This window comes from Electrophorus electricus, chromosome 15 (assembly GCF_013358815.1).
Source record: "Electrophorus electricus isolate fEleEle1 chromosome 15, fEleEle1.pri, whole genome shotgun sequence".
Taxonomy (NCBI): Eukaryota; Metazoa; Chordata; class Actinopteri; order Gymnotiformes; family Gymnotidae; genus Electrophorus; species Electrophorus electricus.
This window is the reverse complement of record NC_049549.1, coordinates 12,325,942-12,397,531: the sequence shown is the minus strand read 5'-3', so window position 1 is coordinate 12,397,531 and position 71,590 is coordinate 12,325,942. Positions and strand designations below refer to the sequence as shown.

Below are 71,590 nucleotides of genomic sequence, written 5' to 3'. Positions count from 1 at the left end.
TAGTATACTATGAGTTACAATAAGTCGGTGTGGATATGTTAAGTTGCGATATGTGCACAAGATATTTACATTATTAAGAGAATTCTGCATTTGACATATTTCTCAGGAATTATGCTTTTATGACTTTTTCAAAGCTTTTTTCAAATCCAGTTTTGCTTCCAATGGGAGTAATGGAAAATACCACTGAGGAGTTCATGTTTGTGCTTCATGGATTGAATGACACAAAGACAAACAAACACATTTACTTTGCAATTGGTCTTGTTGTGTATATAGTAACTCTGCTTGTAAATTTGACACTAATTATTACTGTCATTCTTGACAAGACACTTCATGAACCAATGTATTTGTTCATATGCAATTTGTATATAAATGGAATAGGTGGTGCTTCTGCTTTCTATCCAAAGATCCTTGCTGATCTTTTTTCAGACACTCATGTTATTTCATACCCTGGATGCCTAACACAAATATTTGTAATTTACTGGTATGTTTTCTGTGAATTTACAAGTCTAACAATCATGGCATATGACAGATATTTAGCTATTTGTAAACCTTTGGAATATCACTGTATTATGACACAGCAAATGGTGGTGAAACTTTTGGTTTGTACCTGGTTTTTCTCCTTACTAGAAATATCTATTGGAATTGTATTGACATCTCGACTAACCTTATGTGGTATTGACATTGACAAGCTTTACTGCTTTAACTGGGATGTTGTAAAGCTTTCCTGCACAGATATCACTTTGGACAACATATATGGGTATATTTTAATATTTTCTCATGTTTTCCAAGCTGGTTTCATCATTGTTTCATACATTCACATTATTAATGCCTCTTTGTACTCCAAGACAGAGCAAATCAAATTCATGCAGACATGCCTGCCACATTTAATAACTCTTTTAAACTTTAATATTTCCCTGCTGCTTGACATTTTGTGTGCTCGCTATGGCAAAGGTGAGAGACTGCAGGCTCTGCGTAATATTTTAGGTATAGAGTTTCTTGTGGTGCCTCCTCTCATAAACCCCATCATTTATGGGATCAGGATGACACAGATTCGCAGCCGGTTTGTAAAAATATACAGACAGAAAGTTAAAGCCCTTAGATGAAAAAAGGATAACGGTTTTTTCTCTTGTTGGTTTTGATGGTGAACTACCTGGAATACAAATAATACAACAGTTTAATAGTTATAGTGAAAATCTTTCCACATTTTCTTTTCTGTTTTACAATTTATATAAAATCTTTAAAACAATAAAAAAAAACCTCATTCCTCATAAAAATATATTGCAGTTATTAATGTAGTAAAAAGGACATTCTGCACTTTTTTTGCAGGGCATAAAATTCATACAAAATAATAGTAGGAGAAAAAAAGACATCATGGTTCTCTCCTCTGTCCCTTTGAATACATAGGTGAGATCCACAACATGGCTTTGTGTTTTTTTGTCTGTTAGCATGTTTCTACATGTCCCCTGTTTTCTTCACATTTTACACATATTGCCATGCACCCCATGTTAGCAATATGATCACAATATGATCTTTGTGTTATGTGTACCTCCAGTTTTAAAGCTCATTTTGAATGATTTGTACTTGTTCACTTTAGCACTACTTATCTGAAATTGTACACATAACACAATGATCATTTGGAATTCAAACTAAAGTAGACACTTAGGCCAAGACATCCATTCACATCCAGGTTAATTTTTCCATCAGATAGGTTCCATTTGTTCTCATCTAATACAGAAAGAAATATATTTTTAAATATATATAGGCGTTGTATAATGTGTATTTGGATGCTGGAGATTCATTTTCAGTTATGCTCTACATTTCCTGACTCAACAGGGTCTTGTCAAATAAAAGTGAACAATTTTGAACATATACATTAAATTATTTAGGAGCGACACAGTATTTCCACTAAGTGTACTAGACATCTCCCAAAGTGCCCAAAAACCTCTCGAAATGCACACAAAGTTTGATTTTAAAAAATCACAACAATGTTCAACAACTTACTAAAAGACAATATTAGTTTCATTATAGCTTCATTGTGAAAGGCTAAACAATATTAGCTCCAATGCTATTAGCTTCATTGCTATTGGGCTAAAAGGTTATGCTGGGGAAAATACTGTAATTCTGTAAAGAAATAGTATGTTTTCTCATTTATACTTACAATTCATAGCAGGATTATGAATTTTCCAGCATTGAATGGAAACATCTAGTGATTTGCAATACAAACATCGTAGTCCATGCTAGAAGCCACTGAATCATCTCTCAGCTTCTAGCTCATAACTGCACCCAAACAACTCCACATAAACTTCAGCTAAAATAAGACTCTTCCTTTCCATGATGTCCAAAAGTATGAGCAATCAAATTACTCACAAAAAGCAGTATCCACCAAACAGTGTCACATGCATGCACTAGTTTATCTGATTACAAGGCACAAGCGATGTTTTGCTGTGTGCATAGCTCTAGTTCATGTAGTGGGTAAACAAATGAGGCATCAACATTTTCATCTCAGCATCCGCTATTTGATGAAAGAGATGTCAATGACAAGGCTTGCACCTGGAAAACACATGTAAAGTAATTTGATAGCCCTTCCTCCCCTTCCACCCTAACACCTTGGTACTTGGTAAGTGTGAATGACCATCACTCAATGAAAATAGCTCTTTATGGCCCAACAGCAACAACATAAAGTAGGAAATGAGGGTCTTAACTGTCTATCCAGGAACACTGCTACATGAGTAACATGCATTTTGTAGTAACAAAAGGCTTGCATATTTTGTATTGGGTAACGAAGGAAATGAACGCATGTTTTTATACAAAGAGGTGAGCAAGCAAATAAAGAACTTTACTAGCATTCCATATACTAGTTAAACATGTCATGCAGTTGCTTTGATTGTAGTTGAATTTTCTATGACAAAATCTGAAGTTTTCTTATACTGGAAGCATGTTTTTAAAGGACAGTCATGATTGTTGTGGAAACAATCCTCTGTTCCCACTCCTCCAACTAATGTGCATTTCCCAACATCCAAATCTCTAACTTCTTTTTCTCCTCTCTCCACAGATGAAATTCTTCAAGTCCTGACTTCCAGCAATCCGACTTCATGTCCGCTGGATCCGATTCCTTCTGCTCTGTTTCAGACAATCGCAAGAGATCTGCTTCCTTTCATCTCTGTCATCAACAACTCCTTATCTTCTGGATACGTGCCTACTGCGTTGAAAACCACCAGGGTGGTACCAATCCTCAAGAAGGCCACACTTGACAGCTCCAGTGTTACCAACTACAGACAGGTATTACTTCTCTCTTTCCTCTTAAAAGCCCTTGAACGAGCAGTTTATAATCAATTGTCTCTTTTTCTCAACCAGCTGCATGATCCCAATCAGTCTGGCTACAAACCGGCACATTCTACAGAAACAGCCCTCATAGCGTGAGAAACTTCATGCCGCTAAAGCTGAGACTGAGAAACTTCATGCCGCTAAAGCTGCCAAACAGTCATCTGTTTTGATTCGTCTAGACCTTTCAGCAGCCTTTGACACAGTGAACCACAACATTCTTCTCTCTGTTCTTTCCAGGCTTGGTGTGACTGGCTCTGCTTGAAGATGGTTTCAGTCCTATCTGGATGGACGGTCCTATCAGGTGACATGGAGAGGATCCACATCCAAACCATGTAGACTTTCCACTGGTGTTCCACAAGGCTCAGTATTGGGCCCCCTTCTCTTCTCTTTGTATACTCGTTCTCTTGGTGATGTAATATCTTCTCATGGTTTCTCCTACCACTGCTATGCTGATGACACTCAATTATTTCTTTCTTTACCACCCTCTGACACGCAGGTCTCCAGACGTATCTCGACATGCTTGACTGACATCGTGTCATGGATGACAACCCACCACTTGAAGCTCAACCCCAGTAAAACTGAGCTTCTGTTCATCCCAGGTACTCCCAACCCTTACCATGACCTTACTGTTTCCTTTGAGAACTCCCTGGTATCACCATCCAAAGCTGTCTGTAGCCTGGGCGTAACTTTAAACAACCAGGTTTCGTTCTCAACTCATGTTTCTAATCTAACCCGGTCTTGCAGATTCCTCCTTTGTAACATGCGAAGGATTCAACCCTTTCTTTCACAGGAAGCTACCCAGGTGCTTGTGCAGTCTCTTGTGATCTCAAAGCTAGACTACTGCAACTCGCTACTTGCTGGTCTTCCTCTAGGAGCTATCAAACCTCTACAACTTGTCCAGAATGCAGCAGCATGACTGGTCTTCAATTCCGAAGTTCACACGTTACTACACTGCTGCGCTCCCTTCATTGGCTCCCTGTAGCTGCACGCATCAGATTTAAAACCTTGATGCTTGCCTACAAATCCAAAAATGGACCAGCTCCTTCATACATGAGGTCAATGGTCAAAGCTCGATCTGTACCTCGAGTACTTCGAACCTCAAGTACGGCTCAGCTTGAAATACCTTGCTTCAGGTCTCATGGACGATAAGCATATTTTCTGTCCTGGCTCCAAGATGGTGGAATGAACTCCCACTTGCTGTCAAACGCAGACTGAAGACCCATCTATTTGCAGAATATTTAAAGGACAACTGACACTGCTCCCTAATTGACTGACTAATTTAGTACTTATTGTAGCGCATTATTTATACTTTTTAACTATCTCTAGCACTTATTGTTTATAGCACTTATCATTGTTTAAGATAGACCTTATGTATTTTGCACTTCTAGGTATCACCATTTATCCCTGTATTCTACAGTATTCTAGTTCATTTGTATGTTTAATTCTAACCTACTATACTGTACTTGGATATATTCTATGAGTAAATGACAAAGCACTTTTGTAAGTCACTCTGGATAAGAGCATCTGCTAAATGCCATAAATGTAAATGAAATTTACTAAAAAAACACGGTGTATTCAGCGTGGGAAACGGTTGTCAATAGATGGCTGAAAATTAAGAAATAGTGCATTGATAGATGTACTGTATTTTAAGAATATTTGATGCTATGATGTGATTTATCTGAGTGTACCAATAGATGGCGCAGGTGCAATAGGAGGTTATTAAACACCTTTTTGTTTCTGTTTTAACCCATGTCTGCATCCTGCCCCTTTTGTCGCTCACACGCCACTGACAGGCAACCGTCACAGAATAACCAACTGTCAAAAGGATGCACATGTTCTAGTTTCTAGATGGACTTGCCTGATGACACTGAGCAGGCTTGTGATGCTAAGGGACTTACTGTGCATCAACTGGCTGATATGTTGGATCAGTTAGTTGGGAAGGTCCACTGAGGAGATCGCCTGCTCTCGTGGACAAGTATGAGGCAGGCCTGACTCCTCCACTGAGGAGGGAGGAGGTAGCCTGGTGTGGTAGCCAGCCTGAACAGCCACCAGTTGCCATGAGCAGAGTACTCCCATCTTCTAAGCCCAACAGGGAGCCAGCAACACCATAAACACAGAGGAGCATCTCCCAGGCCAAAGCCAGCTCTCCCTGTGCCCAGAAGAGGGAGTCCCTCCTGGAATTTCTTAGGGGTGCTAGGAACTTCTGGGTTGCATCCTACTGTGGCCTCCTGCACCTAAATGTAGGTGTTCTGGTTGGCTCAGGGGAATGCCCAGGAGTTGGTTTAAATGGTGCTCTCTCTCTGTGTGTAGCTCTCTCTCTCTTCCACCCCCATTCCAGGTGTGAATGCCAAGGTCTCGGCTGGCATACCTGGTGCACCTAAGGAAGATCACCCAGTGCCTGACTTCTCGATAGGTGGTTTTCCTATGCCCAGCACTTCAGCAGGTGCCCCTCCTGTGCCTGACTCCTTGGCAGAGGCTCCCCGCACATCTGACTCCTCAGCAAGCGTTTCTCTTATGCTCTGCTTGCCAAAACGTACCCACTGCATCCTGTGCACCCTGCTCACCAGAGGACTCTTTCTCAGGGTGCTTTGACTATCAATGCATTATGACACACCAGATGGTGATCAAACTGTAGCTGGCTTTTCTCTTTTCTGTTGGAGTTTTGCTGACAGCATAACTGTACTTATGTAGTAATGGGAATGACAAGCTTTACTGTTTTAACTTGGATGTTGTAATGCTATCCTACACAGATGCAACAGTGATCAACCTACATGGATACATAGTAATGTTTTCTTATATCTCACAAACTGTGTTCATCATTTCATACATTCGCATCTTTGAAGTCCAAGGCAGAAAGTGTCAAATTCATGCAGACATGCTTGTCCAATTTAATAACTCACTAATTTCACTATTTCCCTGGTGCTTGTGCTGCCATGCCTGGCTCCCAGGACTCTGCCATGTCCAGCTCCCAGGATGACACCCCTGTCATCAATTCCTATAGCAGGAATTCCTACTGGTGCCCTCTCTCTGTCTGCCACTGGATCCAAGCTCTTTTTCCTGGCAAGGCTGCCTGCTTAGTCTCCTGCCCTTGTCTTTTCCCCATAACTGTTACCCTTGCTATCCCTGTTTCTCCCTTTATGTCACTTCCTGTCCCCTTCAGTATGCATGTTCCTATCCTGGTCAATGTCTTCAACTCTCTAGTCCCACTCCCTGTATGGCTGTCTTGCCTGCACCCTGCCACATGTCGCAGGACTGGGATCCACTGTCCAAACAGTTCGCACATCGAGACTCAAACGTTCCCCATTTCACCTGCATCTTGTTCTCTCTATACTCCTTTTACACACACACATATATGCATATATATATATATATATATATATATATGCATATATGTGTGTGTGTTAAGGTGTTGGTTATTGTTTGTGGATACATTTGTAAGATGTTTGTCAATGTGTTATACGAACATCTTCATGGTTCTATTTGTTGTTATTTTACGTTTGCCCCTTTGTATGCATTTTTACTTTTGTTTTCATTCAATGCCTTTTTTTCTGTCTTGATTCATGCCTATAACTGCACCTTTTTATGTCCACACATCAGGCAAATGTCACAAAACCACAAAAGTGAAGGCCTTTTGATTTGGCAGTACCATCCAAATTCATGTTGTTGTGCAACTATAACACCGATCAGCTAATATGATCTCAAGATTTCATGATTTACCTATTTGTATATTGTTACAAGTCTCAAGGATTGAGCAAACAAAAAAGTGAATTATGGCCTGCTAAATAAGAAAATACATACAGGGCACATAATTGGGTATCCTCAAGGTATCAGTAAAATGTTTTATTAAAGACATATAATGAACTACCGTTCATCACATTTCACCATGAAAAGTATCCAGCCATGTGAACCTATAAACCGCGAGCTCTCCATGGGCAGACCAACTGCCCACCCCAGTCACGCAACAAACTACACAGGCCCATCCCAACCAATATACATTAAGACTTTGTTCTAAGCAATTAAACAATAAAATACAATATTGTGTTAGTATCCAACATCCCATTAATTAAGTCAGGTTTTCATGAACAGATGTATGTGAAAATGTAACAGTTTTTTTTTTTATTATTTTTTCTTTACTTGTGATCATAGTTTTATGTGAATCACAATATTTATATAAACAATATAACTCTAATCACTTCAAAGACTGTAATGTTATGTAAACTCAAAAAGCCATTGACAGAAGTACATTCACAATACATAATAATTTGCTTGGTAAGAGGTTCAGCAGTGTACATTAAGGGAGATTTCCAACTTCATCACTTGTAAACATCACATGACAGACTTCAAATCTGTATATATAACAAAGAGTGCCAGGCTTGGAAAATAACTGGCTATGTGATTAAGTCAACACCATTTACAATGACCCTCATCTGGATGTGGACAAATTTGAATCAAGAGAAGTTTCACAAGCGGTTTATTAGGAAATACCATTCATTTTTCTTTTGGGAATGATGCTTTTAAACATTTTTTAAGCTTGTCATCTGGTTTTGTTGGTAAATGTACTGAAGAGACATGCAAAATTATTCTTCAGAGTTCATGTTTGTGCTTCACGGACTGAATGACACAAGAGCACACAAACAAATTTACTTTGCAGTTGGTCTTGTTGTCTATGTTGTGACCCTGTTTGTAAATTTCACACTAATTATTACAGTCATTCTGGACAAAACACTTCATGAACCTATGTATTTGTTCATATGCAATTTATATGTAAATGGAATTGGTGGTGCTTCTGCTTTCTATCCAAAGTTCTTGGCTGATCTTTTTTCAGACTCTCATGTTATCTCATATACAGGATGCCTGTCACAAATATGCAGCATATATTGGTATATTTTCTGTGAATTTACAAGTCTAACAGTCATGGCATATGACAGGTATTTAGCCATTTGTAAACCTTTGGAATATCACTGCATTATGACACACCAGATGGTGATCAAACTGTTGCTTTGTATCTGGCTTTTCTCTTTTCTAGAAACATCTGTTGGAGTTTCACTGACAGCACAACTGTCCTTATGTGGTAATGGGATTGACAAACTTTATTGCTTTAACTGGGATGTTGTAAAGCTATCCTGCACAGATGCCACAGTGATCAACCTATATGGATACATAGTAATGTTTTCTCATAGCTCCCAAGCTGTGTTCATCATTATTTCATACATTCGCATCATCAAAGCATCTTTGAAGTCCAAGACAGAAAGAGTCAAATTCATGCAGACATGCCTGCCCCATTTAATAACTCTCACTAACTTCACTATTTCCCTGCTGCTTGACATTTTGTGTGCTCGCTATGGCAAAGGAGATGGTTTGCGAGCTCTGCGCAATATTTTAGGTATAGAGTTTCTTGTGGTGCCTCCTCTTCTTAATCCCATCATATATGGGATCAGAATAACACAGATTCGCAGCCGGTTTGTGAAAATGTATAGTTATAAAATTAACACTTTTAGGTAAGTAGTAATGCAGAGGTAGAATGTGTTTGTCTGTTTCCCTTTTGACCTTCATCAGTCTTTTCATTTCCAGGCTATCTTCTACTCAGTTGTAATTCCATGTTAAATGGATGTGTTTAGAGAAGATGATAACTTCTCTTTTAAACATGTCATTCATATTTTACTTTAATCCTGAACTACTCTACTATAAGGTGAAAAGATCACCTAATTAAAAATAAAAAAATATCCTAAAGGTAAATGTATATTTGATGATTTTAAACTGGGACAGGCAATTCAGGAATGAGACAATCAGAAAGTATACCTTCACAGTTTAAACCCCCACAACAAAGGAAAAAACCACAACAGCAAAATGATGTTTTTTAGAGAATAAACCAAAGCACTGACAAATGTACAAATGTGAAAACATAACAGTAAAAGCAGAACATTAACTCAAAATGAAAAGAATAGGACCTTATTGAATATCACATGTAAATTGCTGATTAGACAGGATATAAGACCAAAGGAAAAAAAAAAGTTTATTCAGTTTGCTGTATGGACGTGCTGTAAGGTTATGTTCTCGAGTATTTGAGGTTTCAAAACATTAATATAAAGCTAGCTAATGTAGTACTGCCAGACATGTAAGTGAACACAACTAATGGGAGATTTCATAAGTAGCATGACACTATTGTTAGCCAGAATTCTGAGAAAGAATTCAGTAGCAATCTAAATGTAAGAATAAGGTGTTTTCCCTTTACACTAAATGAGATACACTGCCTCATAATTAATAATCAATCCCATTAATCAGTCCCAATTTACCAGTCTCATGTACATTCAAATCAAAATGAGTAATTCATAGCTAATTTCTAACTAAAGAACCATTAATTATTTGATTTTTGAATGTAATGAATGTAATCTCTTTTAAATATTGCCAAAAACCAGAATTTGCAAAACAGACAACCTGGTAGAAATAAATTATACAATACATTTATTAAGACACAAGCACTGGGAGGCCCCCCAAAACTGTATATTAGTCTGTACCTGAATGATAGTAAGCTCAGCTGGGCTTGTTCTAGTGTAATTGCAGAACAAAGGACAATAGCACCAAGTGTAAACAAACTAATAACAATAGTCAGTAGTGCTTTTAAGCTTGTAAAGGCCAAATATAGAGATGATGTATGTTTGTTTCCACCATTTGCTCCTTGGTGGATTAAGACACATTGTCCAGGTGCTGGTTATCATCCTTCAGACTCTAAAGTCCAGGAATAAGAGTTTACAAAAGGGAATTGATCACCTTTATTTCAGGCTGTGTGACTGGCTTGCTGAGTAAATCTGTTGCCATGGTAACACTGATCAGACACTAGCTCAGATACTACAGTTACTCAGATTAATCAAATTAGGAGACAGGCCTTTCAGATGTTCAAATGTCCATGTAGTGCAGATGACGAAACCTCCCCTTTTAACCTATTTGTTTATCTATTTTGATCTATTTTGAGGTAAAAACACTGGGTGCTTGTGCCCAAATAGTAACCATTTTTCAGTAATTCAGTACATTACAAATATCTATGTATAATTATTTGTATTCATTTTTAAATTAGTTTAACTGTTATCTAAGAATATTTTCCTAAATTATATGCACTGGCATAGGGGAGCAGCACACAAGACAAGCACTGCAGAGGAACCTCTAGCTGAGGATTGTAAATAAAAATAATAATTTTTAAAAATTTTACAGGGCTCCGTTAAAATGGTAGTCCCTTCCATGTCAGGTCTTCTCACCACTCTGTAAGGAAGGTTTATTACCCCACCAGGACACATGGCCAAAACCTTACGACCCAAGCCCTGAACTGGGGGGCAACAAAGTCATAAAACACCTCGTGGAATCTAGGAATGACTTTGCAACCTGGAATACTTAGATCAAGAAAAACATATAAAAGACAATATTCCTTAAAGAATACTGGAATTTGATGTTTCCCTTGTGAAAGGCCTTCTTGTGAGCATTGTAACGAGACCCTGATCATGTAAAGAAAATAATTTTTAATTGTTTCCTTTTGTAACAAGGTTTGGTATTTCAGACGGATTGTGCGGACAATTAATCCACAGCACCTCTCAGTGCTGACTTCCCTTCTAGACTTGTTATCCATGTACAGTCATGGCCAAAAGTTTTGAGACTGACACAAATTTTGGTTTTTGCAAAGTTTACTGCCTCAGTTTTTTGTCAGATGTTTATATGGTATACTGAAGTACAATTATAAGCATTTCATAAGGTTTTTTTTTTTTTTTTTGTCAGTTTCCAGTCCCAAAATGTTTTGTTCACCGAGTCACTTGGTTATCAATTTTGCCTTGTGACATGGTGCGCCGTCATGCTGGAAAAAGTATTGTTCGTCACCAAACTGGTCTTGGATCGTTGGGAGAAGTTGCTCTTGGAGGATGTTTTGATACCATTTCTTATTCATGGCAGTGTTCTTACACAAAATTTGTGTCAGTCTCAAAACCTTTGGCCATGACTGTATGGCCAACCATGAATTGTAATATATATAACAGACTCAACACACTCAATTTAGGATGATGTCTAACTAAGATATCTAGCACTGAACTGTTATGACATTTGCTCTCTCTCTCTCGTTATGTTAACTTTTTGCATGTCTGGTTATTTCAATGATGAAACCATTACATCCATGCTTTAACCCTATTATTCTAGTGTTTGCAAATGAACCTTTATACATTTATTACTTAGTCATTAGCTCCTCAGCTCAATTATAACAGCTATAGGAAGATTATTTAGATTATTAATACTAATACAGTAACATTTATGTAAAGTAATCATGCTTTCTACCTTTCTCTATATCTACCGTCTGTGCTCCTTTATCACTCAGTAACCAACTCTGTTTTTAAGTGATGTGTTTCTTGGAAAATGTAACTGCTTTCTTACATATAATTGTGTGCTTTATATTACTTATCAGAACATCTGCACTCTATCTAAATATGTGCACCAAATGGCTCAGGTGAATTAAGATAACTGATCCCACCTGTTATATCTTAAAACACATATGTCTCAAAATCAAATATCACTACCTACTTGTTTTATTCCCCTTTTCTCATCTTTTTGTTAGAATTATTTTTATTTTTACCCACCAAAGCCAGAGACAAGACAAAGATGCATGAATATGCATGAGCAAACCAGAATTTATCCCCCTCCCTGAGGAAGGGTTATAAACATCAACGCTCAGGAACAAAGCAGAAGAATAAGGAGTTTTTAGGTGGTTAAACGTGAGGAAAGTTGGATCCAGAAAAGAAGTAGTTAGAACCTCTTACAAGAAGAATTAAGTACTTAGCATAGTGTCTTATTTTATGTTCATCTTATATCTAGTGTGTTAGTCTGTCTTAAACCGTTTAATTTGTTTTCCACTATTCCATCAAGATAAGATAATTTTTGTTTTGCATCATTGGTAAAGTTAGAATTAATCCTGTTTGGCCAACAGTAATTAGCAATTACTAGCCAACCTTACATTTCTACAAACTACGTCTAGGATATGCACTCACACTGACACCTGTGAAGTCAAGGAACCATCCATCTCAGCAGTACAATCTCAGTGAAGATCAGGCTCGCCAATTTGGGACAACCTTTGGTACAGGGTCGTTGGCAGCACACTGGAATATTCAGGATCAGGTGTATTTCCAGCCTACCACGGCCATACCTAAACTTTAGTAATCCCTTTTGCGCAGACAAACCAGCCAAATCTACGAATATCCCTGTTAACATTTTGGGATAGGCTAGTCTTAGTTAGCACCCTAGCTAAACAGTTCTCTGGCTTGTGCAAATGTTCTTCCCTCTGATCGCAGTTCTTGTCTTTGTTGGTGGTTTATTATTATTATTATTATTATTATTATTATTATTTGATTTTCTTTATCTCCTCTGCCCGTTCTTTTCTCATTCAGTTGTCACTCGTTACGTGTTCTGTGCGCCTGAGCCAAGTCTGTCATAATAGTCTATAGCACCCGTGTCACGTCATTCATTTGATTAATTATTGATCAGTAAACTTCCCCATTTATTCAACAAGCTGGCTGTGGTGGCAAATATATTTGAAGCAATGGTATTCAGTCACTGCACAAGATATGAACTAATTTAGGAATGAGACTGATATAATGTTAATAAGCCTTCAGTACTTCAACATTGTTAGTTGAAGTATTTTCCCTATTTTTTGGGTGGTGCCATTTTTCAATAGTTCAATAATTTTCAATAAAATTATGTGCTTTTGCTACAAAGTTGTGAGCATATCATATGCTCCATGTTTTTAATATATTAAACAGAAATGTATAAAATGTTGCTCCGGGCAATGAAACAACTCCCCTGCTAACAATGAACCATCTAGGTGGTGATGTGTTTCTTATAGAAAACAAAGACAACAAATTTCTAAAGCATTTTTTATTGCTAAAAGAGAACAGATGCAATACATGAAATATATCTGGTATGTCACTACAAATAAATATTTCATTTGTACTTATATTACATAAAAAAATATGTTTCCTTTGGGTTTCAAACCTGTCACTTAACTAAAATATATTATCTGTTCCTAGCTCCACATTATAGCTCCCACACTGAGTGCTTTCCATTATGACCTTTCAAATCCAGGTCAATAACTACCTGATTCTGGCCATACCTAGTGTAATGTAAAGCAAACACTAAATAAATATTGACAAATCTCTGGCAAATATTGACAAATGTCAAAATAAAATAAAAAATAAAATAAGACATTAAGTATAAGCTCAATAATACAAGAGTCAATTCTGTATCAGGAGACTAACAGCAAGAGTCTACCTTTGTTAAGAGCAACTGTGCAAGTTGAACCCACAAAAAACCCACAAATCAAGATTCACACAACACAAGAAAGAGCACTTACATGTTTAAAGGTGAAAACAGTGGTGCATTTCCACTGTAATAAAGGGGCAGGGGTGGTTACATTTGCTGTTATATACGCATGTCAATACAAAATTTTTTTAAATCCAGCTACAAAGAAATCAGTCTTCTCTAACAAGAAAACCAAAGATTAGAGCAGCATGCATTTTGGTCCCCCCCCCCCTTCATCAAATGTTGTAAATAACTAATTAAATGCTCCACTTTCTCTCTGGTACAATATTTGCACATTGCCACCAAAAATAATTTACTGATGTCAAATTTAACTCTCTTGCTACAATAAAAACAAATACTGTTATATTTTCCTTAGTTGTGTATCAGAGATAGCCCTATACTATCTACATAGTTCCCAATTATGTTTAATGTAATCTCTATAGCTGAAGCAGGGGACTGGGTATTCTTTTTTTCCATACTTGTTAAACAATTAAGTACTCAAGTGTTATAAAGCAGCAGACTAGCCACAATCTATAATGCCCTACTATCAAACTTTACAAATGTTAATGTTACACTCCAACGGCATTTTTGGTTACCGCCAAACAGTTTGGCCCAAAATAACTTTAGCCCTATGTGGCCTATCCAGTGCATACAGTTCCAGATGGCTTGCTCTACACCCAGGTGAGCTCTAGAAATTTTCAATTACTTTTTCACCCCCAGTAATGCAAGCTTCTACATTCCTGACCTCTTAAGGCAAATTATGCTAGCAGACAGCTTTCAAAAATACTATAGCACTCACTTTAAGGCAAGTCATGCCTGTATACTCTTAAAAGTTAACCTGAGATACTTGACAGGGGTGGAATTTTAATTTCATAAGTGTAACATATTGTTCGCAGCTTGTCATTAGATTGAAACTCTCAGTGCACTCTGACAGTGGTGACAAACCTTTTCTTCTGTGACAACCACAAGGACATAAAAAGTGTTCCAAGTCAAGGAAACTAATGAGGTTATGATCCAAGTCAGGGAAAGTAATCAATAAATACCCATAACTAGGCAAAATCAAAACACTAAGGCAAGGACCAACCTTTGCTGCTTATTCGTATAAACAGACATTGTTTTTTTCATGAAAAGTCCACGACACTAATGCTCATGATACATAAAGCCAAAACTAAGCATGTTTGTTTACTCTGCATTAAATTGCACCTTAAGACCTTTTGCAGCAACAAGATTATTAATTTCTCATTTCACAGTGAGACATAACATTCATGATTTAGGACTTTAGGATATTAAACTGAAAGCCCACAAAGTTTAATTGTCATAGCTAAGACAGCTAAACGAATCTGCGAATCAGATTGTTTTTGTCAGGCTCCAGGTACTCCTCCACCAGAGCTAAGGTCACTTTCATTAACTCCTCTTCCAGCATTGAGATATCACTGCATGAACAAAAGCAAAAACAAAATGTGCTTTTTTGAGGAAAGCAACAAAGCTATGCCTGGTCAATGAAAAATAATTAGTTTGCCCTGAAAATTGACAGATAAAAACATGATCTAAAATCGGGGTAATTTATCCAGCAACAGTCTAATTGCTGAATAATTTACCTTTGTGTCTTGCCTCACGATCACCACAAGAATAATAAACATAATAAGTGGGCATGAAATATAGGTCGTAGGTAGAGTTGCTACATGACTGGAAAAGCGTAGAGTCAGTGCACTAAAAAACATTCACCTGAATTCAAATTGAGTGTGAACAGCATCACTCTATGAAACAACATGAATTGCACCAATAATACAAGGTGCATTGGATTTTTTGCGACAATTTTGAAAGAGAGTCTGTCCACATTGCCCACTAATACAGTTTATATACTACTTGAAACAGTCTTTGCAAGCCCAAAAATGAACCGTGGGGTGTCACATACCTTTTTCCAGGTGGTGCACAGAACTCTGTGTAGTACTTGATTTTGGGTTCTGTTCCACTTGTCCTAAGAGTGGCAACAATGCCATTTTGAAATGTGAATGTAAGCATTTGACTGCTTTTGGACACTGGTAAAACCTAATGAAAAAAAACAAAAATAGAATTCCTGATTGGTCACTCAAACATTGGTGTTGTGTGAAGTCAAGCTATGTCAAGACAAAGGATACATACACATTTTTTGTCAGGTTGACTGCTGTCGTAACCTGTAGTTACATCTCTGATGTGTGCAATGGTGTATCCGACACATGTCTTTGGGTAAATACCCTCACCTTCAAAGTTGCGTAAGCGGCTAAATATTCTCTCTACAGTAGGTGGGTCATTACAGACAACATAAGAGGTTCTGGAAATGTGGTAGCCATAACTACAGGAAATAAGTAAGCCATGATTAGGAAATTAAATACATAAACACATTTTTCAGATATACAAAGTATTCATTTGTAGTTCATTATGTAATTAACTAACATGCATCCTGATGCAAACAATTCCCTGCACAATCTTGTCAAAAATTGTCAAAGCTCTGCATTTGGTTTTACAGGATTTATAATCCTATTGACAGTCATATTTGCATTTATTGTTAGGTTACTAAAGCAGGCTTGTGAACTGTCCATTCAATAAAACTGCACATCACTCTTTGTACCATAAAACAACATGGAAAATTCATGATAAGTAATTGTCATTTACCAGAATTAGTATTATCCATGGTAACATTTTATAGACTGTTCACCAATTATTTACAGCACATCACAAGCTCAATGTCTATAGTGGTAGCTACCAATAATTTTTACATTGACTACTTAACACTTATTAACTAAAAGTTATGAAACACCGTCACTGCTTTTGAAATGACTTTTTTTCAAAGCAAACAAACATATTTAGTCTCATGCCTTTAAAGGGAATTTGTTTCTTTCATGTATACCATATTACCAAAAATCCCTAGATCAACATAAGATAATTGTGATAATTTTGCACTTGCCTAAATACAGATAGAGGCAAAATAATAATAATGGAAATAATTGAGAATCAACACTCACATTTCATAGATGTTTTGAAGTTGCTGGGTAAGTGTTACATTTTTGGTATGCAAATAGGCTGCCATCTCAGCAACAACCGCAGCAGCACTAACTCCATCTTTGTCAAGGACCATGCTTCCACACAGAAACCCTAACACCATAGTAGACAATAGATCATAATTCACTGCATATACAACCTTAAAAGAATATGGGTAATATTGCTGACTTTCTGAACTGTTTGTGGACCAGACCTTCAGTCCTTAGGCAATTGGTAGTACTACGGCTATCCCCAACGATTTTTGTTCAGTTTTAATCTTTTAATCAAATTATGAATATACATAATATATTTCTAATCAAGAAACAAAAAATCAGGTATGCTCTGCATGCTGTCTATTTAAATACTTTATATTCATTTAGGCAAAAATAAAACAAACAATTAAAACAAATCGTTTTCAAATCACATAAGGAAATGAATATTCAGATTCAGGGGTCAGCCTTAGCTGTTAGCAAATGACACCTGAGGAGTGATTTTCTTGAAGGTTTACTTCCTTGGAATAGAAAAATTCTATTAGTACACTAAAAAACACTATTAGTAATACACAGTAATACAAAATTTGTCTCTGCATGAAAACAGGTACATTTTCTTACTTCTGCTGCTGTAATAAGTTAGACTCTGATATCTGGGACAACACATGCTCTTTATTGCTCAATAAGTGGCTTGACACTTACCAGCTATATTTTCTCATCTCAATTATTTCCATGCTTTGGCAGAACATAAAGAATCAATATGCTGTAATGTCAGGTTCTCTCACTAGAGGACACCATTAAACTACTGAACTATGTTGTTCTTGGAGTTTAACCAGCCTACTGAAAAACCTGATGACATTGGGTCACTATAAATTATAGTTTTTTACTAATTTTAAATATAAACTTTAGCATAATAAACAAGCCCCATAAAAAATCCCTAATGTTTAGTTTTGTAAAAATAGACTGAAAAGATCACTTAGACTACTAATTATGCTGAATTAAATATACACAGATTCAAATAAAAATTATAAAAGGCGAAAAAGAAGGCATAAAAAAAGACCTATAATTTCACCCTTTACCTGCAACACAGCAGGCTTTCAGATTAATAGATGAATCAAAACTATAATTGCTTGAAAAGTCAAATGAAAATTTTTTGCTGCAGCCTGATTATCAGGGGTTTTGTTTACACAGTAAAATTCTACTTACCAATGGACTCTTCAAAGGAAAAAATGACCTCTTTTCCTGTTTTGGCTAACTCATGGATTTTATTTCCAATCCATTTGAAGCCAGGTAGTGTTTCCTGAGATGAGAAAATGTAATACAGGACAAAGGGAACAAGACACATGTGGCCTTTCAATTAACAAGCATGCAAAGAGGTATAAATCAAATCAGTCAAGAATGTTGAAATTAAAGTTTTAATGTTTTGTTTTCACTGTGCACTTAAATCCACTGTAACACCAAAAAAAACCCTCAAAAAGGCACCAAGGACTATGTAAAGCCTCAAGTAGGACACTAATGCAGTCAGGGATGACCATCATCATGCACAGACATGAGAAAAAAACAAGAATCTTTTTCTTAAGGTTTTCACTAACCTCAAAGTGGAAGCCCTCTATTTGTGCCAAAGCCTTGAGTATTTTCGAGGAGACTGTGGTGGCTAGCATGTACACTCTCTCAGTCTCTGCTGAGTCTGGATGCATCTTCTTCCAATTAAATAGCATCCACCAGCCCAGTAATGCAGCAAGTTCATTGCCAGTAAAAACTTTCCAACCACACCTGTGCGCATACAAAATATTAAAACACAAGTGCATCTACTGAAGAGCTTTAAACAGGACAGTATATACAAAATAAATACCAATACATCTTATAAGAACCTGGTAGTCAGTCATTATTTAACCCCATAATGCTTTTTAAATACATTTAACAAAAGTCTTTAATTGCATTTTTTTCTTGATTTGATGAGAATTATATATCTTGGCACATACTGAAAGATATGCCTATCTACATAATTTATAGATTATCCAGATATTTGAGTTGTTCATAATTTCTACCTTTCAGCAACCTTTTTAAAAAGCATGGTAACGCAAAGTGCATTTTTGTGCTGTGATAATGTTTTGGGAGGAGGGGGACATGTAGTATACTTAAAACCATTAACTGTACAGAAAGTTACAATTTACATCCTTAAACCAGATAATGACTAACTCATCGCACTGCTCTGCAACAGCCAGGCGATCAGCATCAGGGTCTGTGGCCAGCACGATCTTCGCTCCCTCTTTCTCAGCAAGGCGAAGGGACAGCTCCTGGAAAGAGCCGGGAATGAAAGCACTTTAATTCAGAATGCCTTAAATGCTATAGCTTGTGAAGAGGCTGGATGCTATAGACTCATAGTTACACAAAACCCTCTATAGATACTTAACTGAGTCTTAATTGTAAAGAACTTCTTGCAGGTAGCCAAAGTTTCTGCAGTTATTTGGCTAGATAAGTACAACACTGCATAATTTATCTCTGCCTGTGGTCTAACCACCTTAGCACTGTGACCCATGAGCAAATATGGAAAAACAAATCAAATTCCTGATGATATCCTCCTTGTTTAAATTTTTTTTTAATATATGTAGATTTGGTGTCCTCACCAGTACTGGTTCACCTTCCTCCGGATTAGGGCAGCTAACAGTTGAGAAGTTTGGATCTGGGTTCATCTGCTCTGGTACAGGGATGGGAGGCAGGAACCCAAAAGTCTGAAATGCCTTTTGGACATAGTTGTGTCCAACTCCATGGAAGGACGAATGCACAAACCTCAAGGAAGACCTTGCGTTGAGATCTCTACAATAGAAGAGCTGCATCTGAGATGTTTATATTAATGTAGCAACTGTAAAGGTACAGAGTGTGAACCATCTTTCAGTAGCAGTGCCAAGCTGAACCTGTGGAAACAGATGGTGCTCAGCTCCTCCATATACCAGCGACAGATGTCTTCTAACGGATCACTCTTTAGTGGGCTGCTCTCTACCAGGTCTTCAGCCCAGGACTCAGCCCAGGGCTCAGCATTTCCTTCAATGCAACGTAGGATTTCTTTATCATGTGGTGAAGAAATCTGAGCACCATTCTGCCAGTAAACCTGTGGGGGAAAAATTGTGGCTGTGACTGAAATGGATCCCTAGCTGTATTTTTAGGACACTATTACATATGTTTGGCCATTGTACTCTAATAGTTTCTAAAGTGTAAAATGTAATTCTAGAGTAATTTTGAGGACACAGACATTTCCCACAATGTATTAATAACATACAGTAAATACCAAAGATCACTACGCCAGTTGAATGCCTACCAAACTGCAACATATGCAAACAACAAATTACCAAACAACGGATTAGTTAGCCAACAATAAAAGTCAATGTTATTAGCTAATGTTAGACACTCCATATCTCCTATCTAATGCCAAAATACCTTTTGGTCTTAAATGAGCAAAATGTCTATGGCAAATTATATTATCAGAACAGCCCCTAGAGTAACTTTTACTTAAGTAGGTATTTCTATTTAAAATGTATATAGGGGAGCTGGATGCCAAGACTGGTGTTGGATTTTGGTGTTTTATACTGACATTTGAGAGGGACCATGGATCATAGGTTTTTATTTGCATCTCTCCACAATAAGAGAGTCAATGTTCTGACATTTCTTATCTGATATCTAGTACACAACTTTCTGATAAGTCATTGAAAAACACTTTCTCTACAGGGAAATGCAAGTAAGAAACAATATAAAATAAAGGTTATAAAATGAAGTATATTGTCCATCAATGGGAAACTGTTCTTTGTTCCACTCATATAGGTTATGCTTTACATACGCAAGAATTACTGCTTACCTTGTATCCATTATCTTCTTTTCTGTTGTGAGAGGCAGTAATCATTACTCCTGCTGCAGCTCCAAGCTTCTTTACAGCATATGGCTATAGGACAATGTAAACAAGTCAAAACAAAAGTATAACTGTTCCATACAACTTGTCTTAATCTGAGGTTCCACTGCATTATTTTATGTAAAGTCTCCTGGCTGATTAAATATCTGCTTATTAAGGCTAAAGAGTCTGATAAGACATGTATACCCAAGAATAATTAAAATGAATATTGATGAAGATATGTGTACAGAGTACATCAATAACCAGTTATGATTTTTGCAGTCTTACCACAAATGGGGTAGGCACATATGTAGAAAATAGATAAACAGGAATATCTTTACAAAGCATAACTGCTGCAGTTAATCTTGCAAGCCTGCCAAAAGAAAAGCAGAATAAGAAAAACATCTTAATAGAACATTTCATATCGAGAAAATAGAAAGTGAGGTACTTGTAAAGTAGTAAATTTGGTGAATTTTCAAAATTTCAAATTCTTATGAGTGACTAAATGCAGACAGATATAAAATTTAGAAATGACCAGAAAGGCTGTATAATAGTAACTTCCATGAGATTAACTAGAGAACTGCACTACAGATACAAGAACACCCACAGTATCAGAGACCACTGCTGCAGTATTTGGCGAGAGCATGCTGATAGACAGCCACTCCCAAAACACTGGAAGCGTTTGATATTAATATGTTGGTTTATTGAGGAAAAGGGTCCTGCCCAACATACACTATATGGACAAAAGTACTGGGACACTCCTCTGTATGACTGAATTTAGGTGTTTCATTCAGTCCCATTGCCACAGGTGTGCGTAGCCATACCTTTACAAATATTTGTGAAAGAATGGGCTGTTTTAAAGAGCTCACTAAATTTGAGTGTGGTACTGTAATAGGATGCCATCCTAGGTCAAAAAAATTTCCTCCCTCTTAGATATTGTACGATCAACTGTGAATGGTATTATTGAAAAGTGGAATAGTTTAGAAACCACAGTAACTTAGCAACAAAGTGGCAGACCAAGTAAAGTTAAAGAACAGGTTCATCGGGTGCTGAGACACACAGCACATTAAAGCAAACCTTCTCTGGCATTACCATCAGCACAAAAACTGTGCAGGGAAGAATCTGACTGGTCCACACAGAGTCCTGACTTCATCTCCATCAAAAAACTTTGGGATGAACTAAAACAGATATTGCAAGTCAGGCACTCTTGTACAATATTACTGTCTGACCTCAGAAATGGTCTTTCCAGACATATTCCAAATCTTGTTGAGAGCTTTCCCTGAAGAGTGGAAGCTGTTATAGCTGCAAAGGGGGTGACCAACTGCATATTAATGCCTGTGAATTTAGAATATGATATCATAAAAGCCCTTGTGGATATAATGTGTAGGTGTCCCAATACTTTTATCCCCATTCCACCTTGTCTATCATTATTTTTTATCACCATGTACACAATGCTATATATGCTGAATACTGTTCATAAAATAGTATTTATGTATTAAATCAGTCTAGACAAATTTTAGAATATGTTAAAGTCTAAAGCAAAATTAGCTCAATGAGGCGGTTTTCATTTTTACCTTTCACTGGAACAGCCACTGCATTCCTGTGCTCGTGTATCATAGCCAACCACCAAGCCTCTGCTACCCAGATCTGAGAAACATCTGGCCAAGTATATGTACATCCCCTATTTTAAATTTATACATAAGGTTAGGTACAAGATAAATGAGCTTTATGCCAACTTGTAGTGAGAACACTAAGGTGCTTTAAAAAGTGTTTTCTACAAGTTAAATACAACAAAGAGAACTCATTTCAGGAATTCATAATAAGACTGGAGTTCATCTTACTCCCAAAATAAGAGAGAAACTGAACATTAAATGTAAAGTACAATTGCTCAAATAATAATTAAATTCTCTAAGAATCAGTTGTATCTTGGAGTTGCTGATTGTACAGAAGTATAAAGTATGCCACCCATAACAATGACAATAAAAAGGCAAAAATGTAGACCAAAAGAGAATTTTTGGTTACAAACACCAGAGGTGGGTTGAGGGTTTACATGGAATGGCCATGCAGAACCCTTTAGAAGCCATGTTTGAAGCAATAACAAAGTAAAAAGTGCACAAGCAAGGATCAAAGATTGTTAGTTTGCCAAAGGGAAGTTGCAGAAGGTAGTACATGCCAATTACTGTGAGATTTTTCCCACTACAGAAAAAGCATTAAGTGATTTCTTGCTTCTTGCCAATTATATTAACATTGGTCATTTCATCATTGTCCTGAAAAAAAAAGTCCGTTTTATTCAGCATTTTTACATAAATGTTCAACTGTCCCCTAGTCATGAAGCTCTAACACCCTGAAGAGTTTAGTTCCAAACTTAAAGCACCAGTGTAATACACCAAAGCATGAAATTAGACAGCCCAGGTGTGGGTAATCAAGGGCCAGACCTGTGTTGACTGTATGACAGTGAGATCATTAACACGGGAGAAGCCAGCTCCCATGGCTGCTCTGAGCCCAGCGGTTCCAAAAGTCATTCTAGAGCACAGCCTCCTCTTGAGCTCCTCCATACAGCCATCCTGCACCAGGCTCCTGATCTGCTCCCGGGTTGCACCATTCTAATGCCACCACCATGAAGAACAAAAATACAAAATAGCACTTTTTTAAAAAAATGGAGATACCAATGCAACAGTAAAATTCTTTTATTTTCCCCTGCCTGTTGGCTGTTTCAGCATCTCCTTACTCACAGAGACAACAACAAAAAGAGATGATACTTTCACATTTACATACAATAGGCCCAACAGCATTTGCTTTTATGCAAGACATGCTTCAGTCACTATGAGTGCAGAATTGCAGTATACAATTAGTGCAAGTAATGCACACATAATGATTTTTGGATTCTAAGAAGTGTACCTTCTAAACAGTTGAGTTAGGCAATGCATACAAGTAGCACCTAGTTCATATTATACACACAACGACAAAAAAGAATGTGTGGTAAACTTGTATAGGGTAAATGTTACCTATTAAGCCTTTTAAGCCAAGTCATTTAAGTCATGTGTTTTTTAATCCATCTTTCAATTTTTAAGTCAATTTTAAAAAAGAGAGAACAATACTACTCATTATTTTAACCAATCCAGCAAATTGTTTCATCCTTGTGATTTTTATTGCATTGTTTGCCTTTATTGGCATTGCAATTTATTATTACATTGTCTTTTTTCACCATTAGTCACTGTGGAACCATTTAAGACAACCTCAATATGTTTCAATGGGGAGCTCCTCTAATCATGAACTTGGATAAATTTTTCACTCTATTCTTGTTTGAAAGTGTTTGATAATTCTTTGTATTCTTTTTGCTTGCTGACCTAATGTACAACTATAATTAGATTCAAACATTATGAACTACACATTGTTTAAAACCAGTATATTAACCTAAACATTAGCTGATGCTATCATTTGTTCAGTGAGAAACATTATGACAAAAAGACTACTGCACCAGTTAAAAAAATCATAGAGGAATGTTGCCTTTATGAGGGCACAGTAAAAACCTTGTCTATCCTAGCAAAAAGTTTGGAGTGGACAGAAACTCTGAGGGGGAGAGTGAAGGCCAAGATCAGTGTAAAGGCTAATCAGGGTTGAGAGACCTTCCTCTGTTCAGTGGTAGGGAAGGAGATTTTGGAGTGTCTTCAGGTAGACTGAAAACAAGAAGTTGGGATATACAAAATAAAGACCAAGTTTAAAGGAATAAATGAAAGAATGGTAAATGTGAGATTGCAATGTGACCTAAAGGCTGCTTAGACTAATCTGTCCATGTCTTTTTACCATCCTGGCAGGTCTTGTGTGACTGGGGTTGTGGCTTCAACACTAAAGCAGAACATTTTGTTGGGGAATATATTGTGGCTACTGGCCTACAGAACCCACTAACCTTTGGAAGACCAGGATGAAAATGGTTTTGCCGTTCTATGCAAGAGGATCCTAAGCTGACCATTTGCACGTTGGAACAGGTTACTGTAGCTAGGGTGAGGGCTGTGACTGATACCGGCATATTCACCCACTAGTTTGAGATGCTCAAAAAGGAAAGGGATCTCACATGCATCAGAACAAAATCCTAAAAATATCTACAATGTAGATGAGACAGAATTTGTCACTGATCCAGCCTCTGGAAACATCCTTGCTTCAAAGGCATGTAAAAATGTGTACCAGACTATGGGTGGAGATGGGAGGGAACAGATAATGATATGCATCATTGAGAATGCTTCTGTTCAGGTCCTACTCCAATACACTACAAATGGAAACAGTTTTACAGTTCTAGGTGTGAAAGTGGTCCAGACTGCGCCTGCTTTATCATGACAGACCATGGCTGCTACATTAGAATTTAGGTTCATTATCAGTCTGATTAAGAAAAAAATAAAATAAAAAATGTCAGTGCGCCTTTGAGGTCCGCAGAGATTCTCTGACTTTCCAAAACATGAGATAGTTAGTTAGCTAGCTGGCTAGCTTTCCAGAAATGTTGCTTTAAAAGGGAGCGTTATAACCTAGCCAGCTAGCTCTTGCAGTGAACTGTAGCTCACGGAACCTGCATAACGTAGGCATAGTCATTATGCTCGTCGACCGCTAAGAGAAGGATGACACATCTGATGACACACCAAACAGAGGTCACACAAACCTTATCCCAGGAAATCCACTGATTCACCAGTTTGTCCAAAGTGGGGTCTCCAGTGCTCACGAGACAGTCGCAGTTAGCGTTAAGGTCTTCATTTGACCACATACTAGACAGATAGCTAACTACAAGGTACAATGAAATGCAGTCTTTCTAATCACCTTACGTTGACTTTTATATTAGCCTATCCAAGACAGACTGCTTTGGTAATACAAAATAGGTTCGGCAGTTTAAAACAAGAAATCATACCTATCTCTAGTCATCGCTAGCTATCACGAGAATACCGCAGTATAGTAGCGTGAGATTTTCATGTGATATCGCGAGAGTTTCAAGACCTACTAGAAAGATCAAGGCGGATACATCTCGTACGTCTAACGGAAACCTTGATATGTGTAAATCTGTCGATGAATTAACGGAATTAAAGACGTGATAAATCATGCTTGGTATGAATGTATTTTGCTTCATCATTTGTCATTATTTATATTAATGAGTCAATGCAATGTGTATAGATTTAAACACATTATCAATTACCTGAACATTTAAGGTCAAGTTTAGGCTTAGTTATTGTAATAATAAATTGCTTTCCGCATTATGCCACATCAGAGAAGTACAGGATTTTAAAACAGCGTAGCGCTCCTTCATGAACTTGGTTATTTATCACTATTAGACAGACGAAACTATTTCGCAAATTACACTTAGGACTAACAAAAACTTTCCTAACACTGGTGTCCCAGAATAATTAGTTCTGAATCATACTCTCTGTTTAGGTTTAATTTTTTTTATTAATTTTTCAAGTGAACATGATATAGGCTATGATATAAAAACTTCACTGCTTTAGCCTTCATTCCTATTTTGGAAGTTCATAATCGCGGACAAGGTATGACGTCACTTTAATGTCAAAACCAAAGCGGCAAAAACACAATGTTAAAAGCCAGTACAATTCGTTAAGGTAGCCCGTGAGGAAAATATAGTACTTACGCTCTTGCTGTTCTACTAGTCTGTATGGCCTTATTTCAAAACTTCAGCCTACTGTCTCCCGTCTTAATTGACTGACTTATAACTCTTTTTAATAAACTCTTTTTTTTTTTAAACTGGGTCATTCTAATGGGTCATTAAGCTGTATGGTTCACAGTGATTCACCAGGCTCAAAATGCATCCCTAATATACCATATCTCTATCTTCAAAACCTATATATCTTTACCAATAATAATACCATGTCTGTCATCTTATGGACAGGTTTCAAATGCATGCATTCCAAACCAGCAAAAGAATGGCTTTCAACTCATAAAATCTCTCATGTTCAATAAATGAAAAATTAATTTCTTGTACTCAGAAAGAAACCAAATATCATGTTAGGTTTTCATTTGAAAGGAGGAATTGAAATGAAATATACAGTTGAAATTTACATTACATTATTAGTAACATGTTTTCAGTTGTTTGAATAACTCATCTATGTGACAGTAGTTTACCCTCGGATATAAAAATATTTCTAATAATTGTTTTGATGAAGAGTAGTAATGTTTTAATGCACAAGCCATTTTGTTTAATTGTATAGGATTATGATACCAGTCAGAGTCACATACCCCTTACTCCAACAACAAGGAGGAGCTTGGGTTTACACCCAGAGGCCTGCCCACAACAGGTGAAACAGAAGTACTTCATTTAAACCAAGAGAAAATGAAACATAACTTTAAAAACTGTAATACATAATTCGTTCATGGGGGAAAAATCTATAATTCGGGCTCTGTATCTGTATCAGTTATCTCACACCTCTTAAATCTCTTTGGCGGTGTGTACGAGCTATTTTAAAAAGTCTTGCATCCTCCCTGAACAAGAAACACCCATTACCCATAAGAACAGAAAGCAGCAAACAAACACAGACTCTGCCCTCTGGCCATGCTAGTGCTCACATTTGTTTTTGCTTGCGTTTTGTACCAGTGCAAAAAAGGTTAGTAATAACGCAATTTTGAAAATAATACAACTTTATTACTGCTGTACTATGTCATTACACCAGATATTATCTTTACAGAATATAACACAGCTGAATGAACATATCATATTCTTTATTACTGCCCTAAAAAATTAAATACAACTGTAATGACTTTAAGAGTGTTATTAGTCAATAATAACTGATATAATGTTTTTGGACTTCAGGTGTTGTAAAAAGGTTTTAAAGAAAGGAATTCCAAGGAACAAAAGTAATATACATCCAGCTTACAAATGAAAAACTAAAATAGACAATGCAGAGAATAACTGACAAAAAGAAATTAAAAAAAGATCTACCTGATAGTGTTTACAATTTCCATATCAATGTTCAAAGAAAATATTTGATGCCCTATATGTCACCCTCTTTATCAGATGTCCAGTGTGTAACTGCCTGACAGGGACCTCCATAGTTACTACCCTGTATATGTGGTGCTTTTTGAAGATTGATGGAAGCATGGCCCACTTTGGTCTTTTCTGATTACACCTTCTAAGAGATGCCCTCCCTGTCCAACATATCCTTTATCTACCTCTCTGCACTGATTTTGTAACGGAGCACAAAGTACACAAGAAGACGCAGGGAGAAAAAGAATATGCCCAGCACAATAAAGTCCAAATATAGCTTGGCATCTTCAACATCCAGCTGTTTCAGGATGGCTTCGGACTTTTGAAAATTACATGTCTCATCTTTATTGCAGTGCAGGTCCTCACGGTTCAGCCCATAAATGGACAAGATGACTCCTTCAAAGCTATACCTAAAAATCATGGAACAGCTGCTTTAGGTGACTGATCAGTTCATCAGTTCAGCTTCAAAGATGTATCCAATATTAAAAACTCAACTGCAAGTATTACTTTACATTAAATACTCTGTAATAAAGTATTTAAATACTGTACATTGTCCTCTACATGCTGCAGCATCTACACTGTCCTGAATATGAGTAATTTTTGTGATAAATAAGTAGTGTTTTTAGTAGATAAGTAATTTGTAAAAGATTAAAAAACACTATTAATTTATTACAAATTGATGTAGAGAGCACCAACTCAGCCAGGTATTTTAAAAAGCATTTCCCAGACCTAATACCAATATTTTTTACCTGCCATATGAAAAATATGACATCCATTGGAGGTATTTTGGGATGGTGTCAAAACTGACAAAAAACCCTGAAAATAACAACACAGGAATGGCAGTCACAGGACCTACATATGTGGCGACCTAGGACAAAAAAAATATATACATCAGAATGCAATTCCAAAACCTAATTAATAATACATAAAATATTAACATATTATTAGCAGTATTGTTAGATAGAGCCCCCCAAAATTACATAGAGAGTCCAAATTACTTGCAATGATGTGGATACTGCACCAATCAGTAGTCCCAGAGACTGTGCCACCAGAGACGTAAGCATACCCAAGGCCAGGAAAAGAATGAAACGAATTGCATCTGATGGTTGTGAGGTCATCCAGTAGACAATGCTGCAGTAGGCCACTGGGAATATGATCTACAAGACAGAATAGGTAGATCAAATCATAGTTACTGTACCAGTAGCCCCCTTCTAACTTGCTCCTACACATGTTCTCTATTTATGTTTGTACCACCCATGTGCCCTGTGTTTTGTTCTGCCCTTACACCGCTCCTCATTCCATTCATTGTTTCTTTGTTATTTGACTTATCTGTGTCTCATTCTGTTTCCTGATTCTCCTTTGATCCCTCATGTATTTAGTTCCAATATCAGACTATGCTTTATTAAACATATGAAACCATGCAATGTCTGACTTGATGTGGTCTTTATTAAAATGTGTAAAAATTATAGTATTCAAGTAATTTATATTTTGGGTAAAACAACCAAGCCTGGTAAATAGCATTAGAGTACAAATGTCTTCCTTTTTACTTCAAACTCGCATGTAGTTATTGGTGGTTTTCTATAAACTGGGAAAACCCTGCTTTGACCTGAGCTGTAAATCCCCTTTTTATATCACAGCTTCATCATATCCTATCTGTTTGGGCTTTATTTGTTAATCCTATGAGAAAATCTGATATTTATTCTCCTTCTTATCATATATGGAAAATCCCATTTTAGGACAACAGTTAGGACATCATAAGGCACTCATTTTTCATAGGTAAATGGAAGGCTTATATGATCGTCTTAGATGTGTTACCTGAAATGGAACATCAGCCATAGTTTTTGCCAGGTAGTATGCCTTCAGACTGTACCAGTAATTCAAATGTTCTCTCAAAAACACACCCATCTCAAGAGGAACTAGATTAACCAAAAAAAGCAAAATGTACCTTCATTACAATCCACGGAATATTGGGGAAATGGCATTACAGGGCTATGCAGGCTACACCTCTGCTGGTGGCAATAATTGCTATAAGAGCCCATTAAAACTTTTATTTTATAACATGTCATGGATTGTAGAAAATAAAAAGATAGATGTAAATATGTAGTAATTTAATACACTCACAGGTAAGTACGGTGGGCATTAGAGCAGCGAACATGAGGAAGAGCATAGAGAAGAAAAGGAAACCAGAGTTGCTAAGGACTTTCTTGGCCTCATTACCAATGCCCAGGTATAGAAGCCCTATAAGAATCCCAATTCCAATGTAGGAGACTATACGCAGGTGGGTCAGCACCTAGTCAGAAGAAGGATAAGATTATTCTTAAACCTTTTAATTTCATTTTCTCTTTATATTAATGCCTATTAGTTGACAACAAAACATGCCAAAAAAACATCCGAAACCCTGACTCAGCTGTCTGACTGGTTGTTTTTATTTGGTAACCTTTGGCGTGCACAGGCTGGCCATTTTCATATAGTAGCTAATGCTCAGTATGCTATTAAAAAACTTGAATTAGGAAACTAATTTTTATGTAGACTAAGTTTATGGATAGAGTCAGACTGCCTCACAGTGTGGTCCTCTAACCCATGCCATAGTGTGGCCAAAATTAATTGGATTTATGAATTTTCAAGTGCATAACTAATTTTGTACAGTGCATGGCAGTGTGACTTACTGAATCCCTCATGATACTTAGGAACGTTCTCTTCAAGAGGATGTGGAACTGTGTCAGACAGCTGGCAGAGAAGCTGTGGCAGCCCTCAGTGGAAGAGGAGTCCTAGAGTGAATAATTACCCTTGTTACAATGCCATTCAACATCTAAGACTCCTAAATAATGAAGTCTGTATTATCCTGTGCTTCTAATAATATATCTTCTCAAATCCAAATTTTACAATGTTTCAAAACAGAAATTTAATTACAAGAGAAAGCTTATAAGAAATATTGTCATATAAAAAACTATAAAATATGATCATATCTATGTATTTCAAAACAGACCACGTTCTGTCCCAGCATTACAGTATAGAGGAAAGTCACACATGGACCGAAACGTGCCCTTTGTACTTTTTCAGTTTTTCACTGTCTGTACCACTCTGTAATGGAACAAATAGAAATATTTAAAATCCAGATTTCAGTCTGTATTTCATAGTGTTGAATACCATGCCAGAGAAAAAGCCAAACAAAGGACAGGTATTTAAGGTGCTGCTTCTGAATCAACAGCATTATAGTGTCAAATTCTGTAATAGATCACAAAACATGGTCTGTTTGTGTGCCTGTAGGAAACATGTACCTCAGCAGATGGTCTATGCCACATAAAGGGGTTCAGAATTCCATTTCCATTGATTTCAGATTTGCAATCTTTTTCACACTTCCTGTCCTGTACAGCCTTCACAAGGTGAGCCATGTGATCACCGTATTCTCCAGATGCTACCTCCATGACTGGGTGGTGATAAAAGGATAATTCACGCATTCGCAGACAACTGTTCAAACACTGATAGGCACTTGAAAACAGACAAACACCTTTCACATCATACACATGTACAGGCTTACTAGACTAAAGGCATTTTTGAACACAACACATTTAGCAAATTATCTATTTGAGACGCTACTAAGAGTTTGTTTGGACTGTAAATACGTTGATTTTCAGCAAGAGCATCTGGTGACATTAGTTTCAGTTAGTTTTTTCATGGAGATATTCTTACTGAAGTCAGCAGGGTTATGATATGTAGGGCAGTTAAGTCCATGTTCCCTAAGATAGGGAATAAGGTTGGATACTGTCCCCTGATAGATGCACTGGCCCTGGCTCAAGACATACAGCTGTAAAACCAAGAAAGAGCTGTCAAATTAAAGTGTATCTGTTAAAAATATACAGGAAAATTTTAATGAAAGTTTAAAAGTCAGATTTACCTAGGATTTGGGTTGTGTAACTGATAAATGATTGAAGCATTATGTTACTGATGATTTCTGATTTTTCTTACTTTGTCAAAGAGCTCAAAGACCTTGGCACTGGGCTGGTGGATGGTGCAGATAACTGTTCGGCCACCCTGGGCCAAAGCTTTCATCAGTGAAACCACTTGGAAACAGGAGGAGCTATCCAGTCCACTGCAGTGGGAAGGCAGACCACAGAGTCTGACTTGAACAGCCTAATTGCTATTAGCTCAATGGGGTTAACAGAAGAGATCCTCTGGCATACTTCAGCGCCTATCTATTTTTGCTCCACTAGAATAAAATAAAATACAATGATGGCACAGATGTAGGCTGGTGTGTAATAGAAGTAAGCAACACACACTGAACTTAAGAAATGATCGATATTTCTACAGAGGACAAAAATTTCTACACAAATAGAAATGTGGATAATTAGTAAAATAATCAGCCAGTACATCAGTAGCTTTATCAAAACTGGTACAGTATTACACTGTTTCAATAATCAGGACGAATCCCACTGAGCATTGTAAATTAGCTAAAATATATGCTCTTTTGTCATGAAGAAGTAAGGGATAGGTAGACAAACAACAAGGAACAAAATGAGGAAAAGGTAGTGCCCCAAAAAGGAAATAAAGAGTTTCTAGGCATTGGAAGACAAAGCAGGAATCATATATTTTTGCTATACATATAGGTGTTAATGAGTTATGTATTTGTAGCAATGTGTGTGTGTGTGTGTGTGTGTCTGTGTGCGTGTGTGTGTGTGTGTGTGTGTGTGTGTGTGTGTGTGTGTGTGTGTGTGTGTGTGTGTAGGTGTGTGTGTGTGTGTGTGCATGCACAAACATGTTTTTTTCTGCATGCTGCTTGGTTAATTTGCAGAAAATGGTGGCATTGTTTCACTGCGGGAGGATAATCTCTTGAGAGGATACAAACTGACAGCCATAGAGGGTAGAAGTGAACTATTTGCCTAATTGGTTCCTTAGGGATCTATGTAGTTACCAAACACCTCATCCAAATGGAAGCAGCCCAGTGTATTAAAACATAATTCAATTTTACTTCACAGTACAAGGACATGATACAGTGGGGACCGCATCTTAATTTTTTTTATTTTTCCAAGGCCTATATGTGGCTTAAGAGAAACATCCTATGTTGCTTGATAAGGCTTGACTTGTGATAATTCTTATGTCATGACAGGACATAAATCGATGTTTGTGTGTGCGCCACTGGCCCCACCTTGTGGGTTCATCAAAAAACATGATGGGTGGGTTGTTGACAAGTTCCAAGGCGATGGCAAGACGCTTCCTCTGGCCACCAGAGAGGTTAGATGTGCGTGTTTTGGCACAGTCCAACAAGCCAAGTGCAGTCAAGATTTCCTTCACCTACAGAGACACAGCTGTTGATTAGGTCTAGAAAGACTATAGCGTAAGTCTGATAATAAAGAAATTAACAGATTGTTTATTGATCTGATTACACATTTTGAAATTCCAAGGTGAATTTGGAAGAATAATTCCCAGAAGGCTAGCTATCAGCTTTTTTATCTGAGAGAGATACAAAAAAAGCAGAAGCATAACTAAAATGGTCTGAACTGCTATAATGAACAGCTAGAGATATTTATTTAGCCTGTAGATTTTTCCTACAAGTCCTCCATGAATATTTAAATAACAAAATAATAATTAAATGTTAATTGTTAGCTATTTAAATATTATGAAATAATGAAATGATAACCAAATGTTATTTGATAGTCAGAGATTTTCAGATGATAGCATTGCCTGGACAAGAAGGGGAGCCAGTTTCAAATAAAAGCCAAACATTTCCTTCAATGTTTTTTGCACACAAGTTCTTGCATAACTCACAAGTAATTAATGATGTAATGCAAACACAGCCAATCACTGTTTTTTTGTGCAAGAAGGAAACGTGAAGAGGTTCTCACGGCTCTCCCTTACCATTTTTCGTCTGCCTTCCATCTTCTCCTGGAGTTTGAGATTAGCTGACACCTGAGGAAGCAGAGGGGGGAGATTTAGTTTGTGTGCACTAAGCATTAACAGGCAGAACTAAGGTGAGGGATTTGTATGCTTTAATGGACAAAAACATGTCACGTAGTATACACTGTGCTAAAAGAGCTGAGTCAATTGTATAATGTTGGTTGATGTAGGTCCCTATAATATAGCCTTTGTAGAGGTTTTCTTTTGATCATGCACTGTAAGAATGCAAGAACATTTCCAGAATATAGCAAATATGTAAGCAAAACAAAAAATGGATTTAGTGAAGTACATATATTCTTGTTAATAATAAATTTAGACAAATTATATGTACAAATCTAAGCGCATGGGTAAAAGTGTATTATATGTCTATATCCTGTTTTATCTTGTCAGTTATATATGTATGTTTAATTACCAATATTTCTTGCAGAATTTATTACAAAACATAGCAACTGCATACAAATAAGCACAACAACTGTATACAAATGACAGAAGTAACAGAAACATTACAGATGGCACACTGGAGTCTCATTAGCTCATTACCATCATGGCCTCCTGCACTGTTAAGTGTGGGAGAAGCATGTCATCCTGCATAATATAGCAGGACACCTTCCTGAAGGAGCGTAAGTCTCTGGGATGTCCATTTATGAAAATCTCTCCTTTCATTCCTGTTTCCCTGAAAAGAAAAAAAAATCTTTGAAGAGGTATGTAAATTTAAATGTATATGAATTAATGTGTTTTAAGTGTTTCAATATGACCATCATAGGAACTCTAAATTTGTATACTCAAATCCTATTTACAAACAGATCAGCTTGCTATAAAGTAAACTTTACAGTGGCTTTCCTCAAACAAAGAAGACATAAAAATACAGACATCCGAGAAATTACTTAAAACTATGAACATTTCTCTACAAAGTGATGCTCATGCTCATGCTTCAATGCTCACAACTACTGGTTCAAAAAGAAATATAGCTATTGAGGATATGTCCTTAAATCACAATATGCATAGGGTATATAAACAGTGAACATGTTGTTATGTAAAGGTTTGGCTTGGTGTAGTCACCTGTATCCTGCCAAGATATTCATAAGTGTAGACTTCCCAGCTCCTGAGGGACCCATAATGGCTACCAGAGCTCCACTGGTAAAGTTTCCAGAGATGTCTGTCAGCAAGATCTTGTAACCTAAGACAGAATGGTGCAAGGGCAAAAGGGTTCTTGTAAAAAACCTACCATTGTCTCCATAGTAGACAGCTGGGCTCTCTCCCAAAATCACACACCACATACCTGCATAAAATTTATCCCTTCAGCACCTCATCCCAACATAAAAGATGCTTTGTGGCTGGGGTGAAAAGAAGTGTTTGTTATACACCTTTTTATTTCTGGAATTTTGCACATGATTGCCCTTGCACACATTACAGGGTAGATCTCATTTTCACCTTCACAATACTGGGCCTCCAAAGAGCTTGTTGTACCATTCTGTGTTGTACCTATTCCCTTTCTTCTGTCCAACTTCACAATGCATCCTTGGTCAAATTAAGCCCAGACTTAGTGCAATGAGTACATTTGTAAGGACCTTTGTGTGATGTGTGAATTTACAAATATTTATCCATTCCTCAGGTTGCACAGTAACAAACATATTATAGTTGTTTTGTATTTGTCAAGGAAGTTTATTATATGTAGGCCTACGGAGTCCACATTATGTATTGTATACAGATCATAATAAAGTGGCTCTCCTGGAATGGTAGAACAACTGAGAGATATAACGTATGGTAACATTTTATTTATCTGATAGGCCAGGCTAAGATGCTAATCCAGTTGATAGCAGTGGCTGGAATCTTAATTGGATTTTGCAGTCCCAAACCATCAGTGATACACAAATACCTCTGACCTTCCCTGTCCTCAGAGAGTACAGGGTCCTGGAGTTCCTCTCTGAAAGAACGCATGAACACCTGATGCCTGGCAAATACAGGCAGCTTGGGTCATTCACTCTGTACGCACTTGATGAATGAAATAAATAGTAGAGGGAGCTGAGATGTCTGAGGCAGCAGTACACAGAGGGTACCTAAAAGCACAGTCAAACGCAAGGATCATCTGTGCCATATGAATGCACTGTAATGCAGATCAATGTTCGTTAACCTGTAACTGATGTACCATTATTTCAACACTATTCTTTTTCACTTAAACAGAATAATCAGGTCAATGTGTACCAATGTCTGTTATACCTTCAGAGCTGAATTGAGATTTTTTATACATTCTGACAAAGTCATTAAAATGGATTAGTGCATACAAATTCCCTAGAGGACTAAAATGAACAGTCAAATTAATATAGCCAAATCAAACAACCTTGACTTACACAGCTGTTCAGTACCACACTCTCTATGTTCATGTGGTAATAGTTGATTAGAAATCTGACATTATTAATATAATACAGCCATATTCAGTGAAATGTTGAGGTTAATAATAAGTAAGCAATAAGAATATATCCTATGTCATCAGTGACTTTGCATTAATATGTTAATTATCATATATATGTATGACTGACTTCATTTTATTATAGTATGAATTAATCAAATGTATTGAAGTTAGAGAAGGAGCAACATCACATGTCATGGAGAAGCACTGATGCTGCAGGAGCAGCCATTTTAAAACCAGCACAGACTAGAGAAAGTAGAGAAGTAGAGGAGAATATATTTAGCTGTTCAGAGAGCAGTACTAAATTTCTTCTAGGGTGAAGAGGCCAAGGATACTGCATGGATACTGAAACAGAAGCCATTTTGTTGTTCATTCACTACTTGCTACCCAGTCGTACTGATTTTGGTTGAATACATGACCCTAGAACAGCAACCTAATGTTTTACGATGTGCTTGTGTTCTACATCAGGGAGTATCAGGAATCAAGTTATCCTGGGAGGGTGGCAAGGAGAATTGTAGTTGCCTAAAATATATGCTCATCACAGAGATATAATTCCTTATTCTGTATTATGTCTGCTGTAAACATTTGTGACTTTCTCTCAGTATGGGGCCCTCAGTGTTCTGCTGGGCTTGTGTGTGCCCCTTTCTGAGCTTTCTGGTTTATGCCCACTGACTCTTTATGAACACACCAAAAAGTCTCCAACCTCCAGGCTTTTCCTCTGGCACCTTTAGATTACAAATGGGTTTGTAACTATATCTGATGTTAAAATCACTATGCTACAAATTAAATAAAAATCACATGGATCATTATCTATAACTTAAACTTCCCTGCTTTCATTGCTCTGATACTCTGAGAATTCAGCTCAAAGCTTGCTGCTACTCTTGTTTGGAAAAACTCAATGCAAGCAAACTCATGTAAACACAGGCAAGCAGCCATCCCTACTGAACACTGATGAGCAAGGTAAGACTAACATCATAGTATGAATTGGGCTAGTAACTCATTATATTGACAACCTGTAATAATATTTCACACATTAGCTTGTATTTTCAATCAGTTACTGAGTATATCAAGTTGCTCAGAGTAACTTTATACTTAGCACTATCCAGGTAATCATGCACATGCCTAAGTAGCTGGAATGTTGCATAGGGTCTCTCTGATTGAGAGGCACCAATGGCATAATCAAAACCCTCTGTCCTGAATAGTGTATGGCATAGATGAGATTCAATCTTCAATCCCAACTGTAGTAAATACTTTATCATAGCAGAAAAGAAGATAATACTATTATATAGCAATAGGCCTGAGTTACATTATTTAACATCTGGAAAAACAGCAGACATAAAACATATTGTTATGGACTAATAAACAAAATGCATTTGTTTTTGCAAAAACATAATTATAAAAACAACAGTATATTATAATGGTTATGTTAAATCCTGCTATCAGTGCATCTTTGGTCATCTGTGTTATAACTACACTTTGCATATTCTCACTTATAAGCATTTCAAATTCTGGATGGAACCTGATCAACTGGTATTATGATGACTATGCCTTGTCCTCTAGGAACAGGTCTGTACTTAGCAGTGTGAAGTAACTCCCAACACTGCCTGCCAAATGTGGCTTTCAACCTATCCTGGATGACTCTTCATTTACTTACCAATGTATGGAATACTCTTTGCACTTCATGGTCCTTCTGTACTTTTCACATGCAGATGCAAATGTCACAAATTAACTTTCTCAAGAAACTTTCTGTTTCTTGATACATGAATGTGGTTTTACAACATTTGTGTATGTGCAAATAAAAATTATTATCATTATTGGATTCAATGTCTGTTAAACCCAAGGGACACTTAAAACTCCCTAAAGCCCAGTAGAGCACCATAGCAATCACCACATAAGGTTACCTGGCAAGAGAAAACTGTCTCCCTCTGCCACCCAGCATCTCCCTCAACTGCTCTCTCCAGGCACCAAGCTCCTAGTGTCATCCTGATGAGATCGCCCCACCCCCATGCCATGATACAAGGTTACTGGAGTTTGTTGACCAATCATAACCAACTCTGCCGTGTGCGCGGATCAGGGCCATTGATTTGGCTGTAGCCAGATCTCACTTTCCACTACGTATGGATTACAAACATTTGTTGGACAGCACAAAGACACCAGATTCAGTTGCAGTCAATCAGGGATGAGGAGCGAGTGAAAGGAGACCACTTTTTTGAAGGCAGAAAAGAAAGATGTATTAATAACATATTATGGAATTAAAATGATGCATTGGCTTGCCAGTTTGTAAGATAGTTTATGTATATCAGTGAATGCTTGTAAAGGAATTCCTAATTGTGAGTCTAATTTGTACTAATAATACACGCTCACCCTTGTAAAGAGTAAGGGGTCCTGTTTCTCAGTCATGATGTTGACAAAGCCTTTATTTGCCGTGACCTCTAAAGTGTAAGTCTACTTCACGCAAACAGTGCAATAGGATCAAATCAGTCCTCTCCTCTATGAGCAGACTTTGTGTCTACATGCTAACCTGTACTATTCCTTGGCTTGCAATGCCTTTTACAAACTGTGCATGAGGTAGAGAGCCATACAAAGGTGGGATCTATACTGTGAGCATAATTATCATGATATAGCATCTCTGATATAGCATTTCTATACTGATGCACTGATGGACACACTGAAAAAAGACTTAGGAAAGAAAAGGGACAAGGTAATGTGGGGAAACAATGAAGAAGGGATGTAGAAGAAGTCATTTATGGGATGAGCCAGGAAACATCTGGACAACAAGCTGGGAGTGCTTAATTAAAACTAGAATTAATATTTTAAAAATGCATGACAAAACACTTGCTAAACACACACGTCAATTACTCAATGCACAAATTAGCACGTTTTTGAAAATGTTGTTTAAAGACTCTGTTTAGTGTGATGTTCCTCTTTCAGATGAAAGCATATAGTGTGTATACTCACCAGCCTTGAAGGTGTTTAGTTATAACCCATGTTTTCATGCAGTTGGGTTAGCCATCATCTAGTCTTTCATAACTGTTCAGTTTTTGACTACAGTAATTCGGTTGACTAGATTTTTTGATAGTGATCTAAACTCTACCCAACAGTGATGATGACACATGTTAAAAACCCAGCTCAACATTCACATTCGCCTAAATATGCCTAGAAAGTGCTCTAAATGTGTCTAAAAAGTGGTCTGTGAATGTAGATAGAATGTAGGCATTTCTAATAAAGTGGCTAGTGAGATAATATCCAAAACAACCTTTCTACTAGTAGTCACATTCTGAACACCAGAACCATTAAACAAAGATTCATTCTAGTGAGTATTGCAACATAATTCTAAGGGTGTTGGTTTCTAATGGAACTATCTTTGGTACTTTTTGTCCATTAAAGCATGGCAATATATGATACATGACAACATTTTTTTATCTCGAAAACTTATCCATCAGCTGAACAATTGAACATTTTTAACTTATGCTTAAAATGGCAATTAGCACACCATCAACATCTATAAATACTATCAGGGACATTTTCCACAAACATCTTTGGTCTTAGGGGGGTCAGATGACATTTGATCGTTATATGAATGTATTGTAGATTCAGAAAATGCTTCAATATCGCTGTTTGGAACTCTTGACACAAAGGTTATCATTACAAAGAATATACCAATGCCTTTTTAAAATCACCACAGCATAAAGTAAGATGGTTTTCAGGCAGACTAAAAATCCCCTTTTATCCCAAAATTGTCTAAAACCATATTCACAAAAGTAGTCCATTTCAAGTTACCTTTCTTTCTCCACCATGGTCCCTCACGAACAGAGTATGACAGGTCTTTGAATTCAATGTTAACCACTTGTCTGCGAGGTGAGCAGGAGAAGTACTGGGCCTCAGTTAGGGGATTCTCCACTGTTTTTAAAAGTGTATGTAACAGGGGCATATGCTGGCTACAAGTGTGACTGGCCACTACATCATCAATGGGCACACATACAGTCCTGGGGTCCAGCATGAGATCAGGGGGTCCATTGGTGTTCTGAGACAGGAGGAGAGGAGAGCATATGTAAATTCACTGCAACAATCAGGGGAAAGCCTGGTGTGTTTAATCTAGAGCATGTCTTTTTTGAAACTGAGGGTCACAGAAATTCTAAAATCAAAGAAGACATCTTACTCAGTGTAATAACACTGGGCAGGCTTAATTTGTAAAGGCATGCTAACAGTCATACAAGCCCCCAAATCCCCCCCGCCAAAATTAAAAAAATAAATAAATAAATTGCAGCTCTCCAGGCACACCTCCTACAACTAGTTTAACAACAACAAAATAAAATTATACTTTGTTTGTTTAATATTTGGGCCTATTTGAGCCTACAACACATTTGAGCTAATACCCAATTCCACAAACATAGTACTCTTCTTTAAAATGTGTTGCACTATCAGGGGAATCTGTTAGCTGCAAAGCCATATAGTTGTCTAATCTCTCTTCCACTGGCTAGAGAAAGCAGAGGGGTTATCACAGGCCAAGGTTTATTTTGAGCATATAGATAGACACGTAGTGATGGAATACAGATAGTGATAATGTCAAATCAGTGGCTTATGTTTTACAAATGAATATCAAACAAGTTTATACATGAAAATACTGCCATGTGAAATGTTGATGCAATAATCAGAACTTTTATTTTTTACCAGTTAAGCACACTGTAGTCAGTGTCTACAGTGGATATGTTGTAATAAACAACATAATAGAATATACAAAGACATAATTTTACAGACTGATTTTTATAAATACATGGGGACAGAGACCCATTGTAGAAGGTACTATTGGAGTACCTTCATTTAGTGTCACAAGAGGTAACTGGCTCACTTGACCATCATAAAGTGCTGCTGTCCGGCATGAATGTGCAGACTCCATAGTATGAAGGTGTAGACACCATCACCATCACCCCCCCCCCCCCCCCCCAACATAAAACAAACTGAGAAATTATAGTGGACTTTCTTACCATTATGACAGAGTTGGTATCGGTAGTATTGTTGACTGAGAAGGCTGCCATAAGACATGCCATTCCTCCTGCGTGTGACTCAGTAAAATAACCCTATGTGGTTCGTCACTTCCAAGATAACGTCTACATCTGCTTGATCACTATAGGTGTTCAACTCGCAATACTCCTTAATCTGCCTGAGATAGATCCGTTCTGTTTACAAGCAAGCACTTTGTGTTTATATAGTGACGTCAGGGACATTACCGCCAGCTACCGGCGTTTTGATGAACATGACTATTAAAGATCTCTGTCACTTACCGGCAAAAATACACATGTGAATTAAGTGGTTTGCCAGTCCTACAATACTTGGAATAAATGCACAAACAAATCCTCACAGATATGTTATTGGAAATGTTCCCCACATTAAATATCGGCAGTAACCATTTTCTAAATATTTTGTGGAAATTAAGCGTATACCTCATTTGCCACATTTCACGTTTGCCGAACAGTGAATATATAACGCGGGAATATCAAAGACACACGACAGAATACATGCTCCCCCTTGTGGGTTATTTTCGTATATAACCGAGAAATCATTTACATTCTCCTCTCCACCCATACTCACTCTCTCTCTCTCTCTCTCTCTCTTTCTTTCTCTCTCTCACTCATTCACGCACACAATAAGATTTCCTTCCTATATGCTATATTCCACTTTTCCACTATATTCCACTTTCATTTTCAATACTCTTAAAAATATCCCTAACGCTAATTTTATCCCCAGCTTTAAAAATGCATGGAAATGTTCTTAGATGAATTCAGATGAAAACTCCTTTCCAGCTCTGATGCTTTCAGATGTGGGCATGTATGGACAGGGACTAGTCACAATGACTCGCGTGTGCCCTTGTTGCTGTGGTTGCACTGGGTTCTGAATCCATATTTCTGACAAAGCCTCCCTATATGCTTATTTATCTAGGAGTTTAAACTACAGTACTCATGACTTGCAGATATGAATACTGAGAGAAGTGAAATCTTGCAGTTATTGATGAAGTGTGAATGGAGGACAAGAAGGGATAATCATAATCTCAAAATAAACAAAAATAATGCATCTAATCAGCTTTACGGTGCATGACCTCTAGAGAAGAAAACAAAAACACAACAACAGATTGTTGGGCTGCTAAAACACTGCATTCACGTTCCTGTCCTCCCTATACACCAGTGTTTTCTTTATACACTGAAACATCATGACCTATAAAGCTAACCTCTTTTCCAACTTTTCTATGGATGAAGAAAGAAATAAAGTAGGCGTTCTTTTGAGCAGTAGGATGTCAATTTTTCTTAGGTCTCCTCCTATGCAGCCCACCGTCCATCTGTGTTTTAATATTGTATAAATGAACACCCAGATATGGCAGCTACGATGCCCGAGATAACACTAGGCACAGCTTGACTAAGAGCATGAGGAAGGCACTGCTTATCCTCACTCTCCTGCTGTTCAGCTCTGGCACTGTGAAGTTATCACAGGACAAGTTCGTGCCACACTTGCAACTCATAGGTCATTGTAAAGCAGTTGGCATGAAAGGCCACCTGCCAGGGTATTTTCAGAAGTATTTCACTTTCACAACCATGTTATTACCTACTTTTCACAGATACAGGTATATATTCAACATAAATTTTATATTAGTGCTGTAAACAAAAAGTACACTAATCAGTGCAGCTTCTTTTGAAAGCATTTGCCACTAATCATACATTTCTGATGCTAAACAAGTTAGAAATGAGTGAAACATATCAAAGACAGCTGTACTGTGCTTAATGTCTACTCTTTTCCAGATGCTGTTCTTTGCAATTTTTTTACCTCTAATAAGCAAATCAGTTCCTGAAAGCAAGTTCTCCTAATCTCTTTATATGTGGAAAAAGAAATGGTGAGCTGCTTTATGATGACATGTTAATTCATGTTGTAATGAAAATGTACCTTATTTTGTCATCTTACACATATGCCAGTGGGGAGTCATGCTGTGAACAGTAACTTTGGTTCAGTCTTCTGTATAAACAGAAAACTGCAAATAATAGCTACCAAAGTACAAAACAAATTTTTGGAAAGATGTCACATTTTTGTCATTACATTTTTAATGGGAATAAACATTCAGATTTGACTACATTAGGATTACAGCAGGCAGGTTATCTTAGCTCGTGCCCTGCATTGAAAGCATTCAGGCTAATTAAAAAAAGAAAAAATCTCATGGATCCACAAGACATTTTGCTGTGCAACCATTGTAGATCGAACAGATTAAAATTGATCGTGTACTAACAAACAATTAATGTAACTGAAATGCTGAAATTCCTAATATTGTAATAAAGCATGTGAAATTAAAATATAACACTGATATATAACACTGATAAACAGTGATTTTGCTTCCTGTAAAAAAATTTACATATTTTTGCAAGATTAATCCAAATATGTTTTCAGAACATCTATCAATTCTCTATTTTTTTTTGTTCCAGTATACTTATATGTCAGTGGTACCAAGGTAAGACATTTTACTTTGTTGGCAGACTACAGCTGGAAACTGAAGGGGGATCTTCCTAAGGCCAAATATAGGAAAAACTCATAACATTATTCATGTAGAAGTATGATTATACATATTTAAGTGTAATAATAGCCTTATTTATAATTTTTTTAAAAAGTGATTAAAAAAATCAAAAAACATTTTAATTTAAAAGATAATTTAATGTAACACTGTAGTCTGCAAATGCCTATTTATTCCTATCTATCAATATATATTTAGCTGACTATAATAAAAGCTGCAAGCTAACTCATAAAATGACAATTACTTGTACACAAAGTCTTATAACATTGCAAACAAAGCAGAAGCAGACATGAAACATGACACTACATTAAAGATTATCTGAACTTACAAGTACTGAAGCACTAAATCTGTTCTGGGCTTCAGGGGTAGCAGAGGTAGTTCAGAAGTTAATGTACTTGCCCAGTGACGAGAAGGTTGCCCATTCAAGCACCACCACTCCGTTGCCACTGTTGGGTCCCTGAGCAAGTCCCTTAACCCACAATTTTTCAAGCTGTATTCAGTTACAACTGTAAGTTGCTTTGTGTCAAAGTGTCAGCTAAATATAAATGTACTGATGCTACAGACATTTGGGATGAAATCAAGAGGTTTACTAGTTTAAGGGTATGCATGTAAACAGATGCCAATTCTATAACCATAGCATGACCTTGTGAGTAATCACTTGTATTGGTCTTCACAGTATCTGACCAACGTAACACAAGCAAAACCTGTCCGATCGTAAGTCTGGGTTTGTTGACCCAACATTCATTCAGTGTAGAATATTTGTTTGTGTTCTTATTGACCCTACAGACAGATTTCACCTAGTTTCAATTATTGTGCAGTTCATAGAGATCTGCTAGAAAACACATATAACACAACGTAAACATAAGAATATAAGGCATAAATAAAGAACAACAAACAGATGCAAAAACTTTACTTAAATCTTTTGCATGTGTGAAGAACAGGCACATATAAAAGAAATGCTTGCAATTAGTTAGCCTTGTCAAATGTCCCCATACCTTATACTTCAATGTAAGCTTTCAAACACACAGTTGGTTTTATTACAAAGAAAAACCTTAATCTGGACAATAAAATAAAATTAGATTTTTTTGTGGTGGTGGTGGTGTTTTAAACAGCATGTAGGACTAAGAGTCCAGGAAAACAACACATTATTTGTATAGTTTTTTTCCTTCCTTTGTCCTTTAAAAGGCAAAGAAATGGCACAATTTATAACACACTGAGAAATTTGAAAAAAAAGCAACTCCCAGTCTGCACAATCAAATTTAGTAAGGCTCACAACAAAAAATTGAGGCAAAAATTAAAACCAAAAAATAAGGGAGACCTTGTATTCAGAAAATCCATAAGGAAAAAATACTATTCAGTGTAGCTAAAGGTGTAACACAACTGAAGTTAAAAAAAAAACTTCATGCACAATGTTTATGTACAGTATTCAACATACTCTCTTAAACCTCTGCAAGGAATATTTTTGAAACAGTCTCATTTTACCTTCACAAAGCATGTCAATTTGAGATTTACTGAAACTGAATTTTATATTATATAAAAAGGATGACCAGTGGGGGGAAAAAAAAACAAACAAACATGAAATTGGACCTATGTATAAACAAGAACACAACAGACTTCATAACAGAAGGCTAACCTCTAAAACACATGCATGAGTAACCTGCTTTTTGAATCCACTACAGCCTCATGAGTATGTGTTGAGGTCACAACCTTGCAGGTATGCCCAGTTTTCACACTACTTAGTTTTCTTCGCTACTGCCAGTGTATCATGAAGTTGAGAGACACACTTTTCATACTGGTCCATCACCAATGTGCCATTTTCATCAAAGAATGCCCCCACTGACTTTGTGAACTCCATCTCCCTGAACCGCTTGGTTTTCCCATCTGTAAAGGAGACTTTCAGTGTGTACTGGTCATCAAACCTACAGAAGACATTTCAGTAATTTAGTAGAAATTTGCAGATGAACAGAAAGTGTGTGTGCATACATTTACTGAAATGTAAAATTGAGAAGCCCCACCTTTTAAGACTGGACGAAAGCTGCCAGATGTGGTCTGGGTCCATGCCAGCTGGATCTTTTTGAACAGCCACAAGAAAGATGTTTTTCTCTTTGTAGGAGGTATACAAGGTTAGGATACCCATCATAATGAAATATGTGTGATTTTATTAAGGAAACAATGGAACTTCTGAATAAAATAAATTTTTAATCTAGAAAAAAAATCAAGGGGGTTTTCATCAAGGGAATAAACCAGAATTTCAGATTTAGAAGGTTGCAGAGTTCATTGTGTTTCAATTGTTTAAAAGTATGCTGTAAAATTCCATGCTTGCAACCCCCTTTAGCCAAATTTCTTACTAAGAGTAAAGTAAATGCATAATGTAATGTATGAAAGAATTTTACTTTTAGGCTTAAAATTGAAACATTTACTATCAGATGCCTCTTTGTGTTTTATGCAACTAGTTTGAGCATTTGAGCCTTCAACTTAAACAACAATATTTTGGCAAGACAGCTTTCTCTTACGCTGTAAAGGATATGAAACAACACAACATGCCAGGACTGGTTTGGACTCTGGAAAAGGGTGTAGGTAGTCCCAAATTAAAGCTACAATGGCAAAAAGGCAGGAGACTGTACAAATGAAGAGACGTCCATCCACAAGGTTGAAGTTCTCAATATAGCCATACTTCTCAATGAGTACCTGTCATGAGGGAAAAATGTGAGTAAATAAAGCAAAACTGTGTTCATCTCAAAATTAACCGCATATTATTACCCTTTCACTTAAGATTACCTTCTTGGCTGCATCATCAAGAGAATTCTTCACAGCTGCACCATCCCATTTGTCAATCTTCACAGGTTTTTCATCAATCCTCCACTAAAAACATGAAGTTGTTCACACAATTATCAACACAGACATCCTTCTCCCCATTTCCTTTTGAAAATCAGTACCTAGCTTCATAAGGCAACCATACAGGCATGCACAAGGATGAATGTTATTTTGCACATGGTTGACAGATTCTTCTTTTTCCATTAAAGTAGTGCTATGCAGCAACAAATAATGTTGAATAACACATAGAAACACTGCTTTTTGGATGTTAAGGAAAAAGGTGCAGTTGACTTACAGCAGACTCTAAAAATAATCCAATCATCCTATGGGGTGTCATTTTTAGAGAACCAAACCCATTTCTTTCTAATTATTTCCAATTCGGAAAAACATGGAATAAGAAATGGCTCATTTAAAAACTAAATTTTACATTACATCAAATTCCATATCCTTTACCATGCTTCCTTTAATTTGCAGGAAGTATTTTTAAGGTTCTTTTGCGACTATCTGAACATTACTTTCTCAAAAATAAATTACATATTCATAAACTTCAAGATATCTTACTACATTCATTAGCTATGCCACATGCTTGCAGTGCAAACAGAAGCCTTTTCATACCTTTACTGTTGATAAAATAAGTCTTCATGCAGATATGTCATGTCTTATTTAGTGAACTAAAACTGCTTAAAACAGTATTCTTTTTGAACACGATATTCGTTAACAAATCGGACACCCTACAGCTGAACTAGAGCTATAGAGAGGACCGTGAATATTCATTGATACGTAACTAAACAAATAGCTACCATATAGGATATGCAACCAAACTACCTAGCTAGCCAGCTTGTCTATTCAGGCGGTAACTTAACTAGTACTCTACTTGGCGCTGATAACGGTATATTATATGGGTTTAACAGTGAAATTGTAAACTAACGTTAAACTTCCGTGTAGTATGTGCACATATATGCGGGTAGCCAAATGGCTATAGCTATACATGCGCGCATATATATGTACACACACACACACTATATATATATATATATATATATATATATATATATATATATATATATATATATATATATATACACACACATACATACATATACATACATACATATACATATATATATATATATATATATATATATATATATATATATATATACATATATATATATATACATACACACACACACACACACACACACACACACACACACAATTAACTTGTTTTCACCAACGAATATAGCGCCACGATTTCAAGTTTCCGTTTTAAGAAACCAGCTAACAGCTAGCTTAGCTAGCTAAGTAGCTAGTTGTAACGAGTCTGCTGCCATAACGACCAAACGAGGTTCTAGATACAAGTTTTATCGGAAGGAACTATATTTTCGCTGTTTTGTAAACACAATGCTGACATAGACGTCTTTTGGACAACCTTGGAAAATATAATAATTCAATATTACTTTTTCCAGTAGACTGTTCTTCCCATTCTTTGCAGCCATCGTTCCTTCCTGGTCATTTGCTGTGACCTGGCTTACTGTGATTGGATAGAACCATTTAATACGCATCCAATCGAAGGACCCGACTCTGACATTAAGCGCCGTCTAAGATATTGGTGGATTTTGAGAAACGTAAATTTCTCTTATTTCCAAAATGACCTGCTCAGAAATATTTGATGTATATGACGAGAGGAAATGCACCTTTCAGCACTTTTTATGTTTACGCGCTATGTATACGCTTGCGACTGGAACATTTTAAGGATACTAGCTAGCGTTAGATACGTATGGATGATTTCGGGTGAGTGAAAAGTTAGAAATACACGAGTTTATAACGGTATTTATATTGGTATGGTAAGGTTCTTAACAGCTCCACATCCTACTGCACTTAATGCTGGGTTATTTGTGTGCCATAGCAAGCAAGCAAGAAAACAAAAAATAAAATAAGCCATGTCAGAATAAGCAGAAGAATCATACGTAAGGCAGAGGGAGCTTTTGGCATAGATCACAATAAGATGCCATTTATAAACATTTTAAAATGCTGTTTTACATTTGTTTGAAATTTGTCTTAGTACAAAACTGAACATCTAACAGTATGTATAATGAATTATTCAATGAAGCCTAATTAAGTATTATAAGTTTATAAGACCAAGAAGTGAAACAATGTCAGTCATATACTAAGCAGTCTTCAGTCACTCAGCTATTCCACTATTATATTTAACATCCACTGCTCACTTCTTTTAATTACATTATGGCTTTTTTGTGTGAACATACTATACAGTCATACTAAAAAAGGGTATAGTAGGTATAGTATAAATGTACACAATTTCATACACAGCCTTATTCTTTTTGAATGGAGTAGGGGATGTGTAGGAGAGGTGCAAAGCTGTTTCAGATAAAGTAAAATCTGCATATAAAGTAATATACATCAGACCAAGATAATGCTTCCACCTAATCATAGTATTTACAACAATTCTGGTTACCAATTTGACAATAAATAAATATGACAAATATTTACACTGATGAATTTAAAAAAATAGCATTACCTGCCATACATTCAACAGTCCTTTTTAAGAAGGTAGTGACAGAGTAGAGAGCAAATGACATATATTTAGGTCAACACTTAGAATCTGAATGAATGTGGGGACAGGGTAGCTTAGTGGTTAAGGTACTAGATAAGCACTCAGAAGTTTGCTAGTTCAACCCACACCACTGCAACTATTGGACCCCTGAGCAAGGACCTTAACCCTCAGTTGCTGAAGCTGTGTTCAGTCATAAGTCACTTTGGATAAATTGTCAGGTAAATGTTTCACAAGTAAGCTGTCTTTAATTCTTTGCCAGGAATATCTTCCTACTCCCAAAAAACAAAACACACCCCCCCCCCCCCAAAAAAAAAAAAAAACCCAAACAAAACCAACCAACCAAACAAACAAAAAACAGAACAGGCTCTATGCAAATACAATAAGATGAATTGGAAATAGACTGAAAATGTTGATACATAAAAGAGGATAGAGACTTTTTTTTTTTTAAAACTTGTTGGAAGTTGGTAGAAATTGGTAAATAAACAGCCAGCAGTGTTTTTATTTTTGCAGATTAGCCAACTGTAAGCTTCTACAAAATCAAAATATAATAGATAGAAATATAGCTAGAAGATTTAAATAACATTTAAAGTGATAAATGCATATGATTCAGTGTCTTACCTCTTCTATGACTGACAGTGGAATCAGAATAAAATCCATCACTGCACACACAGGAATTATCTCATTCATTTTTTTTCTTAGTGTATGTCTTTATTTGTGTAATAAGTTTAAAAATGGTAAATAAAAAATTAACAACAAAAAGGGAATTGCCTCATTCATCAGTAGTGATAAGGTAACTACAGATGGCATCAACAAAATGACTCAAAAAGGTAGTCTAGACATAATGCCTATTTAATGTAAAATATCCCACTTTAACTGGGCTGTGCGCCAGTATAGACATGACAAAACTATAATAATAAACCTTTTGTTTTTCCAACAAAAAATGAAAGCCTTTGGACTGCCTAGTGTTTTGACTATGATTGAGCCATTCTTTTCTTTAAGATAACAAATTACTTTATGTCCTGTCACAAACATGTAAGCCTACTCACTGGCCATGTTCATTTGTCAAAAGCCAGGGTAAAGGCAAAAACAATATAAATTTGGAGATCCTTTGCTTAGTCAAGCCAAGTATTTATTCTGAAGAATAAAAATTCTAACTTCTCTAATCCAATGTTGCATGTGCCTAACAAAAGACTTTCATATTGGCATTTACCTTTTAGAAAGTATGCATAAAAGGATGTGGATGAGGTAATAATAAAATAAAATAAATCATATTATTGAGATTACAGCTATGAAAATAAAATGTTAATTCTGAGGGTTAGCTCTGACTTTCACTTTCCTTTACAGATTGTGAGCTTCAAAAATGAACCATAAAGTCATAATCTGTATAAATATATAAATTAGGCACACTGTGGCATCCAGCATCCCAGGCACCCCTGCCAATGTCAAGAAACAACAGGAGATTGGAGGCACAGGCACTGGCTGGCTGGCACCATTAGGTGACTGATGATCATAATGTACACATATGTGTAGGATAGGCAGTAAACTAATTAGGTGCTGAAGTTGATGCAGAAACATGTACTCTAAAAATATGTTTTAATACTGTGTTTATAATCCAGCTCTAGCACCTTGAGGTCCTAAACATACTAGGAGATTTGAATTTGCACCCATTTCTCCTTAGGCAAGCTGTACTACTTTGCCGACAATTTTAGAGGGCAAATTTTATTGGTAGTCTTGCATTTTGGATTCCTTTGTTGCCATTTAACAAAACAAAAGCACAAAAAAGATGTGAGTGGAAGTACAGCAGCTATCATAATAAAAATCATTATAATACAAAGAAAACTGACAAAAGTACACACCACTTTCACAGGTTAACTTGTTACTAATCAAGTGATATCATTCTAAAGAAGAACTTAACAGAGCCCATAGGGAAGAACTGGTTATTCCAAAAGAGATTATTAGATAATATGCAAACAAAATATTTCAAAGTCACAATGCAATTTGCAGAATACATCTTTCTTGTGTAGGTGCAAAACCAATTTTATAAACTTAATATCCTCATGTTCATGAGTTCCATGTCAAATATTATGTTCATCTGCCTCCCTTCTTGTGCACATTCAATAGTGAAAAAGAAGGAGCGTGCTGACCAGTAAAAATATGTTTTATCTTTTATTCACTCTGATTAAATGAATAAATGGTCAACATGTCTCGATTTTCTTCAAGAATCTTTCTCTGATCAAAAAATTAACAAAACAGTATAGAGGATAAATGAGAATATCAATGTGAAAAATTTATTTATATATATATATATATATATATATATATATATATATATATATATATATATATATAAATGATAAATTAAAAAAAAAAACAAAAAAAAAACACCAAACTGGATTGCTAATAGCCTTGAACTACCGTTAGTCATAAACCAGCCATATTAATTTGATTATCTAAATCTTATAAACACCAGACAAGTATCAATTTTATATGCTTAATTTACTGAAATAGTACTTAATGTCTTCCTGAACATATAAAAAAAATAAAATAAAATGGAAAATAATAAACTATGTAATAAACTATATTTGATATGCTACGTTTCTTTTTTGCTTGTAGGTCGTATAATTGTGTCCAGACGAACTGAGAGAACACTGTGGCTCAAAGGCTATACAATTAAAATATTTTTTAGAAAAATAAACAATTTGTGGATTTGGTCCCATTATTCACAAAATTTTCAGATCATACACAACTTGCTCTGAACACTCCAATATACATGCTATACATGCCAAATACTATGAAGAAGTGAAGACAAGTCGGGGCAATTTAGGCTAATCCACTTCCAACACGCACCTTTGCAATAAAAGCAGGGTTTCATCTCCTTAAAAGTCCTTAACAGTATTTAAAACCCAATGTACAGTACTGAAGAAAATGTCCAGTTGGACCTTCTATGTAGACAAGGTCTATAGAAAAAAATATGTGGTCTGAATAAATGGGAAAGATTTTGGCACATCTATGAAACTTCATTATAGACTTTTTTAAACTTTACAGTAATGATGAATCATAAGCGATGTATATGACTATTCATACATATAGTGCAAGTGTTTAACTTCTCTTTAAACATTAAAGGTGTAGGCCTTGTTGGATACAATAAAAACTTTTCATAGTATGCACACTCATATGTACTGAATAATATTCAAATAGAGGGAATAAAATGTAATAAAAAGAAGTACTTCACATATGTGCAAACATAATGCACAACATGAAGGAAGCTCCCAATATCAATTCATTGAAAATAAAAAAAAAAATCTCTCAAAGCAACATAACAGTACATTTTTACTGAGATAATTAATGAGGTGAGTTGGGTAATGCAGGTAAAGCTTTTATAGTGCTGCCCAAATGTATATATTTGGATATGAGCACTGCACGTGTCTCTTGGCCAGACATTCAAGTCCATTCCATTGACATCATTATATTGAGCACTTAAATGGTTTGTTAATACATAAAGAAATAAAAATGCATTTGCAGTTAAAATTACAACTGATATTCAGCATTTACATATTGGTGCCTTTTTGAATTTTTACAAAATAAGACATTAACTTTATAGCAATAATACATTGCATAAAGGTAGGCTATTTTACTTTCTTCTAGACTCCAATAAATCATAACAGTCCCAGGGGAGTTTCTTTTTGATGGATATTTAACCAGTGACAAGACTTTATACAAATGTAACATGAAGCAAAATGAAAATCATTAACAGCAAGGATCTATGCCTTAAATTTATCACATGAAACTGTTGTTTTAGCACAATTATCTGAGAAACTCATTTTACCATGCATTTTGTGGGGATCAAAAACATCAAGCATAGTTGTCATAGTCCCAGCAATATTTTCTACCCCATAGAATAACCGAGAATTGCATGCTCGATTTGCGTTTGTCCATCTCCCTCCACCCCTCCGAAACAATCGTCATTTCAGACTTCTAATTAAAGTGTTTAATCCTTCTAGAAGATCTTTCTGACCTGCGTGGCTTGAGGACTGCTGTACTATCTACAGATACCCAGGAACGTAGAAAATATTTATCAGAGCTAGTCTTATGCCTTTCTACCTGGCCTTCTTTATCAAATTGTCTTTGCAGCTTTATTGCAAGCTCTCTGTCCCTCCTCTCTTGACACATCTTTTCAGCATATAAATCACTCTCTCTACATTGTGTTTCAAAGGCATCACAGCTTTCTGTCCGGGATATTTTTAGCTTCCCAGTCTCTTCCAAATGTTTGGTTTTCTGGTTCCTCTTCTTGCCCCTTCTTGAGGTAGGTCTGTTGAATACATAACTCCTGACTGTATGCTCATCCCTTGAGTCTTGAAGTTCTTCAATACTGTGATTATGATGACTTTCTCCAGCATATTTATCAATCATGGGTGATTTAAAGTTGTTATGCTGTTCTGAGTGTGCACAATGTGTTTCACAAACGCCACATGACTTATGAGTATTAAAACTGTATAATGTTGGTTGTACATCGCACTCCCTGCAATGATCAAAACTCAACCGTCGCTTATTACTCAGCAAAGACTTTTCCCTCTGCTTTCCATAAACATCTGTCTTTGCACTGCAAGTGCAGTGCTGACCTTGTGATCCTTTCTCCACTGGAACAGAGTTACATGGTTTGCCATTTTTCTCTTCTCCAAAGCTCTGCTTGACAGCGAGATAGTCAACCACTGGACTAGTGATGGTGCCTTTTGACGTCACTTTGATACACTGACGATCTATCTCGATTTGCTTCCACTTCTGCAGGATCGTGGGGCTGGCTTCATAGCTGGTGGTTTTCTGCAGGCTCTGGGTTAGGTTCCTGGGAGTGGACTTAACAATAGTGGGCTCCAATAGCCGGCCATCTGGCAGCCTCTTTGGTGGGGTGCACGGTGAGCAGACAATGGGTTTGAAGTGGTTCAGCTCTTCTGAGATGCTGTCATTGCTCTCTGGGCTAATAGACCGCTCTGGCTTAACATGAGGCACTAAGGAAGTAGCAGGAGAAGCCAAGATGGAACGCCAGTGGTGTCTCTTATCAAAAGGGAGAACAGGTGCTGAGAAGGAGCAACTGTTCTCAGAGGACAGGAGGATTCCAGCATTATAACTATGAGCAATAATGGCCTATAGTGAACAGAAATGCAGTTGTTATTATTACACGAATAAGAATATAGTAGGTAGGCACAGTTACATTAGAAGTGAATGGGGGTGAAGGGGTGGGGGGTTGGGGACCGCAAAAATCTCATTTGAATACACTTGTTCAGGTCTTGTGTCATACCTTCTCTGGCGCAGAAAGGTGTGACTGAGCTCTACCTTTTCCTCTACCTTCCTCAGAGTCTGTACAACTTTGGCTTCTCTGCACAATGCTGTTTTGTAAACTGTCCAAAGAATATAAAAAGGTGGAAAACAAGCAAAAAAATACAAAATCAAATTCAAGACACCACTACACACAAGAAGGATACTGATGCATATTCTGATTATGAAGTTAAAAAAGGTGCTGTACCCTCTGTTGAATGCCGGAGAGAACCTGGTTTTACGCACAAATGCTGATACATGCCTGGTCCTCATTCTCCAAGGTTCTTCATTCTCAGAGTCTGACAGTACGCCAAGAGTCTGAAAAATAAGAATCTGTTATTGGGAACTGTGTAGTCCTCAATCTGACATAACCTATGAATGACCACTCACCAATGTTGCCATTAAGCAATACAGTGAAAATAAAATCGTAATATTTAGCCTGATATATATTCATGTTTATGCGCTTGAACAGTGTTTTGAGGTCAAATTTAAAACTTTTACAGACAGCACTTCATTGTGGAGCATTTAAAAATAAATCAGAATACATATAAATATGTACTTCATTCTTAGAAATGATGCAGACAAACAACACTACCTCTGTAGATCAAAAACCCCTCTCTTTACTTTAAGAAGCAGGAAAAGGAAAAACATACAGTGTCTTGAAAGTGCAGCAATTCACATTCTTCCTTTTTATGGTGCACCGTTTTTTTCTTTCTCTGCTCAGTTTCATCATCAGTCATCTAGAAATGAGAGGCCCACATTATTTATCAACTAACAAATATTTTACAGTGCCTAAGGATTTCTGGTTGCCCTACCTTGTATTGTATTTGTGTGGTTTCTCATTAATGCTTCTTTAATGTTTTTCATTTCACTCTATATAAGAATACAGACTATAATATTAATTACCATCAGCTAAGGTGCCAAGAACACTGGGGAATGTGGACTTAGGGCTTACCTTTTTGCTTTGGTAACTGACCTTACTCTTTTGCTTCTCATTTTCATGCCGCATTTCTCCAGCTTTATGTAATTGTGGAGGTGAATTGAAAATGTCTGTGCAAGAGAATTTCCAAAAAATGTCACTACTGACTGCAAAGGATTCAAGCAAATACCAAAGATATTGCAGGAAACAGTAAACCCAGCAAACCAAACTTCCACAGGAAAAACAAAACAGGGTGGGTATAATACAGATACAGTATACAATTGCTTAGAAAAATGGGTTATTCACATGAAAAGGCATAGAAAGAAAACTACAAGATATTACTTCTAGTTACTCACTCACAGATAAACAGCACGATGTTGACTTTCTTAGTTATAGCACATTTTCAGAAATGCCATTAAAGGAATATCTCAGTGCTAAACATCAAAACCAATTTAAATGGTTTTAGAGTGATTGTCAAATGCTTGTTACTAAACCAAAAATGACCTCCTATAGACTTCAAGACTAGCAAATTTTAAGATTGCATTTAAAAACTAATATGCTATTAATTTATTTCCTTGTTGGAACCTGACAAAGAACAAAAGCCATAAATATCTTACAATGTAAATGGGAATACTTTACTGCTCCACCCTCAAATGAAAGTGATATGTTTCTGCATGTCCTTGCATGTTCTCCATGAGCAGTCAGTCAGTCAGCAGTCAACTCTTTATAGGTACTACAGTTCAAATACATACAGATTCACTTCAAACTGCTATATTTAAACCCTGTTGTCAAACATGTTTATGGGAGATTAAAATGTCACACTTGAGAATAGGCATCCATTAACTAATGGATCAAACAACTATCAGCAAGAGCTAGGCTACTAGCTGTCTAGTTAGCTGCAATGATTTATGGTTACTTTTTTGTGCAAGTATATTTAATTACCGACTAATAATTCACTAAATAGCCTGAGGACATGACGCTGCAAAACTGTTTTTATGCTCATGGTTGAGAATTACCATTCCTTGAATGAAAGATTGTACCCAGTGGAATTCTGAGAAGTTATTTTTGTTCCACCTGTAACTCTAAAGCCAAGCATTCAACAAATAAAGACATTAAAACTAATTTTAAAAATCTATCATCTGTCAATACTTTCAGGGGCAGCACAAGTTATTATATTGTATACTGCAGCAGTGGAGGTCTTTGAATCAAATAAAAAAGGTCTACCAATTTAGTGAGGGTTGTGTTTGTGTGTGTGTGTGTGTGTGTGTGTGTGTGTGGGGGTGGGGGTGGGGGGGTGGAGTGCGCGCAACTGAAAGTCATCTGTGCTTCAAACTTTGTGCTCCCTCATGTTAAGTGGCAACATTATCACAATTCCTTCAAAACCTTTTCTTGTGGCCTTCCCATTAGAGCCTTATACTGCATTGTTGCAGGTACATGACAGCTACATTTTAAATACAAGATAATCGATCACATGCGTGACCTAAATGACATGTAGAACAACAGACAACCAACTGTGGAATTTTAAAGCATAAACCATGTCCCTAAAATTGCACTCTGCCTTTTTTTGCTTCCCTTGTCTTCCACTTATGTACCTGACTCTATGAATATGATGTAAGAATTTATTTGGCCGGCCAAAAAATGAAGTTATGCTATCGTTACACGGGGGAAAAAAAAACGAGTGACAGAGCTAACTAAAAACTATTTTGAAACACAACTTACAAAAAGAGAGGTGCCAAGCTATTGGCTCCTCCATAAAGTATATAGATATCAAGAGTAAACTCCTACAGCACCTCCGCACAAGCGCCTCGTTTTCTGCTGCTGAGACGACTTTTGGGCTATGTAAACAACCATTTTCAGGACAGTTATACAAGTACGTTAGGATAACTCATCTTTCATAAGTGCACTTTCAGCTATATAAAGACGTGGGAAAATGACGTACCGTAACACTGTGAAACGTTTATATATATTTAAGGGTTGTTTGACAGGTATACATTAGGCCAGAGGAATACGACAATGCTCCTGCCTAACACTAAAATGTATCACCGAAATGTTAACACCGACGTGTATGATATGCGAGTGTATTTTCGCATCAGCAGTTAATTTAACCATTCTATAGCTTTAGATTACGTTACCTTCCCCAACCGCCTCTCCATCTCTTTGCGCTATTCTCCGCTTGCATCTTTCTGGGTAACTTTGTCGAACCATCTCCCATAGTTCTATGTTTACCAGGCTCTTCTCACGGGACTGTTTACGGGCCCAGCTGGATACTCGCAGCCGGCATAAGGGGCAGCACAAACTGGTAAACTCTACCGTCCGCTTGAAACAATGAAGGCAAACAGAATGTCTACATGGCATAGTTACGGGTTCTAATAATATCTCCAAGCAAACAGGACATCTTGCTTCCTCTAAAGTAAGAGCGCGCATAGGTATGTGAATCCGAGGTGCAACTGCGCCAGGCTTCGTTTTATTCCTCTGTCCTAATCCACTGGCGGATTTGGCGCACCCCATAGCCGCCATTTTCATTGGTATCACACTACTAGGTTTGAAAAACAAGCCCCGCCCAGTTTTTGCATCAGGGGGTAAGGCCAGGGACTACTTGAATCTCAATATGAATGCCGTTTTCCAATCACGGTACTAGCGCGGGAGTGCGCTTCTGTAACAAGGACTAGGGTAATTGCACTCTGAGAACGCAAGAACAAATGATAAGTAGGATAATCTTGTCACACCCTTATTCTACAAATATGGATAAAATGTTTATGTGACTCTTTAAGTAAATAAATATATCAGTGTCACACTACGAAGTTTTATAGCAGTGTTCATTTTACAATTACTTTCTATAATAGAAAATTGAGAGTGAAAATTTTTGGTTATCAAAAAAAAACAGTTGTACGTATTCTTCACTTTTAACACATTTATTTGTCAGATTTGTTCTTATTCCCTGTTTTATTAGACGTACATGCCTAAAAAGTAATTTAAGCAGTGTGCAGGAGGTGGGTGTGAGTGTAAGGAGACTGATTTACGTCAAATAATTTTGTCACAAAAAAAATGAGGCCAACTCTCAGAGCGTCATTATCAGCTCTGTTTGGGCATTTTTAGGCCTTGTTAAGGTTCCATACAAAGATCATATAAAAGGTAAACTCCATGTATCCTCAGTATCGAGCACCCTATGTATTGAGAACCCTAACATGTATCCTATGTATCTAGAACTCTAACCGCTTTTCTCTTCTTCAGGTTCATAAAACTAAGGCCAGTGCAATCCTGTTTCCAACCTGCTCTATATTGTGTAACTTTGGTGACATTTATTCATTGAGGCTGTTATTCTGTTTGGATCCACGCTCACACAACACAATGGTAAAAGGCGACAGATAAAAAAGAACATTCAAAACATTCCTTTTAATGGCGTTTTAGTTGAAATGATTGGAAGGTAACTGGAATATATAACATTCTTTGCAGAAATATTTATTTTTCACAGATTTCAAAAAACATCTGAGCAGGGCCTTTAAAGCAATGGAAAGATGGGATGATCACTCCTTAGGTGGAATAACTCATATAACTTAATAACTCATGCTGCCTTAACATTTGTTGTTAGTCAAAATTAATTCACATCACATCAAAGGAATCTAGATCTTGAATAGGTTGAATATGTGTCTACTGTGGTATCATAATGTGTCATTTGTCTTCAGATTGGCTCTTCAATAAATATTTTTAGAACATAGTTTAGCATAGCTGGCAGCAAACTTTCTTTTCCATCACAACACCATCTGTCACAATTTGTCAGTTGAGAAAAATACATAATTCCTTAATAATCACCCACTTTGCTGTGACTAGGGAATGCTGGAGAAAGCCATTCAAACTATTAGAAGTTACATCATGGATTCTGTAAATAATTTTGCTAATATTGATTAATTTAATCTGTGAGTGCTTAGTAAGAAGGCAGTTGGGAGGAATTCACTCATGCCTAATGCATTTTCATCTAGTGAATTAGTGCAAACGGGACTTGGTGTTTGTTGGTTAAAAATTGCTCCATTAACACAATCCGTTATGTCACAGCACTTTTAACTCTGTTAATATTTTTAATAAGAGTCCACAGAAATACATAACTTGTTTTGAAAAGGGCCTTGTTGGTGGCTGCAGAGGTCTTAAGGTATTAAGCAGGCCTAATGGTGCCACTTAATGGTGACATGTATCACACTCCAGGCCAGACAATGTGCTGTGGTCCCTGAAGAATTAATCCTTAAATGTCAAGCCTCCAGAGCCCAAAGGCAGTGTCCACGGCTGGTGGCATGGTTAATCTAGTCTCAAATGAGTCAACAGGTTTTTTGCCTACCCCATACCTTTATGTTTTTCAGGAAGCAATGTCAACTGGCAAATATGAGCTTACATGAAATTCGCAGCAAACACAAATGTGTGGGGCCCCAGAGATTGGGGGCCCTGGGTGGCCACAAGTGGTCAGCTCAGAAAACAAACAAACAAAAAAACAACAACTAACTGCATTCATTCTTTCATTGTATAACATTAAGTGATACATGCTAGATACATAGCTAATCAGAACTCTTGAATGCAACCATGAAACACTCGTATCCCAGTGGCACCCATAAAAGAAAGAAAAGAAAGGAAAGAAACCAAGGTGGTTCACTTCTGACTGCAGTAAGAAGATATGTAAAGATTGTGCAGGGTGGGTAAATACTGATTTTGCTTTAAAAATGTTTTTAAATGTATTTGATTAGAGCCCCAAGTCATAACATTAGTCATAACATTTCTTGGTGCCTCAGAAATGCCAAATCCATTCCTGGTTAATATTAATAGGTATATTCAAATAATGCAGATTTTATTAAGGGTTATGGACTATGCATCAACTCCCAGAGGCAGTGCTCTGTAAAACTGAAAACATAAACTGATTCTTTGGTCTGACCCCTTAGCATCTTTTAAGCTCAGAGGTGCATTCAAACAATGCATATTTTATACAGAATTATGCATCATTCAAACACATATTAGGTTCCCTAATAGCAAATCAAATTGTTCTTTTGTAGTCTATCTATGTGAATATACATTAAGGCATAAGAATATCCAACTGGTGAAATGTATATATCCTAGAAGTGAAATTTCTTAAGAATGAAAGCAAATGCTTTTAAAGATATAATTAGGTTATTATATGCAATGGTATTTAAAGCATTTTTAAATGATAAATGAAAATTGATAACTAAAAAAAGTTCTTTATATTTTTAGATGGAACAAATCAATGTCAGTTTGAATATATCAGTCACAAGTGTTTTTAATCATAATGCATTTTTTAAATATTCATATACTGATATTTAATTTGGAAATGGTTCCTTAGAATTGTATGATGAAATTAATATAGATTGGAAAACATCCTGGGATAGTATTGGAACACATTTGACAAAATATTAGATACACATCAACTGAAATAAGAATAAAACAAAAATTGTATTTATGAAAAGATAAGAATTTAAAAAATAAAGAAAACAGTGCTGCTCAGCTACTTAGTTAGAGGTTAAAACTCACTTTTTTTGTTCTCAGCATCAGACAATAAAGGCTATTGTTTTCACAAATACCCAGGGGTTTTACTGTATGCTTCATCAAAAGTTAAATATATATTTGTTAAGTAAAAAAAGTTTAATGACAGCTTAATTACTATATATATATATATATATATATATATATATATATATATATATATATATATATATATATATATATATATATACACACACACACACACATACATACACACACATACACTATATATATACACACACACACACACACTATATATATATATATATATATATATATATATATATATAGTAAAATTTAATGACTGCTTATATATATATATATATATATATATATATATATATATATATATATATATATATATATATATATTCATATGAAGGTATATAAACTATGAAGTCTCTTCATAGTTGTTTCTTAAATGGAGGGTAGTTGTGGTACAACTTGAAATGAGTGAGGGAGAGTGGAATAAACTTGTTTCACTGGATTGATTTTCATTACATTACATTATGAATCATTCATTGCATAGAATTGCTCATCTAAAACATGGAAAATTGTTCTTTCTGTCAGCACAAATCTACTATTTTTTCACTGAATTTTGCTCCGACTGTTTAATCCTACAATTATGTAGTGGCGGGAGACAAAATAGTCTCCAGGCCAATAGGTGGCACTGTGTTACCATACAAGTCCTAACAAACCTCAAACGGAAAAAGAGAAAACAAAGATATTAGCGAATGAAGATGTCCAAGCAGATCGTTTTTCCAACGTAAGATCGACTCTAATTCAGTTTAGACAGGTTTCGTAGACTAACTGTCTCAGTTCAGCTTGAATAAAACACTAGCAGTAGCAGGCCTGTATGTAACAAAGATTACATCCTTTTTAACAAAGATTACAACTCTCTAATAATGAACCTATAATTAACAAATACTAAATGTTTAGGGTAGGCTAGACGGCAGCACTGTTCTTTCCCAACGTATATTCGCTTTCCAAGCAGTTACACGTTCTTTCGTCTCTAGCTTTGTTTGCTAAAGTCTCTGGTCAAAATGGCAGCGTACTTACAGGCCTGCACATAATCTATTTGATTTTGACAGTTTAAAGTATTTTTGTTCCAGACATCGTCAGTCCGAAGAAAATAACAATTCATGTCGAACAGGAATTGTAATTGAGCACAACCATTGTCGTTGCGTTTTGCGGGAATAGAGAGTGTAAATACAGAAGAACTACTATTGTCAAAAGGGTGCACTTCAAAGTATTTCCTTTTCACATTTTTTATAACAACTAATGTAAGTCTGCGCATGCTAAATTTCATTAAATAATTTCATTAAATAATTAGCTTGCTGTAAACCTTTTCTTTTAAGAGCACTTTACCGATGTCAAATGAATATGTACAGTTTTATATGCCTATCTACCCCCTAAAAACCAACACCTGACATTGCTCATATTAATTTTATTTGCCATCGTACTTTGTCACCGCAGATCAGGCCATGCAAACCTAAGAGACAGCAAGCACCTAAAGTTGAAATGTCACTGGGAAAGACTTCAGTCAACGTTGTGAATTTGGGGAGGATTGCTTACTGCAATGGTCTGAAGATACAGGAGCACTATGTCAGGAAGCATTTTGATTCTTCATGCCAAACTCCAAACACTTTGCTACTCTGCAACCACTATCCTGTTTACACCATTGGCATCAGGCGAGCACACTACCCAGTTGAGGAGGAACAGAGATTGAAACAACTTGGTGCAGACTTTTTCCGCACAAATCGAGGAGGCCTAATAACTTTTCATGGGCCAGGGCAATTGGTCTGTTATCCTATCCTCAACCTGGGCTACTTTAAGAAGAGCCTGAGGTGGTATGTGTGCGAGCTGGAAAGGACTGTGATTAAGATGTGTAGCAAATTTGGGATCAAAGCGTCCACCTCTCCAGACACAGGTGTATGGGTTGGAAACAACAAGATATGTGCAATTGGTAATTTTTTTCCTTGTTTGACAGTGACCATCATGTGCATGACAGAATTGTAATGGCTATCTATCTTTTTCAGGCATCCATTGCGGTAGATATGTAACCTCACATGGATTGGCCCTGAACTGCAACACCGATTTGAGTTGGTTTGACAACATTGTCCCCTGTGGGATCATGGGGAAAGGAGTGACCTCTCTTAGTCAAGAGCTTGGCCGGGATGTCACAATAGAAGAGGCTACTCAAGTATTACTAGAGGCTTTCAGTGACCATTTCAACTGCACCCTGACAACTGCTGAAAGCTCATGTGACCAGGCAGAACAGAGTCTGAATTAATAAATGTACATTAACGTCTAGTGTGGATTCGGTCTTCATTGTTTGAATCTTGGATTCTGGCCTGCTGAGTTTTTTACTAAAGGCACAATGATTTACTGTAGCACACTGAGTAATTATATTGATAATACACCTACTCTATATACTTTATATATGAGTATAGGTACATATACTCTATATGTTTCATGGTGGCTTTTCTGAATTCTTTTATTTGTATTAATGCATCATATAAAACCAAAATGTTTTAATTTTGTTACTCCCAGTACATGCATTCTTTGGCTGTTGACATGGTCCTGTTCACTTGAAGATTTATGACCTTGTTCTGCACAACAGATCCCCATTTATTACTCTTAAGGCTTTTTTAGTGGATGTCATTTTTTGTGTATAATGAAACATTGAGTATAGTGAATATTTATAATGAATATAGTGTATAGTGAAACTAATGATGATTATTAAAAAGTTTAATAAGGTCATAAAGCAGCAAATATTAAAATAATAGTAATTTATTTTACAATTCTTTAGAATGAAACTGTATTTTCTCCATATGTTTACATGCAGCATTAAATGTAGAGGTGTTCTTAACAGCTAACTGTCACGGTGCACCATGTGCGCCAGGCACCCCTCAGCAGGGCCATGTGCATATACACACAACATACCTGCCAGAGTCCCAATCACCCACTTATTAGTTATTGCACACATCTGTTCATTGTTTGCTCTTTTTTTGTTCTCCCTGCTACTTAAACTCACAGGTACCTGCTATCGGTGCTGCACGTTGCCAGTTGCTCTGTGCCTGGAGCTGTCGCCTGTACCTGTTCTCAAGCAACCTTCGTTCTTGTGTTTGCATATCGAGCTGGTACTGCTGCATTGTCAGTTTTTTACTTTCCAGTTTGCTCGAGTCCAGGTTTTATTGAGAATACCGATTCACTCGACTCACTCACCCCTTGCCACCAACGTCACACTAACTTAACTCCTGAGTCACCCTGCTTTTACATTTTTAGCTTTTGTTTTTTATTACAATGTAAAGTTAAAATATCAGGTTTACTGAATATTAATTAGAGGTGTGTGTGTGTGTGTGTCTGTGTGTATTAATACCATCGGGTTTTGTAAGATAAAACTCCACCTTCATGGTACTTTCTCAGCTTGCATTTGAGGTTCCATATACGAGAAGCTGCCATCACACTTGGAACAGCACTGTGAAGGCGCTGCTTATATAAGCATGATTAATTCTCTGTCAGGCCTGTTGAAATGGCAGCTCTGTAGAGGGACCAGCTATGATTTATTGGTCTGATTTTATCATGGTAGCTGTTGTGGTGCAGAATAAACAATCAGCACAATCCTCCAGGCTGGATTCCATTACACATTCAATTATTTTTAGGGGATGTGTAGGGGGGAAAAACTCCAAAAATAGGCTGTGTCCTGTAACCTTTGCTGATATGACATAAAGCACTTCTTTATTCTGCACAGAAATGTTTTATTAAACTTGTAAGTAGCAGTGTATGGTATTTTGCATCTGACATGGAAAACAAAGGCTTAGAAAGAGGGATCATGTGGTGTCCCGCCACCTCTACTGTTCCATTACTGAGAGCAATGGTAATATTTACTGCAAACCACTCAGGTTTAAAGATGCTGCCACAATCTTTCATTAAGACCCGTGGCCCCTTGGGTCCATGTCTGGAATTATGAGTACTTACAGTATTTGAACACTGGATGGCAATCTTCTAAAACCAATATGCATTCCTTCCTATATCACTGTCATTTTGCTCATCTCAGCTAATCCTTAACCAGAAGTTACCTTGGTTACCTTTATCCAACAAGGATGAACTACCAACAGCTTCTGGATTATAAAGTAAATACAATAAACAAAAAAAGGAATTTGGAATTTGTCAATTCTTGTTGATAAATTAATTGTTAAGGTCAGGAATGTTCAGTATTAAATATTTCAAATTTATATTACACTGTGTGCACAATTATTAGACGAGAGTATTTTGATCATATAATTTTTATGCATTTTTTCCAACTACAAGATGAATAAACTTGAATGCTTATTGGATTTAAGCATATCAGGTGATGTGTATTTGTGTAAGGAGGGAGGGTGTGGCTTAAGGAGATCAACACCCTATATCAAGGTGTGCATAATTATTAGGCAGCTTCTTTTCCTCAGGCAAAATGGGCCAAAGAAATTGATTTAACTGACTCTGAAAAGATAAAAATTGTAAAAGTCTTTCAGATGGATGCAGCATTCTTAAAATTGCTAAGATATTGGGTTGTGATCACAGAACCATCAACTGTTTTATTGCAAATAGTCAACATTGCCTGAAACGTGTTGAGAAAAAAAGACACAAATTAACTGCCAAAGATTTGAGAAGAATCAAATGTTAATCAACCAGGAACCCATTATCCTCCAGTGCTGTCATATTTCAGAGCTGCAACCTACCTGGAATGCCCAGAAGTACAAGGCGTTCAGTACTGGCCAAGGTGCGGAAGGCTGAAACCCAACCACCACTGAAGTAAGGTGGAAATGTCAAGATTGGGCCAAAGAAATATCTGTAGACAATTTTTTAAAGGTAGTATGGATTGATGAGATGAGTGACTCTTGACGGACCAGATGGGTGGGCCCATGGCTAGATCAGTAATGGACATGGAGCTCCACTTCAACTCAGACGCCAGCAAGGTGGAGGTGGGGTACTGCTATGGGCTGGTATTATTAAAGATGAGCTACTTGGAAATTTTTAGGTTGAAGATGAACTCAAAATCAACTCCCAAACCTACTGACACTTTCTTTAAGCAGTAGTACAGGAAAACGTCTGCATCGTTCAAGAAGACTATAATTTTTATGTAGGACAATTCTCCATCGCATGCATTGAAGTACTCCACTGTATGGCTAGCTAGTAAAGGCCTTCAAGATGAAAGGATAATGACATGGCCCCCCACCTCACCTGACCTAAACCCTATTGAGACCCTGTGGGCCCTTCTTAAATGGGAGAATGGGAGCAGTACAGCTCTCTGATGTGACTGGGAGGCTGTGGTTGCAGCTGCACAAAAAAAAAAAAAAAAGATCATCAACAGATTAAGAAATTAACAGACCCCATGAATTGAAGGCTTATGGCTGATCTTGAAAAGGAGGGTGGCTATATTTGTTATTTTTTTAAATGTCATAAATATTTATTTGTAAATTTTGAGTTGTTTGTTTATTATTCTCACTTTAACAGATGAAAATAAACAAGTGAGATGGGAAAATCTAATTTAGTTGCATAATAATTCTGCACAATAGTTGCCCAATAGTTATGCACACATAGATATTCTCCCAAAAAAAGCCAAAACCTCACTTTTAGTTTCTTAAATGTTCAGATTTGAGGGTTAATATTTTGGATTGACCAAGATCACTGTAGTTGTTCAATAATAAAATTAATCCTCAAAAATACAATTTGCCTAATAATTGTGCCCACAGTGTAGTGTTGGTTTTCATCACGATTGCAGATATTTCACAGACTTAGAATAGCTACTCACTCACATTTAAGAAAGGAAATGATCCACCAATTAAACATATGGACATTCAAGACTATTGGAGAGGAAAATCTGAAGAAAAAACCCTTAATGTCCATGATGTTTGTCATATTTTTCTGCTGAGCAAATGACCATCTCAAATTTAGCTAGCTGGCTACATTCTTCATTTTGAATAGTGTTATAGGTAATATCACTTGCTAACTAGCTAACACTTAAAAAAAAAAATTAAATAAATATATATATATATATCGATTTGAAAATAGTTTAATTCAGTTTCAACTGATCTAAAGTGAAATAACGTTATATAACAATCCTGCAACTTAGAGGTACAAATCAAAAGAAGAAGAAAAAAATCCTATCAGAACTAACCTAGACAGGAACCAAGCTTTCTTCATTTGAATGGTGCTGGATCACAGATTTGCAGAGTAGACATAGTAGCCAAGCTACACAAATATGCTAAAGAAATATATTAAATTATAGATGTTCATTGGAAAAAATTTCAACTATAATAAATATTCCAGATATGATGCAATGGCTGGACGTTTTAGCTAGGTTAGCTAACCTATTCTATTTAAATATATGTTCATTGGCTAGCTAGCTAACCTAGCTATCTTACCTGTCATGATGGCTGATTTGAATGGTAGGTGGTGTGTTCAGAGTGACTCTGTCTTCCAGTTTGTAGCGATTGTCTTTCAAATTGTAGCTAATTCTACTAATGTATATCGAGCTAATGGCAACTTAAGAAATTAATGTACCAAGTCAGGGAAATACTTCATGTATTTTCAGAGCAGCCAAGTCTTGCAGAACAATTGCCAACAATTGCTAAAGAAGGAGCATCAGCATGTGAAGGACTTGCAGATTCTAAGTGGTATATTATTAATTCTTCTATATATATTTTCAAAAATATCAAGGTGGAACATATACTTGTTTAAACATTGTAACTAATATTTTGCTTTATGTCTCCTGAGAGTCCATGTAAGGGGACCTAGAAAAAAAACTGCAAAAAAAAGGAAAAACAAAATATAGATGCCACATCATAGCCTACTACTTCTTTGTCTACAGCCTTCACAAATGAACCCCCCCAAGTATCACAAAGCCATACATACTGATAAACAATCAGATGAAGGAAGTAAGAAAATTCATTCTGGAACTCAACACCCCCTGGCTGAGTCTTCAGGATTGCGTACTACCTTTTACAAAGTGAATATATTACAAATCTGCAAACTGGAAGTAAAGCCAAAGTCCTAAGGGGGCTTTCCTTTGTTCCTGCTCCCAATTGTAAAATGTGATAATGTGTGCTTTCCACAAAGAATGGGCCAATAGTACACCAGAAATAGTTCAAAGCATCTATAAAAACATTCCATGAGGGACTGAAGCTGCTCTGAAGAGAAATGGCAACCCAGTTAGTTATTACTGATATATCTGTACAATGCCTAGTGCTTTCATTATCTTATCTACCCCTTTTTTTTTGGCTAGAGAGAAGAAAGCATCCCTGGATAGTTATAAGAGGTGGGAAAGAGAACCCCTACAAATATTTGAGAGACCATATTGTAACTTGGCAGTCCTTGTGAATCTTCCAAAGGCAGTAGATCATGGTGGCTAGCTCTAATTCAATATCAAACAAGCATTGTGATGTCCTTCAGTTGCAGGGGCCCCTGCCCTAAGGCCTACCATGACAGTTAGTTTAATAGGAGGCATTTAATGAGGCAGGCAGTTTGAACAGGCAGGAGCAGCAGTGATGCAGCTGGATAAATGAGAGGCGACATGAAACAGCATGCACTGCTCCCACTGTCCAGGGACCATGTTCTCTCTATGAAGAAAGAGCCCAGACATTTGGACTAAGTCAGTGGTCAACAATCTGCAAGCAACATTTATTAAAACCTCAGTATATTATGAAGATAATTGTGATATACGCTAACGCAAAGCACTTGCTAATGCTAATCTCCCTAGAAGTAAATGTGATGTACACAGAAGTGGTCATGTATGGGAAAATGTCCTAGTGCTGAGGACAGTCAGGCCACATAGCTTTTGGGGGTCAGGGTGAGGAGGCAGTGAATGAGAAGGGGGTTGAACATATATCTGACAAGCAAAATGAGGATACCCCCAGCCAACCAGAAGCATGCATGTGCATGGCAGAAGCATCATGGCATTAGACTAAAATACCGGGAGAAAGACCTTAACGCGACTCTATTACACCTATTAACATCTGGCTACAAAACAAATATTTGTCAGCAAGCACAGGAAGAAAAGGGGTGGGGCCTAGATTTGAAAAACTGACCGTTTCCTAGCATCTTTGCAGATGCAGCGGAGTGTGCCTTCTCTAGTCTGACAGGAGAGCCCAGTAGGGAGAAGGGTTGGAGAAGAAAGCACCTTAGATATTGCGTTACACTGCTACGTTTGACAATGTCAAGATTTACTGGAAGTATACCCACACACGTATAAATTAATATAGATGTATACTGTAAAAATCATCAATCTATATTTAGAATTCATCTACAGTCAAGTTAAACTCTACAAGGATATTTATAGCCCCTCTACATAGAGTATTTTCAGTTTTTGTTTATTTTGAGGAGTTTCTGACTTAGCAACTGAAATTTGTATTCATGTATTCATGAAATTTGAATTTTTTTCAGTCCATAACATTCTACTTCCTACCCGATGAACTCCTTGGTCACCATGGCAAAGTGTGTGAGTGATTGTCTTGGTGAATAGGAAAGCACTATACAAATCTTGATTAAGCTTTGTAAACAGGCAGGCAAAGTGTTTCTGTCCATATATAAAGATGCTGTGCTGCTTTAATCTGTAATTTCAAACCAATGAAATAGTTTTCAAATAACAGTGCCAGTGAAGGACAACTCAAAGCAGAACAAAACATCACAGTCTATTATTAAATACTTGTGTTACTAGTGTGTTCTCCACATTAGCACTGACTATGCCTTTTTCCATTAGGGAAAAATAAAAATCTTGCAATATATTTACATTTACAATATAGATAACTTTTTAGAACAACACCCACTACACTTAACAAATCAAACTGAAGTAATCATGGCTCCTCTTAATTTTGAATTATTCCATGACTCCAGGAGACTCCACTATTACATCAGTTGTTTCCCTCCTGCATGCAGTGACGTTTTGTGAGGTGTCGGTAACAGAGCAGCCAGGCGTGGGATTGCGATTCTGGCCAGCCTGGGTCCAGTAATTGGGAGGGGGCAGCTGATGGTCAGGGTTGAGTAGCCTGTCAGTGAAAGCAGCAGGCCTGCAGTGTTGGTTTTCAACTGCACTAGCGATGGGCACATGAAGTGGCACTGGGAGGGTGAGACTGGCAGGTGGCTTACCATCATTGTGAAAACAAGAGTTTAAACAAAGGGGGGGGGGGGGGGGTCAAAGGGAAAGATGTGAACTCTGATGAGCTGCCAAGACATTGTGCTGGGGGGACAAATAACCCCAACAACCCTATATCTGCAGTTCAGTGTTAAGAACAGATATGACCAGCCAATAGAAATGTGTTTAGCCTTTGTTATTACAGCAGCTAAGACTTCTTCAGTGGTAGATTTGGATTTGAGAAACTATGACAAAGCAACTTCAGCATGGAGTGTATCGGATGGAGGTGCTCTATAGCTACTTTAAAAAGTTATGCTGTGTGGGTTTCATATATAAGTCTCTCAGGATCTAAAATGACTCTTGTTAGGGTAGAACAGTACCAGGGAAATGTATCATTCTGCAACAAAATGTGTTATAGTCTTCTTTAATGTTTGTGAGTCTATGCAGACTTGATTTGAGGATGATCAATTACATATTGTGCCTTAAATCAGACACTCAGGACAAGACAGAGTTGCTAAGAGAGTGTTCCCCTCAGTAAGTTCCAAGGCTTGCACGGAAGTTAGTTGAGAAGGTCTATCATTGTGAGTTTCATTGTGAGTGTCAATGTCAAGGAGAGACCATAAAAAGGTTTGAGTGAATTCATGTCATGTAATACCTTGCACAGACTCTCGCTCCTTGCTATTCAAGCTTATCTCCTTTCATTAGTCTTGGGAATAACAACCCTGGCACACCTGATAGGTTGCTATGCCTGAAACACATTGGAGTAATCAGAATTATAATTTACACTGGTCAACAGTGATTTTGCAGCATCTGAATTTGCTGAATCTATTTTCAGAATTTCTCCATCACCCATATTTTATTTTCTAGTATGCTCATATGACATTATATATAGTATGGAAAAGCAGTGCCAAGTAAAGTGGATCTTGTCTGCATTGGCAGACTACTGTTAGACACTGAAGAGGGCTGTTCCTAAAGCCAAATATAGCAAAATACATTGTACATTTTTTAGTATGTTTGTAATCATTTTAAGTGTAATAACAGTCTTATTCATATATAAGTAATACATAATTAATGTAAAATATACAGATTCAATAACCATACATTATAGAAAAATTCTAAAATCATATATGAATTCAGCATAAAATGTACCATAAGGTGCATGAATTTTACTTTCAGAAGCAAACAAACAAAAAAAGTTAACATTTTGTTGCCTATACATGTGTTATACATGTGTCATGGTCAGCCGGCCATTTAGCAGGAGGGACTCCTGCATATACCCATGCATAGCAACTGCTCCCTGTCCCAATCACTAACCTACTAATTATATGCATGTGTTCCTTCTTTTCCCTGTCCTTATTTAAGCCCACAGGTTCCTTACATCGTCGCTGCACATTATGCAAGCCCACCCCGTAATCTCATCTGTTTCTTCTACCACTGTGTTGTAAGCTTGTTGCCTTACTTTATTTGTTTAATAGGGGAAAAAGACTCCTTTACCTCAACCTTGCCTCTCACTCCCTCTGTGCCACCAGCGTCACATGTTTCATATAACAAAAAGTGTTATTCTGCATTGTGCCACATAAAGAATTCTTTTGGGATGCTTGTGTTGTTCTGTAATGGGTTCACATGACTTGGGATTTGATGTTTAAGAGGGCAGATTTTATACATATTAAGACAAATGTAGGATAAGAGCTTTTATAACAAGCTTTTCTTTTTTAATATTGGCTTTAATATTACTTGTATTGCTCATTTTTAATTATCACACTATTTTAGCAGCTACCTATGAGTGTTATTCAGGTAGAAATAATACACATTTTTAAAACAGCCCTCCATTCTGCTTCTTGTGGTGGGGCCCCAAAATTTTGTGCTACAACACTGAATGAGGCAGCATGCATTTATAGAGATGAGTGATGTTTAAAGAGGGCAAATCTGAAATTATTACGATTAAGCTCATGTGGTTATGAGTCAGGGAAATAAA

At 36.7% G+C, this 71,590-nt stretch overlaps 7 protein-coding genes across 10 annotated transcripts; 3 read left to right on the top strand and 4 right to left on the bottom strand.

The window, feature by feature from the left end:
* Positions 1-170: 170 nt before the first annotated feature.
* LOC113574744 (olfactory receptor 52E2-like) lies at positions 171-1,103 on the top strand. The gene has a single exon (XM_027005875.2). It carries the CDS (start codon positions 171-173, stop codon positions 1,101-1,103), a length of 933 nt encoding a protein of 310 aa, XP_026861676.2.
* A 6,790-nt stretch (positions 1,104-7,893) lies between these two features.
* LOC113574700 (olfactory receptor 142-like) lies at positions 7,894-8,826 on the top strand. The gene has a single exon (XM_027005801.2). It carries the CDS (start codon positions 7,894-7,896, stop codon positions 8,824-8,826), a length of 933 nt encoding a protein of 310 aa, XP_026861602.2.
* Positions 8,827-13,206: 4,380 nt separating this feature from the next.
* On the bottom strand, positions 13,207-25,477 carry pgm2l1 (phosphoglucomutase 2-like 1). 2 transcript variants are annotated; one of them, XM_027005843.2, is made up of 14 exons: positions 25,181-25,477; positions 22,968-23,135; positions 22,107-22,213; positions 20,821-20,905; positions 20,503-20,586; positions 19,568-19,761; positions 19,280-19,469; positions 18,852-18,949; positions 18,245-18,425; positions 17,859-17,952; positions 16,647-16,776; positions 15,787-15,976; positions 15,560-15,693; positions 13,207-15,077 (listed from the first exon to the last, which is right to left on the bottom strand). In XM_027005843.2, the coding sequence occupies exons 1-14, from the start codon at positions 25,280-25,282 to the stop codon at positions 14,975-14,977; spliced, it is 1,860 nt and encodes a 619-aa protein (XP_026861644.1). In that variant the 5' UTR covers positions 25,283-25,477; the 3' UTR covers positions 13,207-14,974. The 2 variants fall into 2 exon arrangements, with proteins under 2 accessions (XP_026861644.1, XP_026861647.1); XM_027005846.2 differs by lacking the exon at positions 25,181-25,477 and having other exon boundaries at positions 22,107-22,190; positions 22,968-23,079.
* A 1,816-nt stretch (positions 25,478-27,293) lies between these two features.
* abcg1 (ATP-binding cassette, sub-family G (WHITE), member 1) lies at positions 27,294-40,828 on the bottom strand. The gene is made up of 15 exons (XM_035534291.1): positions 40,787-40,828; positions 39,582-39,825; positions 34,454-34,571; positions 33,935-34,067; positions 33,356-33,406; positions 32,646-32,791; positions 31,469-31,592; positions 31,193-31,307; positions 30,781-30,929; positions 30,169-30,270; positions 29,624-29,792; positions 29,318-29,418; positions 28,501-28,659; positions 28,252-28,370; positions 27,294-27,912 (listed from the first exon to the last, which is right to left on the bottom strand). The coding sequence occupies exons 1-15, from the start codon at positions 40,787-40,789 to the stop codon at positions 27,684-27,686; spliced, it is 1,962 nt and encodes a 653-aa protein (XP_035390184.1). The 5' UTR covers positions 40,790-40,828; the 3' UTR covers positions 27,294-27,683.
* Positions 40,829-44,228: 3,400 nt separating this feature from the next.
* Positions 44,229-47,696, bottom strand: spcs2 (signal peptidase complex subunit 2). The gene is made up of 5 exons (XM_027005883.2): positions 47,622-47,696; positions 46,126-46,209; positions 45,875-46,035; positions 45,363-45,497; positions 44,229-45,266 (listed from the first exon to the last, which is right to left on the bottom strand). Exons 1-5 carry the CDS (start codon positions 47,658-47,660, stop codon positions 45,080-45,082), a joined length of 606 nt encoding a protein of 201 aa, XP_026861684.1. The 5' UTR covers positions 47,661-47,696; the 3' UTR covers positions 44,229-45,079.
* A 3,428-nt stretch (positions 47,697-51,124) lies between these two features.
* rnf169 (ring finger protein 169) lies at positions 51,125-57,488 on the bottom strand. Its single transcript, XM_027005828.2, has 6 exons — positions 57,098-57,488; positions 55,023-55,096; positions 54,700-54,786; positions 54,255-54,364; positions 54,030-54,129; positions 51,125-53,875 (listed from the first exon to the last, which is right to left on the bottom strand). The coding sequence occupies exons 1-6, from the start codon at positions 57,486-57,488 to the stop codon at positions 52,712-52,714; spliced, it is 1,926 nt and encodes a 641-aa protein (XP_026861629.2). The 3' UTR covers positions 51,125-52,711.
* Positions 57,489-61,198: 3,710 nt separating this feature from the next.
* Positions 61,199-63,038, top strand: lipt2 (lipoyl(octanoyl) transferase 2). Of its 3 annotated transcripts, XM_027005829.2 has the most exons (4): positions 61,199-61,266; positions 61,613-61,783; positions 61,977-62,466; positions 62,540-63,038. In XM_027005829.2, the coding sequence occupies exons 3-4, from the start codon at positions 62,022-62,024 to the stop codon at positions 62,791-62,793; spliced, it is 699 nt and encodes a 232-aa protein (XP_026861630.2). In that variant the 5' UTR covers positions 61,199-61,266; positions 61,613-61,783; positions 61,977-62,021; the 3' UTR covers positions 62,794-63,038. The 3 variants fall into 3 exon arrangements, 2 of the variants coding, with proteins under 2 accessions (XP_026861630.2, XP_026861631.2); XM_027005830.2 differs by lacking the exon at positions 61,613-61,783 and having other exon boundaries at positions 61,214-61,266; XR_003410348.2 differs by lacking the exon at positions 61,977-62,466 and having other exon boundaries at positions 61,200-61,783; positions 62,540-62,629.
* The last annotated feature ends 8,552 nt before the right edge of the window (positions 63,039-71,590 follow it).

Excerpts from the sequence above, each read along its gene's own strand:
- LOC113574744 (XM_027005875.2), top strand. The coding sequence starts at position 171 with ATGGAAAATACCACTGAGGAGTTCATGTTTGTGCTTCATGGATTGAAT.
- LOC113574700 (XM_027005801.2), top strand. The coding sequence starts at position 7,894 with ATGCAAAATTATTCTTCAGAGTTCATGTTTGTGCTTCACGGACTGAAT.
- pgm2l1 (XM_027005843.2), bottom strand. The coding sequence starts at position 25,282 with ATGTGGTCAAATGAAGACCTTAACGCTAACTGCGACTGTCTCGTGAGC. Across the intron at positions 19,762-20,502 it reads AAGAAGATAATGGATACAAG|GTTTACTGGCAGAATGGTGC; the intron begins GTAAGCAGTAAT and ends TTTCCCCCACAG. Across the intron at positions 15,694-15,786 it reads GTCAACCTGACAAAAAATGT|GTTTTACCAGTGTCCAAAAG; the intron begins GTATGTATCCTT and ends TTTTTTCATTAG.
- abcg1 (XM_035534291.1), bottom strand. Across the intron at positions 28,660-29,317 it reads TGGCTGATGTTCCATTTCAG|ATCATATTCCCAGTGGCCTA; the intron begins GTAACACATCTA and ends TCTGTCTTGTAG. Across the intron at positions 28,371-28,500 it reads CAGTATCCACATCATTGCAA|GTCGCCACATATGTAGGTCC; the intron begins GTAATTTGGACT and ends TTTTTGTCCTAG.
- spcs2 (XM_027005883.2), bottom strand. The coding sequence starts at position 47,660 with ATGGCTGCAAAGAATGGGAAGAACAGTCTACTGGAAAAA. Across the intron at positions 46,210-47,621 it reads AGAACAGTCTACTGGAAAAA|TGGAGGATTGATGAAAAACC; the intron begins GTAATATTGAAT and ends TCATGTTTTTAG. Across the intron at positions 45,267-45,362 it reads CTTTCGTCCAGTCTTAAAAG|GTTTGATGACCAGTACACAC; the intron begins GTGGGGCTTCTC and ends TGTCTTCTGTAG.
- rnf169 (XM_027005828.2), bottom strand. The coding sequence starts at position 57,488 with ATGAAAATGGCGGCTATGGGGTGCGCCAAATCCGCCAGTGGATTAGGA. Across the intron at positions 54,365-54,699 it reads TGCTGCACTTTCAAGACACT|ACTCTTGGCGTACTGTCAGA; the intron begins GTATGTTTTTCC and ends CTTATTTTTCAG. Across the intron at positions 54,130-54,254 it reads TCTCCGGCATTCAACAGAGG|TTTACAAAACAGCATTGTGC; the intron begins GTACAGCACCTT and ends TTCTTTGGACAG.
- lipt2 (XM_027005829.2), top strand. The coding sequence starts at position 62,022 with ATGTCACTGGGAAAGACTTCAGTCAACGTTGTGAATTTGGGGAGGATT. Across the intron at positions 62,467-62,539 it reads CAACAAGATATGTGCAATTG|GCATCCATTGCGGTAGATAT; the intron begins GTAATTTTTTTC and ends TATCTTTTTCAG.